Genomic DNA, 63,649 nt, shown 5'->3' with positions numbered 1-63,649 from the left:
AGTGCGTATGGCCCAGTTCCTCTCTGGGGCTAAATTTCCTGCCATCCAGGACCTCTATACCAGGCGGTGTCAGAGGAAGGCCCTAAAAATGGTCAAGGACTCAAGCCACCCCAGTCATAGACTGTTCTCTCTGCTACCGCACGGCAAGCGATACCGGAGCGCCAAGTCTAGGTCCAAAACGCTTCTTAACAGCTTCTACCCCAAGCGATAAGAATCCTGAACACACTAATCAAATGGCTTCCCAGACTATTTGCATTGTCCACCCTCCCCCTCACACTCTTTTACGATGCTGCTACCCTCTGTTTATTATCTATGCATAGTCACTTTAACTCTACCTACACATACGTATTACCTCAATTACCTCGACTAACCGGTGCCCCCGCACATTTACTCTGTACCGGTACCCCCTGTATATAGCCTCGCTATTGTTATTTTACTGCTGCTCTTTAATTATTTGTTACTTTTATTTTTTACTCAACACTTATTTTTCTTAAAACTGCATTGTTGGTTAAGGGCTTGTAAGTAAGCATTTCACTGTAAGGTCTACTACACCTGTTGTATTCGGCGCATGTGACAAATAACAATTGATTTGATTTCAACAGAGCGACAAATGTTTATTTTATTGTAGGCTATATCATTCGATTAAATGGCTTCTTATGGTAGTTGTATCTATATTTAAGTGACTGCAGAAGTGTGTGTGTGCCTGAATGTGTGTTTTACAGGCAAGAACATTACTGAACCTGCCATGAGTACCACCTTTTCTTTTCAGATTCACTCACTGTAATACACTTTGGATTACAGTTAAATTATATGACAATATCCCTTTTATTGCAAAAAGTAAACACTTTCTCCATGTAGCCTACCTACAGTTGAAGTCGGACGTTTACATACACCTTAGCCAAATTCATGGAATTAAACTCAGTTTTTCACAATTCCTGACATTTAATCCTAGTAAAATTCCCTGTTTTAGGTCAGTTAGGATCACTTTATTTTAAGAATGTGAAATGTCAGAATAATAGTAGAGAGAATGATTTATTTCAGTTTTATTTCTTTCATCACATTCCCAGTGGGTCAGAAGTTTACACTCAATTAGTATTTGGTGGCATTGCCTTTAAATTGTTTAACTTGGGTCAAACGTTTTGGGTAGCCTTCCACAAGCTTCCCACAATAACTTGGGTGAATTTTGGCCCATTCCTCCTGACAGAGCTGGTGTAACTGAGTCAGGTTTGTAGGTCTCCTTGCTCGCACACGCTTTTTCAGTTCTGCCCACAAATTTTCTATAGGATTGAGGTCAGGTCTTTGTGATGGCCACTCCAATACCTTGACTTTGTTGTCCTTAAGACATTTTGCCATGACTTTGGAAGTATGCTTGGGGTCATTGTCCATTTGGAAGACCCATTTGCTACCAAGCTTTAACTTCCTGACTGATGTCTTGAGATGTTGCTTCAATATATCCACATCATTTTCCTCCCTCATGATACCATCAATTTTATGAAGTGCACCAGTCCCTTCTGCAGCAAAGCACCCCCACAACATGATGCTGCCACCCCCGTGCTTCACGGTTGGGATGGTGGCCAAAACGTTCTATTTTTGTTTCATCAGAAAAGTACGATCTTTGTCCCCATGTGCAGTTGCAAACCATAGTCTGGCTTCTTTATGGTGGTTTTGGAGCAGTGGCTTCTTCTTTGCTGAGTGGGTTATGTCGATATAGGACTTGTTTTACCGTGGATATATATACTTTTGAGCCTGTTTCCTCCCGCATCTTCACAAGGTCCTTTGCTGTTATACTTGCGTACTATTGTTTGTACAGATGAACGTGGTACCTTCAGGCATTTGGAAATTGCTCCCAAGGATGAACCAGACCTGTGAAGGTCTACAATTATTTTTCTGAGGACTTGGCTGATTTCTTTTGATTTTTCCATGATGTCAAGCAAAGAGGCACTGAGTTTGAAGGTAGGCCTTGAAATATATCTACAGGTACACCTCCAATTGACTCAAATTATGTAAATTAGCATACCAGAAGCTTATAAAGCCATAACATCATTTTCTGGAATTTTCCAAGCTGTTTAAAGGCAGTCAACTTAGTGTATGTAAACTTCTGACCCACTAGAATTGTGATACAGTGAAAACAAATGTCCCGGTAACAATTGTTGGAAAAATTACTTGTGTCATGCACAAAGTAGATGTCCTAACCGACTTGCCAAAACTATAGTTTGTTAACAATACATTTGTGGAGTGGTTGAAAATTAGTTTTAATGACTACAACCTAAGTGTATGTAAACTTCCGACTTCAACTGTACATAATGTCCTGAAATGCACTTTTCACATTCGTCTTCAGAGACATGCCATCATCCTATAAAGGCCTTCATGGGGATGTTGTCTACTCAATGAAGGCCGAACTGAGCAGATCTACGGGATTACAAGCAAAGCCCAGCTACTTTCAACTTTGTCTCAAACTGGGCTTCAACCCACTTCACGCCTGCTGATGCTCCAGGATGTCACCATGGGACTGAACCTCTCCCTCTACAACTGGATCCTGGACTTCCTAATGGGCCGGTCCCAGGTGGTAAGGGTAGGCAACAACACCTCTGGCTCACTGAACCTCAACACACGGGCCCCTCAGGGGTGTGTGCTTAGCCCCCTCCTGTACTCCCTGTTCACCCACGACTGCATGGCCATGCACAACTCCAACACCATCATCAAGTTTGCTGACGACACAATGATGGTAGGCCTGTTTACAGACGGCAATGAGACAGCCTATCTGGAAGTGATCAGAGACTTAGCAATGGGGTGCCAGTACAACAACCTCTCCCTCAACATCAGTAAGACCAAGGAGCTGATCGTGAGCTATAGGAGAAAGAGGGGAGAGCACGCCCCCATCCACATCGCCAGGGCTGTAGTTGAGCGGGTCGAGAGCTTCAAGTTCCTTGGAATCCACATCACTTAGGTGTCATGACTGGCCTATGAGGATCAGGTTACAGTGGATCCGCTCTACAGAGATATCTCTCCTGCAGAGGGGGAGAGAGTTGACGGTGGCGTTTTTATGGTGCCTAGTTTGGGTGTCTGGAATGTCTTTGTCTGGAATGTCTGGAATGTCTTTGAAGAGTTTACAACCCTGAAGTAAAACATCAAATAAATGGACTCTGGGACATATATTTCATCATCTGAATGGGTGGGAATAATGATGGATGGAATATGAAAATGTATGTTAATTTTACAATGTTATTAAAAGTTAAATGAAGACTTTATAACGAAAACATTGTAACTTGAAGAGTTTTCATAATGTTTATATGAGGTTTAGATACTTTACGTTGTGTAGAAAATATCCAGATTAAAGAGAATGTTTTTGTGACGATAAGACACCCCAGGGAACCCAGAGAGCTTGTCATAAAGACGGAAATGCCCCTTTTTACCTGAGGGTATAAAGCATGTGAGTTAAGAATTAACATACTAGAGTAGAAGACCAGGCGCTGCAGTCAAGGTCTACTATTAGTCACGACCTCGAAACGCAACACGAGGTTGAAGAAGACAAAGGAACCTCTTAAACTTCTAATACTGGGGGCAGTATTGAGTAGCTTGGATGAATAAGGTGCCCAGAGGTTCCCAGAGTAAACTGCCTGCTCCTCAGTCCCAGTTGCTAATATATGCATATTATTAGTATATTTTGATAGAAAACACTCTGAAGTTTCTAAAACTGTTTGAACGATGTCTGTGAGTATAACAGAACTCATATGGCAGGCAAAATCCTGAGAAAGAATCCAACCAGGAAGTGGGAAATCTGAGGTTGGTCGATTTTCAACTCAGCCCCTATTGAAGATACAGTGGAATTTTGGTCATGTTGCACTTCCTAAGGCTTCCACTAAGACGCTTCTTGTCACGACTCCCGCCGAAGTTGGCTCCCCCGCCTGTTCGGGTGGTGCTCGGCGGTCGTCGTCACCGGCCTACTAGCCGCCACCGATCCCTTTTTTTTTCGGTTAGTTTTGTCTCATTAGTTACACCTGTTCCTATTTTGCGTGTGCTTGATTTGCTTCCCTATTTAGCGTGTGGAACCCGCCCCTTTGTTGTGCGGGATTATTTTGATCTTCACGTTTGTGTCGTTGTTTTGGGTTGGTCAGTAGTTTGCGTGTTTGGGCATTTACTTTTGGTGCCGCATTAAAGTGCATCTTTCCCCTGGACCTCTCTGCGCCTGATTCCTATCTACACACCTAGTCAGCCGTGACACTTCTACTATGAAGGGGGGCTGAATGAGAGGGGAATGAGTCAGAGGTCTGCCAGCAGTCACGCACTGGTCACGCGCATTTCACATGAGAGGTAGCTCCCGTTCCTTTGCTTTTCTGAAGACAAAGGAATTCTCCGGTTGGAGTATTATTGAACATTTGTTAACAATCAATGTTACGGTTGAGTAGCTGTCTTAAGTACTGTATCTAAGAAGGTGAATTCAAGCAGGACCACCCGGTTATTCTCTTCAAGTCATCGTTTGTCTACACTGCTCTCATTCCCACACTGGAATCATCTACACGGCTGATTAGCAGTCCCGAGAAGACCACTTACAGAACGAGTGCAAGGAAACAGACAACTAAGAGAAAGGACATTGTGACATCTTGTGGACAATGAGAGACTTACACCTGAGGACGAAAGAGCAGGCCATCCGAAGATATCCAACAGAGACCTTCACGTAAATACATGCATTACACTTCTTACCCATAAAAGCGGCAGTTCGGGGCAAGGTACTATGTATCCAAGTGTTGCTTTTCTCTCTTGCTTTCTCTCTCCTTATGTAAATCTCCTTGTGTAACACGTGTCATATTGTGTTGGTCCGCTAAGGACCTGTTGTCATTGTATTAAGTTCTAATCAATAACCTAGACTGTATCTTATGTTATCATTTAGCTTGTAAATAAATAATCAACTCAATTTGTGTGGTACGGAATGATTAGTGAGACCCGGGTTTGTGCAGATTTAAAGGATTATGCGATGTTCAGAATGACACTGATATGAGGAAATGATTGACTGCTATGATATTGAGATTCTGATATATTTGAGTTAATTCGGGAAACGGTAACTCATTGAACAAACTTTTCCCGTGGTGCCTGAAGTTACTAATGAGTTAGTAGTTAGGATGAGTTAGTAGTTAGGTGATTTAATTTAGTCACATAATTAAACACAGTTCATTATTCGATAAATAGCATGTCATAACATTAATGAGTCATGTCCCGACAAAGCACTACAAATTAAGGTACGGATAGCCCAGTACATTACTGGGGCCGAGCTCACTGCCATCCAGGACCTCTTTATCAGGCGGTTTCATAGGAAGGCCTGAAATTGCCAAAGACTCCCGACACCCAAACCATAGACTGTTCATTCCTCTACCATTTAGCAAACGGTACCGGAGCATCGGCTCTCGGACCAACAGACTCCACCCCCAAGCCATAAGACTGCTAAATAGTCAATTAATGGTACCCAGACTATCTACACTGACCCTGCGCACACACACTATAACAACACTCCCACACACATTAGTGGTTATTGTAGGGTTGCTTATGTCAAACGTTCTTTCACACCTCGTTGATTTATGAGGGGGGCGGACTTTATTTATTTGTTATTTTACCAGGTAAGTTGACTGAACACGGTCTCATTTGCAGCAATGACCTGGGGCATAGTTACAGGGAGAGGAGGGGGATGAATGAGCCAATTGTAAACTGGGGATTATTAGGTGATGGTTTGAGGGACAGATTGGGAATTTAGCCAGGACACCAGGGTTAACACTCCTATGATAAGTACCATGGGATCTTTAATGACCTCAAAGTCAAGACACCCGTTTAACGTCCCATCCGAAAGACAGCACCCTACACAGGGCAGTGTCCCCTGGGGTATTGGATTTTTTTTTAGACCAGAGGAAAGCGTGCCTCCTACTGGCCCTCCAACACCACTTCCAGCAGCATCTGGTCTCCCATCCAGGGACTGACCAGGACCAACCCTGCTTAGCTTCAGAAGCAAGCCAGCAGTGGTATGCAGCTGGCATAACTTCAAACTAGGATGTGAAAACCACACCCATGTGACTTCACACCAGGGTGTAAATATCACCCCCACCGTTCTGGACTGTTCTCCCTTCTACTACACGGCAAGTGGTACCGGAGCACCAAGTCTAGGTCCAAGAGGCTTCTTAACAGCTTCTACTCCCAAGCCATAAGACTCCTGAACCTCTAGTCAAATGGCTACCCAGACTATTCGGGGCTTGTAAGTAAGCATTTCACTGCAAGGTCTACCTACACCTGTTGTGTTCGGCCCATGTGACTAATACAATTTTGAGTGGCCGGGTCTTCACACTAGGCTTTGATACAGTATGTAAGTACTTCCCAGTTCAAACCATGGTTGTCCAAGACTCACAGTTGGAGACACCTAAGGCTCGCTGCTCCCGGGTCTATACGGGAGCAGCGATAAGACAAGACTGTAACTACCAATTGGATATCATGAAAAAGGGATAAAAAAATGCTGAATATGAATACTATATGGCACTGTGGGAACGTAGTGAACTAAATATATTTTAACTCGTAAGTGAACTACATTTTGCAGTAGCTTGGTGATAGTTGAACTAAATTCAAACGTGTAGTGTTTTCAGTAGTTCATTACTTGTTTGCCATGTAGCTTACTACTGGAGCTACAAACAACTTTTTTGGCTAAATTTAAATATGGGTGAAGTAGGCAAGAACTTATTTTCTTTTTCAGGCATCCGACCTGCCAAATTCTCAATTGAAACATCGTTTTGTGTTCAATAGGATAAATTACACATTCTGTTAACCTCTGACTACAGAGTGATCTGTTCTTGCAATTAGTATTCTATGACATTTGGGATTATATTATCATTTTCCACAAAAGTTGAGTCAACACTTTTTTTATAAGTAGCTTTAGTTAAGTAAACTGTTTAACGTTTAGCATATAACTTCCAGTGATGTAATTGGTCAACTATATTTTCAGAGCAGTTTCCCCAACACTGCTATATGGCCACCACCAGTTACTATTCAGTTGCGATTGAATGGACCCCCAGGTCACATGCTCTTGTTTGAATGCATAAACCACCTTAAAGAAATGATGCATAGGAATTACTTACTTGTTTTTTCACTTTCAGATTCACAGATGGGACAGCCACAGTGATTTCATCCATGACCACAAAGAGTATTTTCCAATTGAAAATAAAGGCAAATTGGTTATTTATTGGTCCTTGGTTTACTTACACCTGTTGTATCAACTATACGTAACAAATAGGTCTAAACTTTGATTAGAGTGTGGGAATGTGTCTGCTCTCTAGCGTGCACACAGCTGACACCTGATGACGGTCCCATTCGAGAACCTCACCATCCACAGCGACGGGCGCGTGCGACTTGAACTCCCACACCTCTATGATAAAATCTTTAACCACCGCCGTCCAGGGTTCTGCTTTTGAGAATAACGACTCTTGTCAGAAATGGGATTCGATGTCACCATCCTAGCGGGAGATGAGAAACGCCATCGCATGGCGATAAGGTAGAACCCCAGAGTATACAGGATCAGACAGGAGGGATGCCCATTCTGGAGTGTCCAGATGAAAAGAGAAACTGGGCTCTGGACGGAGCTATACAAGTCACTCTGGATACAAGACACAGAAGACTTCATAGAGAAATGTGGCTACCATCAGAGCTCCCCAAGCTCCATCTTCTGTAAGTCTCTCTCTAATCCATCCTGAAGCCCAACAGGAGGCTCACCTACATGGGCCAGACTCATCACCACCCAGTTCCCCTCAGAGGAAGGATGGAACGGAACTAAAACCACCAGAGACCTGACATACTAAAGGAGAAGTTTGGAAATTTGCTGGAATCTCCACTTATCCCAAAAGAAGAAGCTATCACACCACCTCCATTATGTAAAAACGTTTTAATGTACAATTTTATAACATGACAATCAACAGGACACAAACAGGAGGCAAATTGTCAGTTTGATTTCATAAATACACTTTAAGATGTACAATGGTCACTGCATTAATTCAAGTCTTTTACATTTCAGACAACAGAGTGCATCCAAAGTATTTACACATGTACAGTTCTCAGGTTGCACTTAACCAAAGCAAGGCATGAACACAACTGAGAGAACGAGAGAGAGAGGGAGAACACGAGAAGGGTCATTTCCAAAAGCCTTGACCTCACACAAACATGACTACTCTGGGATAGGGTTAGGGGGCGGGACAGAGCTGGCTCCCCTCGCCTTGCGTTCATAGTTGACAAGCCGCTGGCCAACCAGGTACCTGCAGGAAAGGCAGAGAGGGAACAGGGGAGATAAGAGTCATGTCACTTGTGTGTCAGCAGCTGATAAAGACCTTGAATAGTTAAATCGGGTGTGGTAGTGCTTGGCCGAAACAAAACCCTGCATACGCTGAAGCTCCCCAGGACCAGGGTTGTACTATCACTGAATGAACAGGCCAGATATGGAGATAAGGGTGGGTGGTTACTTGTCGTTCTTGATGTGTTCGTAAAGGCGTTTGAACTGTCGTATCTGGAAGGAGAGGATGCCGATGATGGACACCACCATCAGGAGGAACGGGTAGATCCTCCTCTGTATCAGAATCTGCATCTCTGGAGTCACACCTGATACACCAGGAGGGGTCCAGTGTTATTAGCAAGCACGAACGCACGCACGCACGCACACACACGCAAACACGACTGACCTACGGTAGGTACGACGCCAGCTGCTATGATGTAGGGGACACACAGGGACAGCAGCAGCACTGAGATGACAGGGGCAGCCAGCTTACGGATAATGAAATGGAGGTCGATGTTCCTGATGCCGTTAGCATACACCTGACAGGAGGAGAGGTGGCAATGTTACCCCTCACTGGTCACTTTACACAGTATCAAAAGGTTAAAAGCTATATTGATCATGTAGAGGGAGTGGACATGTCTCATTGGTTTCCACAGGTTCAATTACAGTCACAATGTAAGCTGGGTAAACAGTGTGAGATTGAGAATTCTATTAGGTTAAGGCAGTGTTGTCTTTTTTAGGAACTCAGTCTGGCTTTCAGATTACTCTTAAATTGTAAATGGTAGAATGTCATTTTTAAATTGGGTTGTGCATCAACAGTTTTCCTTGTCATGTCAGTCTACCTTAGAGCTATTTATAACTTGTCAGAAATGCCCAGATCAACGAGACCATGTCAGCTAATGGTTTTTAGCCCATAGATTTTGTTCTAATGTTTGAGTCACTCAAATATCATATGAATAGACATTAGACATGTCAAGATGTATAGAACTGGAAGAAAATTAGCTTTAAAACAGCAAAATGTTCTCTGCACCCCATGACAAACTGTTTAGAATTGCAGAAAATAAGCTTTTTCTCTCTGCCAACAAGAGCGGTGTGAACAGTTTTGAGTCATGAACAGTGCTTGTGCCCATAGAAATAGATGTGGCACGGGATGTTCCCCAATGCTGGAAGGAATCCCAGGGTTAAGGAATAATGACGTGGAGTAAGGTAACACACCTGTTCTATGACAGACTTCAGCCACCACTGGGGACCCATGAGGGTGATGGCAGCGATGATTTTGGCATGGAGCACCCCCAGAGCCCAGTCCTACACACACACACACAAGGTACAATGAGTTTTACGGTTTAAAATACACTGATCACTACTATTACATTCTAGCTCTCTAACACACTCAGTACCTGCCAGGGGTAGAAGAGAGGTGTCTGGTCCAGAGGAACGCGTAGCGGAGCAACGATGACTAGCTCAAACAGCAGGCCCAGCAGTAGAGGAATAACACCTGCCACCAGCAATGCTACTACCAGGGTCTTCAGAATCTACACAAGCCCACACAAGATAATCGGATGTTGAAATATTACATAAAGTATCTTGGCATGGACATCTCGGCCTTGGACACACAGCCACATAAAGGTATACATCCAGCCACCTTCATAATGAGTACAGCCTACCATTTCTTTGTCCACATACAGTTCCAGCAGAGAGTAGGTCTTACCATGAGAGTCCACTCCTGGACTTTGATCATGATGATGGTGCGTCCCTGGGGCATCCAGGCCAACAGCACGGTGGCACCGCGGATGGACAGCCAGCACACGTACAGACCACACGCTGCTGTATACAGCTCATGGATCTTAGAGATACCCGTCCAGAATGACATCAGCCAACGGCCCGCAAAAACTACAGTACACAGATAGGCTTCAGATACTTATGAAACAGATATACAGTGCCTTCGGAAAGTATTCAGACCCCTTGACTTTTCACATTTTGTTACGTTACAGCCTTATGCTAAAATGGTATAAATGTGTTTTTTCCCCTCATCAATCTACACGCAATACTCAGTACTTTGTTGAAGTACCTTTGGCAGCGATTACAGCCTCGAGTCTTCTTGGGTATGATGCTACAAGCTTGGTACACCTGTATGAGGAGTTTCTCCCATTCTTCTCTGCAGATCCTCTCAAGCTCTGTCAGGTTGGATGGGGAACGTCGCTGCACAGCTATTTTCAGGTTTCTCCAGAGATGTTCTTATCGGGTTCAAGTCCGGGATCTGGCTGGGCCACTCAAGGACATTCAGAGACTTGTCCCGAAGACACTCCTGCGTTGTCTTGGCTGTGTGCTTAGGGTCGTTGTCCTGTTGGAAGGTGAACCTTCGCCCCAGTCTGAGGTCCTGAGTGCTCTGGAGCAGGTTTTCATCAAGGATCTCTCTGTACTTTGATCCATTCATCTTTGTCTTGATCCTCACTAGTCTTCCAGTCTCTGCCACTGAAAAACATCCCCACAGCACGATGCTGCCACCACCATGCTTCACCGTAGGGATGGTGTCAGGTTTCCTCCAGAGGTGACGCTTGGCATTCAGGCCAAACAGTTCAGTCTTGGTTTCATCAGACCAGAGAAACTTGTTTCTCATGGTCTGAGAATCTTTAGGTGGTTTTTGGCATACTCCAAGCGGGCTGTCATGTGCCTTTTACTGAGGAGTGGCTTCAGTCTGGCCACTCTACCATAAATGCCTGATTGGTAGCATGCTGCAGAGATGGGAGAACTTTCCAGGAGGACAACCATCTCCACAGAGGAACTCTAGAGCTCTGTCAGAGTGACCATCGGGTTCTTGGTCACCTCCTTGACCAAGGCCCTTCTCCCTCGATTGTTCACTTTGGCTGGGCAGCCAGCTCTACGAAGTCTTGGTGTTCTTCAATGCTGCAGAAATGTTTTGGTACGCTTCCCCAGATCTGTGCCTCGACACAATCCTGTCTTGGAGGTCTACGGAAAATTCCTTCGACCTCATAGCTTGGTTTTTACCCTGACATGTACTGTCAACTGTGGGACCTTATATAGACAGGTGTGTGCCTTTATAAATCATGTCCAATCAATTTAAATTTACCACAGGTGGACTCTAATCAAGTTGTAGAAACATCTCAAGGATGATCAATGGAAACAGGATGCACCTGATCTCAATTTCAAGACTCATAGCAAAGGGTCTGAATACTTAAGTAAATAAGGTATCTTTTTTTCATTTGTAATACAATTGCTAACATTTCTAAAAAACAGTTTTTGCTTTCTCATTATGGGGTAGTGTGTGTAGATTGATGGGGAGGAAAATGTATTTAATACATTTTAGAATAAGGCTGTAATGTAACAAAATGTTCTAGACATTCAGGGTAGAAAAAAGGTATACAATACATTTCCTAGCTCGAGATTAATAAATTATACTAATTTTATTTAAATGAAGAAACATGTCAAGTGTGGCAGCTAGCCTAGTGGTTAGGAGCGTTGGGCCAGTAACCGAAAGGTTGCTGGTTCGAATCCCCGAGCTGACTAGGTGAATAATATGTCTATGTGCCCCTGAGCAAGGCACTTATCCCTAATTGCTCCTGTAAGTCGCTTTGGATAAGAGCTTCTGCTAAAAATGAATCAATAAATAATGGAGTGTGTCCATGACCATGTCTCACCTGGTAACGTCAGACACACCAGGCTGGCCACCAGCAGAGTGACACACATAAAGCCTATCAGCAAGACGATCTACAGAAAGGAGGAAAGAGACAAATTATAGGGGGGGGGGACTTTTCCTGAAGTGGTAGGAGCCTCTAGGTCCACCTGCTGTAATGTGTAGTGTAACTCACCCTAAAGGGGAAGCGTAGAGGGCGTTGGTAGGGTTGGAAGCCTATAGGTCCACCCTGCTGTAATATGGCCTGATGGGCTGCATGAAGCCCCTCCCCTACAACATGGGCAGGGTTGTTGTTATGGTGACCTGGAGCAGGGTTGTTGTTGTTGTTGACAGGCTGGTTGGCCTCATTGTCTTCCTGTTCACCCAGCAGGTAAGAGTGGAGGTCTCTTGAAGGGGGGAGGGAGGAGGACAAGAGAGGGAAATGAGGAGAGAGTTAATAAATATATACTATACTGTTTGGGAGTGTGTGTATATAAGTGTGAATATGCAGTGCAGGGATCATCAACTAGATTCAGCCGCTGGCCGATTCTTTCTTGAGCGGATGGTCAGGGTGCCAGAACATGTAGACTGCAAATTGACCACAAGACGCCCAAACAGACAAAATATTTTACTAAAACATTATTTCAAACCTTACATTTGTATATGGTCACGGTGCCTTCGGAAAGTATTCAGACCCATTGACTTTTTCCACATTTTGTTACAGCCATATTCTAAAATGTCCGCATCAATCTACACACGATACCCCATAATGACAAAGCAAAAACGGGTTTAGGCATTTTTGCTAATTAGTCAAATAAAAAAACGGAAATATCACTTTAACATAAGTATTCAGACCCTTTACACAGTACTTTATTGAAGCACCTTTGGCAGCAATTTGTTTTCATACATACAAACCATCGGCAGGCCAACAAGTTCAATCTTGATTTTATCAGACCAGAGAATCTTGTTTCTCATGTTCTGAGAGTCTTTAGGTTCCTTTTGGCAAACTCCAAGCGGGCTGTCATGTGCCTGTTACTGAGGAGTGGCTTCAGTCTGGCCACTCTACCATAAAGGCCTGATTGGTGGAGTACTGCAGAGATGGTTGTCCTTCTTGAAGGTTCTCCCATCTCCACAGAAGAACCCTAGAGATCTGTCAGAGTGACCATCGGGCAGTGGTGTAAAAAGTACACAATTGTCATACTTGAGTAAAAGTAAAGATACCTTAATAGAAAGTCACCCAGTAAAATACTACTTGAGTAAAATTCTAAAAGTATTTGGTTTTAAATATACTTCAGTATCAAAAGTAAAAGTATGAATAATTTCTTAAATTCCTTATATTAAGCAAACCAGTAGGCACAATCCTTTATTTTATTTACAGATAGCCAGAGGCACACTCCAACACTCAGACATAATTTACAAACAAAGCACGTGTTTAGTGTGTCAGATCAGAGGCAGTAGGGATGACCAGGAATGTTCTCTTGATAAGTGTGTGAATTGGACCATTTTCCTGTCCTGCTGAGCATTAAAAATGTAACGAGTACTTTTGGGTATCAGGGAAAATGTACGGAGTAAAAAGTACATAATTTTCATTAGGAATGTAGTAGAGTAAAAGTAAAAGTTGTCCAAAATATTAATAGTAAAGTAAAGTACAGATATCCCAAAAAACTACTTAAGTGGTACTTTATTTTTTACTAAAGTACTTAGTAAAAATCGGGTTCTGGAAAGTTCTCCCATCTCCACAGAGGAACTCTAGAGCTCTGTCAGAGTGACCAAGGCCCTTCTCCCCAGATTGCTCAGTTTGGCCGGGCGGCCAGCTCTAGGAAGAGTCTTGGTGGTTCTAAACTTCTTCCACTTAAGAATGATGGAAGCTACTGTGTTCTCGGGGACCTTCAATGCTGCAGAAATGTTTTGGTACCCTTCCCCAGATCTGTGCCTCGACACAATCCTGTCTCGGAGCTCTACGGACAATTCCTTCAACATCATGGTTTGGATTTTGCTCTGACATGCACTGTCAACTGTGTGACCTCACATAGACAGGCGTGTGCCTTTCCAAATCATGTCCAATCAATTAAACTTACCACAGGTGGAATACAATCAAGTTGTAGAAACATCTCTCAAGGATGATCAATGGAAACAGGATGCACCTGAGCTCAATTGAGTCTCATAGCAAAGAGTCTGAATACTTAAGTGAATAATATATTTTTATTTTGAAAAATCTGTTTTCGCTTTGTCATTATGAGGTATTGTGTTTAGATTGTTTAGGATTAAAAAAAGGTAATCCAGAATACGGCTGTAACGTAACAAAATGTGGAAAAAGTCAAGGGGTCTGAATACTTTCCGAAGGCACAGTATATCTCTCTATTACATGTGGGAATACTTTGGAACCAATTTCCTGGTATTTTACAGTCTTCAATGTCCAACAATATATTTTTGCAATTATATAAGATCACTGCCAGTTGGGATACCCTGAAGTAGTGTCTAAGTGTGTATAGAAGTATGTATAGACTTACAGTACCCTGAAGTAGTGTCTAAGTGTCTATAGAAGTATGTATAGACTTACAGTAGGTACCCTGAAGTAGTGTCTAAGTGTCTATAGAAGTATGTATAGACTTACAGTAGGTACCCTGAAGTAGTGTCTAAGTGTGTATAGAAGTATGTATAGACTTACAGTAGGTACCCTGAAGTAGTGTCTAAGTGTGTATAGAAGTATGTATAGACTTACAGTAGGTACCCTGAAGTAGTGTCTAAGTGTGTATAGATGTATAGAATTACAGTAGGTACCCTGAAGTAGTGTCTAAGTGTGTATAGAAGTATGTATAGACTTACAGTAGGTACCCTGAAGTAGTGTCTAAATGTGTATAGAAGTATGTATAGACTTACAGTAGGTACCCTGAAGTAGTGTCTAAGTGTGTATAGATGTATAGAATTACAGTAGGTACCCTGAAGTAGTGTCTAAGTGTGTATAGAAGTATGTATAGACTTACAGTAGGTACCCTGAAGTAGTGTCTAAGTGTGTATAGAAGTATGTATAGACTTACAGTACCCTGAAGTAGTGTCTAAGTGTGTATAGAAGTATGTATAGAATTACAGTAGGTATCCTGAAGTAGTGTCTAAGTGTGTATAGAAGTATGTATAGACTTACAGTAGGTACCCTGAAGTAGTGTCTAAGTGTGTATAGATGTATGTATAGACTTACAGTAGGTACCCTGAAGTAGTGTCTAAGTGTCTATAGAAGTATGTATAGACTTACAGTAGGTACCCTGAAGTAGTGTCTAAGTGTCTATAGAAGTATGTATAGAATTACAGTAGGTATCCTGAAGTAGTGTCTAAGTGTCTATAGAAGTATGTATAGACTTACAGTAGGTACCCTGAAGTAGTGTCTAAGTGTGTATAGAAGTATGTATAGACTTACAGTACCCTGAAGTAGTGTCTAAGTGTGTATAGAAGTATGTATAGAATTACAGTAGGTATCCTGAAGTAGTGTCTAAGTGTCTATAGAAGTATGTATAGACTTACAGTAGGTACCCTGAAGTAGTGTCTAAATGTGTATAGAAGTATGTATAGACTTACAGTAGGTACCCTGAAGTAGTGTCTAAGTGTGTATAGAAGTATGTATAGACTTACAGTAGGTACCCTGAAGTAGTGTCTAAGTGTCTATAGAAGTATGTATAGACTTACAGTAGGTACCCTGAAGTAGTGTCTAAGTGTGTATAGAAGTATGTATAGAATTACAGTAGGTACCCTGAAGTAGTGTCTAAGTGTGTATAGAAGTATGTATAGACTTACAGTAGGTACCCTGAAGTAGTGTCTAAGTGTGTATAGATGTATGTATAGACTTACAGTAGGTACCCTGAAGTAGTGTCTAAGTGTCTATAGAAGTATGTATAGACTTACAGTAGGTACCCTGAAGTAGTGTCTAAGTGTCTATAGAAGTATGTATAGAATTACAGTAGGTATCCTGAAGTAGTGTCTAAGTGTCTATAGAAGTATGTATAGACTTACAGTAGGTACCCTGAAGTAGTGTCTAAGTGTGTATAGAAGTATGTATAGACTTACAGTACCCTGAAGTAGTGTCTAAGTGTGTATAGAAGTATGTATAGAATTACAGTAGGTATCCTGAAGTAGTGTCTAAGTGTCTATAGAAGTATGTATAGACTTACAGTAGGTACCCTGAAGTAGTGTCTAAATGTGTATAGAAGTATGTATAGACTTACAGTAGGTACCCTGAAGTAGTGTCTAAGTGTGTATAGAAGTATGTATAGACTTACAGTAGGTACCCTGAAGTAGTGTCTAAGTGTCTATAGAAGTATGTATAGACTTACAGTAGGTACCCTGAAGTAGTGTCTAAGTGTGTATAGAAGTATGTATAGAATTACAGTAGGTACCCTGAAGTAGTGTCTAAGTGTCTATAGAAGTATGTATAGACTTACAGTAGGTACCCTGAAGTAGTGTCTAAGTGTGTATAGAAGTATGTATAGAATTACAGTAGGTACCCTGAAGTAGTGTCTAAGTGTGTATAGAAGTATGTATAGACTTACAGTAGGTACCCTGAAGTAGTGTCTAAGTGTGTATAGAAGTATGTATAGACTTACAGTAGGTACCCTGAAGTAGTGTCTAAGTGTGTATAGAAGTATGTATAGACTTACAGTAGGTACCCTGAAGTAGTGTCTAAGTGTGTATAGAAGTATGTATAGAATTACAGTAGGTACCCTGAAGTAGTGTCTAAGTGTCTATAGAAGTATGTATAGACTTACAGTAGGTACCCTGAAGTAGTGTCTAAGTGTCTATAGAAGTATGTATAGAATTACAGTAGGTATCCTGAAGTAGTGTCTAAGTGTCTATAGAAGTATGTATAGACTTACAGTAGGTACCCTGAAGTAGTGTCTAAGTGTGTATAGAAGTATGTATAGACTTACAGTACCCTGAAGTAGTGTCTAAGTGTGTATAGAAGTATGTATAGAATTACAGTAGGTATCCTGAAGTAGTGTCTAAGTGTCTATAGAAGTATGTATAGACTTACAGTAGGTACCCTGAAGTAGTGTCTAAATGTGTATAGAAGTATGTATAGACTTACAGTAGGTACCCTGAAGTAGTGTCTAAGTGTGTATAGAAGTATGTATAGACTTACAGTAGGTACCCTGAAGTAGTGTCTAAGTGTCTATAGAAGTATGTATAGACTTACAGTAGGTACCCTGAAGTAGTGTCTAAGTGTGTATAGAAGTATGTATAGAATTACAGTAGGTACCCTGAAGTAGTGTCTAAGTGTCTATAGAAGTATGTATAGACTTACAGTAGGTACCCTGAAGTAGTGTCTAAGTGTGTATAGAAGTATGTATAGAATTACAGTAGGTACCCTGAAGTAGTGTCTAAGTGTGTATAGAAGTATGTATAGACTTACAGTAGGTACCCTGAAGTAGTGTCTAAGTGTGTATAGAAGTATGTATAGACTTACAGTAGGTACCCTGAAGTAGTGTCTAAGTGTGTATAGAAGTATGTATAGACTTACAGTAGGTACCCTGAAGTAGTGTCTAAGTGTGTATAGAAGTATGTATAGAATTACAGTAGGTACCCTGAAGTAGTGTCTAAATGTGTATAGAAGTATGTATAGACTTACAGTAGGTACCCTGAAGTAGTGTCTAAGTGTGTATAGAAGTATGTATAGACTTACAGTAGGTACCCTGAAGTAGTGTCTAAGTGTCTATAGAAGTATGTATAGAATTACAGTAGGTATCCTGAAGTAGTGTCTAAATGTGTATAGAATTACAGTAGGTACCCTGAAGTAGTGTCTAAGTGTGTATAGAAGTATGTATAGACTTACAGTAGGTACCCTGAAGTAGTGTCTAAGTGTGTATAGAAGTATGTATAGACTTACAGTAGGTACCCTGAAGTAGTGTCTAAGTGTCTATAGAAGTATGTATAGACTTACAGTAGGTACCCTGAAGTAGTGTCTAAGTGTGTATAGAAGTATGTATAGACTTACAGTAGGTACCCTGAAGTAGTGTCTAAGTGTGTATAGAAGTATGTATAGACTTACAGTAGGTACCCTGAAGTAGTGTCTAAGTGTGTATAGAAGTATGTATAGACTTACAGTAGGTACCCTGAAGTAGTGTCTAAGTGTGTATAGATGTATAGAATTACAGTAGGTACCCTGAAGTAGTGTCTAAGTGTGTATAGAAGTATTTATAGACTTACAGTAGGTATCCTGAAGTAGTGTCTAAGTGTGTATAGACTTACAGTAGGTATCCAGCACTAACAGTCCAGGTCCTGACAAGACCTTTGAGCCACTGCCGTGTGTGACCCTGTTCTAGGAGAGCTGGCAGAACCACCTGCAGCAGCAACAGCTCTAGAGAGAGCTCACTGACTGGGGCATCACTGGAGAGAGAGAGAGAGAGAGCTCACTGACTGGGGCATCACTGGAGAGAGAGAGAGAGAGAGAGCTCACTGACTGGGGCATCACTGGAGAGAGAGAGAGAGAGAGAGAGAGAGAGAGAAAGAGCTCACTGACTGGGGCATCACTGGAGAGAGAGAGAGAGAGAGAGAAAGAGAGAGAGAGAGCTCACTGACTGGGGCATCACTGGAGCGCAAGAGAGCGAGCGAGAGAGAGAGGACAGAGGAGGGGGGAGAGAAAGGAGAGGAGGATAGAGGAAAGAGACGGGAGGGTGTTAGGAAACACTCGCATCCAAATACAACACTTATACACACTGCAGCTCTCCAGGACCAGGGGTGGCAACCACTACTGGCCACAGTTGAGCCACGTAGGTGTACCTGTAGAGGAGGACGTTGTAGGGGAGGAAGGAGTGTACCTGTAGAGGAGGACGTTGTAGGGGAGGAAGGAGTGTACCTGTAGAGGAGGACGTTGTAGGGGAGGAAGGAGTGTACCTGTAAAGGAGGACGTTGTAGGGGAGGAAGGAGTGTACCTGTAGAGGAGGACGTTGTAGGGGAGGAAGGAGTGTACCTGTAGAGGAGGACGTTGTAATGGAGGAAGGAGTGTACCTGTCGAGGAGGACGTTGTAGGGGAGGAAGGAGTGTACCTGTAGAGGAGGACGTTGTAGGGGAGGAAGGAGTGTACCTGTAGAGGAGGAAGGAGTGTACCTGTAGAGGAGGGCGTTGTAGGGGAGGAAGGAGTGTACCTGTAGAGGAGGGCGTTGTAGGGGAGGAAGGAGTGTACCTGTAGAGGAGGGCGTTGTAGGGGAGGAAGGAGTGTACCTGTAGAGGAGGGCGTTGTAGGGGAGGAAGGAGTGTACCTGTAGAGGAGGACGTTGTAGGGGAGGAAGGAGTGTACCTGTAGAGGAGGACGTTGTAGGGGAGGAAGGAGTGTACCTGTAGAGGAGGACGTTGTAGGGGAGGAAGGAGTGTACCTGTAGAGGAGGACGTTGTAGGGGAGGAAGGAGTGTACCTGTAGAGGAGGAAGGAGTGTACCTGTAGAGGAGGGCGTTGTAGGGGAGGAAGGAGTGTACCTGTAGAGGAGGGCGTTGTAGGGGAGGAAGGAGTGTACCTGTAGAGGAGGGCGTTGTAGGGGAGGAAGGAGTGTACCTGTAGAGGAGGACGTTGTAGGGGAGGAAGGAGTGTACCTGTAGAGGAGGACGTTGTAGGGGAGGAAGGAGTGTACCTGTAGAGGAGGACGTTGTAGGGGAGGAAGGAGTGTACCTGTAGAGGAGGACGTTGTAGGGGAGGAAGGCGTGTACCTGTAGAGGAGGACGTTGTAGGGGAGGAAGGCGTGTACCTGTAGAGGAGGACGTTGTAGGGGAGGAAGGCAGGGAGGAAGACCTTTATCATCCTGATGGGCAGCCACAGCATCAGGAGGACGATAGAACCAAACACCACCTAGGGGGACAAGAGGAGAGATTAAACACACCTTTAATGATCGGCACATAATCAAAGCAGAGCCAGAGCTGGCATGGAACTACTCGCTAGGAACAATGTAGGTCTGAAATGTAGTGTTCACCAAGTGCTGATCTCAATCTATTGTATCACAGATATGATGAACCTGCGGATGTGTCTGTAGATGTACGTACCACAGACATGATGAACCTGCGGATGTGTCTGTAGATGTACGTACCACAGACAGGATGAACCTGCGGATGTGTCTGTAGATGTACGTACCACAGACAGGATGAACCTGCGGATGTGTCTGTAGATGTACGTACCACAGACATGATGAACCTGCGGATGTGTCTGTAGATGTACGTACCACAGACAGGATGAACCTGCGGATGTGTCTGTAGATGTACGTACCACAGACAGGATGAACCTGCGGATGTGTCTGTAGATGTACGTACCACAGACAGGATGAACCTGCGGATGTGTCTGTAGATGTACGTACCACAGACAGGATGAACCTGCGGATGTGTCTGTAGATGTACGTACCACAGACAGGATGAACCTGCGGATGTGTCTGTAGATGTACGTACCACAGACAGGATGAACCTGCGGATGTGTCTGTAGATGTACGTACCACAGACAGGATGAACCTGCGGATGTGTCTGTAGATGTACGTACCACAGACAGGATGAACCTGCGGATGTGTCTGTAGATGTACGTACCACAGACAGGATGAACCTGCGGATGTGTCTGTAGATGTACGTACCACAGACATGATGAACCTGCGGATGTGTCTGTAGATGTACGTACCACAGACAGGATGAACCTGCGGATGTGTCTGTAGATGTACGTACCACAGACAGGATGAACCTGCGGATGTGTCTGTAGATGTACGTACCACAGACATGATGAACCTGCGGATGTGTCTGTAGATGTACGTACCACAGACATGATGAACCTGCGGATGTGTCTGTAGATGTACGTACCACAGACAGGATGAACCTGCGGATGTGTCTGTAGATGTACGTACCACAGACAGGATGAACCTGCGGATGTGTCTGTAGATGTACGTACCACAGACAGGATGAACCTGCGGAGGTGTCTGTAGATGTACGTACCACAGACAGGATGAACCTGCGGATGTGTCTGTAGATGTACGTACCACAGACAGGATGAACCTGCGGAGGTGTCTGTAGATAGGTAGGTGGATCATCTCCTGGACTGGGTTGAAGTCTGGATCGTTCAGGTTTCTCAGAAACCACAGGACCCCAGGCCTCAGCACCTGACCCAACACAGCAGCTCATCAACACACTAACAATGCAGTCAATGAGAAGGTCTCCAATGTCACCCTATATAGTGCACTACTTTATTTTTATAATAATAAATGTTTTAAGGGGTTTTATGTATTTTATTAAGATATGATAGTGACGAGGAGACAGGAAAGTTAGGAGAGTTTGCGAGTCAGAAGGGCAAGACTCGGATTCCAACCAATGCCTGAATCTGTTAGCACTAGGCTGTACGGTCCACAGAACTAATCCTATGGGCCCTGGTCAAAAGTACCACACTATGAAAGGGAAAAGGGTGTCATTTGGGTCTCAGCATAAGTGTGAGCCCTGTCCCCTACCTCTCTCAGTAGGAGGATGAAGGATGCGAAGTAGAAGACGTAGACCATTCCCACCAGCCAGTGGAGGAACATGGTGGTGCCTGGAGCAGATTTAAAACTCAGCTCTCTGTCCTTTAGAGACGCATCAAACATCTCCTGCAGAACAGATGGAAGAGAAATGTGTTTTTATTTAAGAAAGCAGGGAGGAGAGATAGAGCAATGTTTGATGATAAAAAAAGGAAAGAGGTAGAGAGAGACATGGGGGGAGAGAGGTAGAGAGAGACAGGGAGGTAGAGAGAGACAGGAAGGTAGAGAGAGACAGGGGGAGAGAGGTAGAGAGAGACAGGGAGGTAGAGAGAGACAGGGAGGTAGAGAGAGACAGGGGGAGAGAGGTAGAGAGAGACAGGGAGGTAGAGAGAGACAGGGAGGTAGAGAGAGACAGGGAGGAGAGAGGTAGAGAGAGACAGGGAGGTAGAGAGAGACAGGGGGAGAGAGGTAGAGAGAGACAGGGAGGTAGAGAGAGACAGGGAGGTAGAGAGAGACAGGGAGGTAGAGAGAGACAGGGAGGTAGAGAGAGACAGGGAGGTAGAGAGAGACATGGGGGGAGAGAGGTAGAGAGAGACAGGGAGGTAGAGAGAGACAGGGGGAGAGAGGTAGAGAGAGACAGGGGGAGAGAGGTAGAGAGAGACAGGGAGGTAGAGAGAGACAGGGGGAGAGAGGTAGAGAGAGACAGGGGGAGAGAGGTAGAGAGAGACAGGGAGGTAGAGAGAGACAGGGGGAGAGAGGTAGAGAGAGACAGGGGGAGAGAGGTAGAGAGAGACAGGGAGGTAGAGAGAGACAGGGAGGTAGAGAGAGACAGGGAGGTAGAGAGAGACATGGAGGTAGAGAGAGACATGGAGGTAGAGAGAGACAGGGAGGTAGAGAGAGACAGGGAGGTAGAGAGAGACAGGGAGGTAGAGAGAGACAGGGAGGTAGAGAGAGACAGGGAGGTAGAGAGAGACAGGGGGGAGAGAGGTAGAGAGAGACAGGGGTAGAGAGAGACAGGGAGGTAGAGAGAGACAGGGAGGTAGAGAGAGACAGGGAGGTAGAGAGAGACATGGAGGTAGAGAGAGACATGGAGGTAGAGAGAGACAGGGAGGTAGAGAGAGACAGGGAGGTAGAGAGAGACAGGGAGGTAGAGAGAGACAGGGAGGTAGAGAGAGACAGGGAGGTAGAGAGAGACAGGGGGGTAGAGAGAGACAGGGGGGAGAGAGGTAGAGAGAGACAGGGGGAGAGAGGTAGAGAGAGACGGGGAGGTAGAGAGAGACAGGGAGGTAGAGAGAGACAGGGAGGTAGAGAGAGACAGGGAGGTAGAGAGAGACAGGGAGGTAGAGAGAGACAGGGAGGTAGAGAGAGACAGGGAGGTAGAGAGAGACAGGGAGGTAGAGAGAGACAGGGGGGAGAGAGGTAGAGAGAGACAGGGGGAGAGAGGTAGAGAGAGACAGGGGGGAGAGAGGTAGAGAGAGACAGGGGGAGAGAGGTAGAGAGAGACAGGGGGAGAGAGGTAGAGAGAGACAGGGGGGAGAGAGGTAGAGAGAGACAGGGGGGAGAGAGGTAGAGAGAGACAGGGGGGGAGAGAGGTAGAGAGAGACAGGGGGGGGAGAGGTAGAGAGAGACAGGGGGGAGAGAGGTAGAGAGAGACAGGGGGGAGAGAGGTAGAGAGAGACAGGGGGGAGAGAGGTAGAGAGAGCAAGAAGAGAGACGGATTAGGAAGAAAGAAGAGGTATGTCTGTACTAAAGAGCAGATGTCGAGCCACCAGCCACAGATGAGGGGGAAAACTCCTATCTCCACGACGACCAGCAAAGAGACCTGGAACACACACACACCATGTTAAACACACACATGACAACAGGGACCATGCAGGAAAACACAGACAATTCATAAATCATTCATTGATGTCATAGGAAGATTTACAAGTGAACAAAACATTAAGAACACCTTCCTAATATTGAGTTGCACCCCTTTTTGCCCTCAGAACAGCCTGAATTTGTTGGGACATGAATTCTACAAGGTGTTGAAAGCATTCCACAGGGATGCTGGCCCAGTTGACTCCAATGTTGTGACACAGTTGTGTCAAGTTGGCTGGTGGACCATTCTTTGGGGCGGCAGCGTAGCCTAGTGGTTAGAGCGTTGGACTAGTTAGTAACCGAAAGGTTGCAAGATCGAATCCCGAGCTGACAAGGTACAACTTTGTAGTTCTGCCCCTGAACAAGGCAGTTAACCCACAGAGGTATGTCTGTACTAAAGAGCAGATGTCGAGGCCTGTTCCTGGATAGGGAGTTAGGGCCTTTAGGCCTGAAGGTCCATAGTTCCACTGTCCTTAAGTTAACCCGCAGTTAGCCGTCATTGAAAATAACAATTTGTTCTTAACTGACTTGCCTAGTTAAATAAAGGTAAAAAAATCAAATCTTGATAAACATGGGAAACTGTTGAGTGGGGAATAAAACAGCAGTGTTGCTGTTCTTGACACTAGGCGGTGCGCCTGGCACCTACTACCATACCCCTTTCAAAAGGCACTTCAATCTTTTCACCCTCTGAATGGTAAACATGCACAATCAATGTCTCAAAGCTTAAACATTCTTCTTTTACCCGTCTCCTCCCCTTCATCTACACTGATTGAAGTGGATTTAACAGGTCACATCAATAAGGAATCATAGTCTGTGTCATGGAAAGAGAAAGTGCGTTCCTAATGTTTTGTACGCTCAGTGTTTAATTTTATTAAGATTTACAGTAATAGATTTACAGTAATAGATTTACAGTAATAGATTTAAAGCCTAGATTTAAAACTGAAATGTTACCTTGACAACAATATAGCAGACCCCAAGTAGACGGCGGGACCTCTGGAACCTGACCAGAGCCGCAAACCCCTGAGAGACACCAGTTAAGAACAAACACAGGTTGACACGAGAACAAGAGTGAAATTCTAGAGTCAAGTTCAGGACAGGATCAACAGTCCACAGGAACGGGCAGTACAGTAATTATTTTCAGTGGAGTTATTTTGTGTTATAAGCAGTTATAGAAGGAAATATAGTTTTGAATGGTTTTTTTCTTCCCATCCCTGCTCCTCCTCCCAACATTATGACACCTTATTCAGTCTTCAAATCACTATTTAAAACGTTATAATAGGGCTTTGTCATCTGGACAGGCACGGAAAAGTAGATGGCTAACAATTCTCTCTTTCATTTCTTGAACACTGCGCACCCAGGTCTCCATGGTAACACTGCATGGTCACAGGAAGTGATCCCCATCAGTAGGCGGAAGGATACGTGACAGAGGATGAGCGTCATGGCCAGCAGGATGTACCCCACGATGGTCGTGATCAGGCCCTCGAAATGGGAAGCTTGAACCTAGAGAAGACACACATATTCAATATCATTCTGTGGTGGCAGAATTTGGGGTGAGCTGTTGTAACTTCTCCAGGGATATGTTCTGTGTTGGACTGTGATGTCATGCCTTTCATAGACTCCTGGTATGTCTGCAACCTAACACAAGGCCATTGCGCTCTGGGAATGGTTGCTTGTATAAAGAACTGTTGTGTAAACAATATGATAGTATTATTACCTCCCACTAAATAAGGGACATGGAACCATTTACTCTTCGAGTTCTTCCCTGTGAAATCAGAGATAGATCTCCCCTGCAGCTGATTGATTAAAGATTGTTCTATTACATAATTAAAATAGTCACTGTCTTAATCTTTGGATCAAATTTTCCACAAAAATTCCATATCATTATACCTCTAAGTTTTGCTCAGAAAGGCAGGAGAGGTATGACACAAACAGCTCCTTACATATTCCTCAAAGCCAAGTCCCACGACAGAGAAGTGACCAATGTGGTATGGACAGAACGCTGGAAGAGAGAACAAGAAGATATATCAAAGCTCCCAGGCTTATACTGAGCCCTACCACCGTACCAGGCTAGTTGGTTTTAAGAAGGGTATTACGCTAGAGAGTTTGTGTTCGAGTACTTACCGAACACCAGGATGAAGAGAGTGTTCAGAGACACAACCCAGAACACATGCTCCTGGAAGACGAGACAACGCAAAATGTCACGTCACTACTTTCTTGTGCTACTGCTTAGAAAACAAGACAACCCCTTCCTTCACTGCAATAACATCCCATATTAAGTCTGCTAAATCATACTCTATACCAGGTGTGTAAATATGACTCTATACCAGGTGTGTAAATATGACTCTATACCAGGTGTGTAAATATTACTCTATACCGGGTGTGTAAATATTACTCTATACCAGGTGTGTAAATATTACTCTATACCGGGTGTGTAAATATTACTCTATACCAGGTGTGTTAATCATACCCCATACCAGGTGTGTTAATCATTACTCTATACCAGGTGTGTTAATCATTACCCTATACCAGGTGTGTTAATCATACCCTATACCAGGTGTGTAAATATTACTCTATACCAGGTGTGTAAATATTACTCTATACCAGGTGTGTTAATATTACTCTATACCAGGTGTGTTAATCATACCCCATACCAGGTGTGTTAATCATACCCTATACCAGGTGTGTAAATATTACTTTATACCTGGTGTGTAAATATTACTCTATACCAGGTGTGTAAATATTACTCTATACCAGGTGTGTAAATATTACTCTATACCAGGTGTGTAAATATTACTCTATACCAGGTGTGTAAATATTACTTTATACCTGGTGTGTAAATATTACTCTATACCAGGTGTGTAAATATTACTCTATACCAGGTGTGTAAATATTACTCTATACCAGGGGTATTAATCATACCCCATACCAGGTGTGTTAATCATACCCTATACCAGGTGTGTAAATATTACTTTATACCTGGTGTGTAAATATTCCTCTATACCAGGTGTGTAAATATTACTCTATACCAGGTGTGTAAATATTACTTTATACCAGGTGTGTTAATCATACCCTATACCAGGTGTGTAAATATTACTTTATACCTGGTGTGTAAATATTACTCTATACCAGGTGTGTAAATATTACTCTATACCAGGTGTGTTAATATTACTCTATACCAGGTGTGTAAATATTACTCTATACCAGGTGTGTAAATATTACTTTATACCTGGTGTGTAAATATTACTCTATACCAGGTGTGTAAATATTACTCTATACCAGGTGTGTAAATATTACTCTATACCAGGTGTGTAAATATTACTCTATACCAGGTGTGTAAATATTACTTTATACCAGGTGTGTTAATCATACCCTATACCAGGTGTGTAAATATTACTTTACACCTGGTGTGTAAATATTACTCTATACCAGGTGTGTAAATATTACTCTATACCAGGTGTGTAAATATTACTCTATACCAGGTGTGTAAATATTACTCTATACCAGGTGTGTAAATATTACTTTATACCAGGTGTGTAAATATTACTCTATACCAGGTGTGTAAAATACTTACTAAGAACACCAAGGAGCCATCCAGTCCAAGCATCTGAGAGGTAGAGAGAGACATTACGAGGTGATCGATGTAGTCATGGAGAGTGTTGTGTCATGAAGTTGAGTCATGACAGATGTGTTGGAGATTGCTGAAACTAAACCAGTCTTACCCTCTCCCAGGTGAGCTCCTCTGCTGCTCTGTCCCATTCTAGAGCATTCCAGTTCATATCATCTACACATAGACAGAGAGACAGAAACAGAGAGATGTAGAAAGAGAGAAAGTGAGAGAGATAAAGATAAAGATAGAGATTGATCGAGTGAGAAAGAGATGGAGAGAAAGACATATTATATAACTTAGTATTGCCGTTGTCCTATGTTACACGTCAGCTGAGGGCTGGCCCTAGTCTCCTACCTTGAGCTCCATTGTTGGCGTCCGCATCTTCAGCCGCCGCCCCCTCTTCCTCATTGTCTAGTTCTGGCTCCTCCCCCTGTTCTGGGAGGCCGTCTGGGGGCTCTGGTTCTGCCTCGTTGTGAGCTGGAGGGGCGGCAGGAGCAGGGGGGGCTGCAGGGGGGTCATCAGCTGCTCCCTGACCTGCACCTGCAGCCTGTGGGAGGAATGTGGATGGAAGGGCTGTAAGTGTGTGTGAGATCTTGTGTGCGCATGTACGTGTTACTTTGTGTGCGTGTGTTACCTCGTTGGGCTGTTGTCCGGCTGCGTTGGGCTGGGGCTGCTGGTGGTGCTCCAGCCACAGTGGGGGACCACCATGGACAATCTGCTCTCTTAACCACACCAGGCTGATGAAAGCACACAGCGAACACGTCACCACGAAACAGCCCTGTAGACAGTCCGCCAGCAGGTTCTCTCTACCAGGAGGGGGAGGAGAGAAAGACAGATGAATGTTCTACAACACTGTGATTCAAAAAGGCATTCACATCTGAGTTCTTGTTGTAGGTTGGTAGGAATAATGCAACAATATCAAAAAGCTCTGAGAGCTTAAACAAGTGATGCCAGCAAGAGCAGTGTGAGGGTTTCTCTTTTTTATGATTACCTACAGTACTGGAAATGGAGAAAACATCTCATATGAGGAGGGGGTGAGGAGTTACAGAGTCTGATTGGCGAATGAGGAGGATACGACATCAGAACTCACGTGGAAAGCATGTCCAATGGCAGCGTCAGGAGCGAGCTCACGGAGCCGGTAAACAGACACTTGTAGATTCGACCTGAAGAGAAGAGAGAGACCGAGAGGAGCTATGGGCATCATCTCACCATTGGAGGAAACACTGAAGAGAGATGTATATAAAGTACCACAATCCAGTCTTGGTTAGGAGCACAGCTCCCTCTTAGAATCAATTGAACACCTAAAACATTAACTGACAACTGAAGCCAAATGTGTTTAGGTGGGGGCAGCCTAAGTAATTGTATGAGAAACCCTTGTTGTTAAGATATTTTATCAAGGTTTAAGATAAATGATTAAATAAATTCTACCCAGAAACTTAACCATTAGGGGTTAGAGGTTATGTAGCATGAACAAGGAGTAATTAAAAATAATAAACATAGCTCCAACTAGGTTGGAGGGGGGGAAGAGAGGAATGCATGTTTGTGCCTAACGAAAACAAAGAGGTTCCTTAACCTATGTTTGAACCGACCCGGCAAGAACTCTGTGGATATAAAATAAGACAGCGAGAGCCCCTCCAGGTTTTCCATATCTGGGGGGGACTGGGACTGTCTGCTAAGTGGTAATAAACTGTGGTGAGACTTCAGGAGATAATCCAGATATATTGTGTGTCATGTATGTGTGCTAGTGAGTTGGAATTAACTTTTGAAGCTGCTTTGTCCTGGTCGGAGAGGAGGAGGGACATTTTAAAACCTATGACATCATATGTAATATATAAACTGATGTACATGGTACTATGATCAGCGCTCTCGAGAATAAATGATTTAAAGTGATTTAAATTGAATTGGTTAATGAACACATATAGGAATTGTTAAATTCCTTTAACAATTGTAATCCTGAATGTTTTCCTCACAGTCCTAATAGAGTGGATAGTGTACAAACTACAGTAAGATGGCGCCGACAGATATGGTCGCCTCGCTTCCTTAGGAAACTACGCAGTATTTAGTTTTTTTTAATGTATTATTTCTTACATTGTTACCCCAGGAAATTTTAGGTCTAATTACATACAGCCGGGAAGAACTATTGGATATAAGAGTGACGTCAACTTACCAACATTACGATAAGAGTTACCGCTCTTATATCCAAAAGTTATTTCTGGCTGTATGTAATAACACAAAAAACATCCTGGGCTAATAATGTAAGAAATAACACACAACAACAAGAAATAACACAAAAAATACAGCAAAGTAGCTTAGAAGCTAGAAGCAGAGCTGCCATGTCTGTCGGCCCATCTTTTTAACAATGGTGTGCTTTATGACCATGCAGACGCCTCAGTGGTTGAGTAGGCTGTTTGGAGTGTTTATCCAACCGGATTGAAAAAATAAAAATGGTGCTGCCCTCCCCCCAAACGTGGCTTGCAAGGACTTAAGCAAGGACTTAAACCCGATCTAACATCTCCGGAGAGACCTGAAAATAGCTATGCAGCGACGCGCCCTATTCAACCTGATAGAGCTTGAGAGGATCTGCAGAGAAGAATGGGAGGAACTCCCCAAATACAGGTGTGCCAAGTTTGTAGCGTCATACCCAAGAAGGCTGTAATCGCTGCCAAAGGTGCTTCAAAGAGTAAAGGGTCTGAATACCTATGAAAAAAAAAAAAAAAAACGTTTTTGCTTTGTCATTATGGGGTGGTGTGTGTAGATTGATGAGAACATGCGGTTTGTTGCTAACCTTACTTTGCTACCTGCCAACTTCACCGTTTTTACTTTTTAATGACCGTTTTATATTTTTGCCCGCTCAACTTTTTCACCCCGGACGCTTTATCTCGACGTGGTTCATCAGGACCTCCAACAGCAGAAGCTAAGTAGTAACATTAACATTATGCCTTCTAATTGGAGTTGCTGTACTCACAATATACAGAAGAATGATTGCCTTATGGCGAGGTTGCTGTGCTGCAAGCCCAGCTTCAGACGCAATCGTTAGGCAAGGGTAATTTAAGTGTCAGAAAGGATGAAACAGCGTCTGTGCTGTACAGATAATAGTATAAATCCCCTCGCACAGTCCCCGCAGACGGACAATTTTCTCATGGCTTCTGGATGGAAATGCTGTAGGAATGCTCAACCGGTGTCGCTCATTCAGCTGACAGAAACTTTCAACCGGTTCTCCCCATTAAGCAGCGAGTCGGAGTCAGAGCCTTCTCTGGTCTCAACTCCTCCCGTTATGGGGTCTGAGACGCAGAAGACTCCCACCATTAGCTCTGACAAATTGAACACCCTGGTCATTAGCGACTCCATTACCCGTAGTATTACACTTCAAAATAACCATCCAGCGATCATACACTGTTTACCAAGGGGCAGGGCTATGGACGTTAAGGCTAATCTGAAGATGGTGCTGGCTAAGGCTAAAACTGGCGAGTGTAGAGTATAGGGATATTGTTATCCACATCGGCACCAATGATTTTAGGATGAAACAGTCAGAGGTCACCAAGCGCAACATAGCTTCAGCGTGTAAATCAGCTAGAAAGAGTAACTGTCGAGTAACTGTCTCTGGCCCCCTCCCAGTTAGGGGGAGTGATGAGCTCTACAGCAGAGTCTCACAGCTCAATCGCTGGTTGAAAACTGTTTTCTACCCCTCCCAAAATATATCATTTGTAGATAATTGGCTCTCTTTCTGGGAGTCAACTACAAACAGTACCAAGCCTGGCCTGCTGAGGAGTGACGGACTCCATCATAGCTGGAGGGGTGCTCTCATCTCATCTACGGACATAGACAGGGCTCTTACTCTCCTAGCTCCACAATGAGATTGGGTGCAGGCCAGGCAGCAGGCGGTTAGCCAGCTTAGTGTAGTCTGCCACTAGCACAGTCAGTGTAGTCAGCTCAGCTATCCCCATTGAGACCGTGTCTGTGCCTCGATCTAGGTTGGGCAAAACTAAACATGGCGGTGTTTGCCTTAGCAATCTCACTAGAATAAAGATCTCCTCCATTCCTGTTCTTATTGCAAGAGATTGTGATATCTCACATCTCAAAACAGGGCTACTTAATGTTAGATCCCTCACTTCCAAGGCAGTTATAGTCAATAAACTAATCACTGATCATAATCTTGATGTGATTGGCCTGACTGAAACATGGCTTAAACCTGATGAATTTTCCTGGTTACACTAGTGACCATATCCCCCGCATATCCCGCAAAGGCCGGAGGTGTTGCTAACATTTACGATAGCAAATTTCAATTTACAAAAAAAGAAATGACTGAGTTTGTCTTTTGAGCTTCTAGTCATGAAATCTATGCAGCCCACTCAATCACTTTATATAGCTACTGTTTACAGGCCTCCTGAGCCAAACACAGTGTTCCTCACTGAGTTCCTATCGGACCTATATTCATATGGAAAAGTCCACAGACCCACTCCAAAAGGCTATCGGAGCCATCATCGACTCAGTGGGTTTTGTCCAAAATGTCTCCGGACCTACTCACTGACACAGTCATACTCTGGACCTAGTTTTGTCCTGTTGAATACATTTTGTGAATCTTAATGTTTTTCTTCATAATCCTGGACAACCATTTTGTTACGTTTGCAATCGCAACAAATAATCTGCTCAGACCCCAACCAAGGATCATCAAAAGCTGTGCTATAAATTCTGAGACAACCCAAAGATTCCTAGATGCCCTTCCAGACTCCCTCCACCAACCCAAGGATGTCAGAGTACAAAGATCAGTTAATTAACCACCTAACTGAGGAACTCAACTTAACCTTGCATAATACCCTAGATGCAGTCGCACCCCTAAAAACAAAAAACATTTGTCATAAGAAACTAGCTCCCTGGTATACAGAAAATACCCGAGCTCTGAAGCAAGCTTCCAGAAAATTGGAACAGAAATGGCGCAACACCAAACTTGAAGTCTTCCGACTAGTTTGGAAAGACAGTACCGTGCAGTACCGAAGAGCCCTCACTGCTGCTCGATCATCCTATTTCTCCACCTTAATTGAGGAAAATAAGAAAATAAGAAATCTAAAATTTACTTTTGATACTGTTGCAAAGCTAACTGAAAAGCAGCATTCCCCAAGAGAGGATGGCTTTCACTTCAGCAGTGATAAATTCATGAACTTTGATGAAAAGATCATGGTCATTAGAAAGCAAACTACGGACTCCTCTTTAAATCTGCGTATTCCTCCAAAGCTCAGTTGTCCTGAGTCTGCAAAACACTGCCAGGACATAGGATCGAGGGAGACACTAAAGTTTTTTAGTATTATGTCTCGACACATTGATGAAAATAATCATGGCCTCTAAACCGTCAAGCTGCTTACTTGACCCTATTCCAACTAAACTACTGAAAGAGCTGTTTCCTGTGCTTGGCCCTCCTATGTTGAACATAATAACGGCTTTCTATCCACCGGATGTGTACCAAACTTACTAAAAGTGGCAGTAATAAAGCCTCTTGACAAAAGCCAAACCTTGACCCAGAAAATATAAACTATCGGCCTATATCGAATCTCACATTCCTCTCAAAAAAAATTGAAAAAGCTGTTGCGCAGCAACTCACTGCCTTCCTGAAGACAATATACAGTCACTGACGTGGTCTTCCTGTCTGGGTTGACGCCCCCCCTTGGGTTGTGCCGTGGCAGAGATCTTTGTGGGCTATACTCGGCCTTGTCTCAGGATAGTAGGTTGGTGGTTGAAGATATCCCTCTAGTGGTGTGGGGGCTGTGCTTTGGCAAAGTGGGTGCGGTTATATCCTGCCTGTTTGGCCCTGTCCGAGGGTATCATCGGATGGGGCCATAGTATTTATACTGTCTTATCCGGTGTCCTGTGTGAATTTAAGTATGCTCTCTATAATTCTCTCTTTCCTTCCTTCTCTCTCTCTCTCGGAGGACCTGAAACCTAGGACCATGCCTCAGGACTACCTGGCATGATGACTCCTTGTTGTCCCCAGTCCACCTGGCCGTGCTGCTGCTCCAGTTTCAACTGTTCTGCCTGCGGCTATGGATCCCTGACCTGTTCACTGTGATTACTATTATTTGACCATGCTGGTCATTTATGAACATTTGAACATCTTGGCCATGTTCTGTTATAATCTCCACCCGGCACAACCAGAAGAGGACTGGCCACCCCTCATAGCCTGGTTCCTCTCTAGGTTTCTTCCTAGGTTTTGGCCGTTCTAGGGAGTTTTTCCTAGCCACCGTGCTTCTACATCTGCATTGCTTGCTGTTTGGGGTTTTAGGCTGGGTCTCTGTACAGCACTTTGAGATATCAGCTGATGTAAGAAGGGATATATAAATTAATTTGATAGTCTGGCCCAGGAGTGTGAAGGTGAACGGAAAGGCACTGGAGCAACGACCCGGCCTTGCTGTCTCTGCCTGGCCGGTTCCCCTCTCTCCACTGGGATTCTCTGCCTGAGTCACAGGTGCTTTTCCATGCAGTGCCTGGGAGGGGTGTGTGACTTGAGTGAGTTGAGTCACTGATGTGATCTTCCTGTCCGGGTTGGCGCCCCCCCTTGGTTGCGTGCCGTGGGGGAGATCTTCGTGGGATATACTCGGCCTCGTCTCAGGATATTAAGTTGGTGATTGAAGATATCCCTCTAGTGATGTGGGAGCTGTGCTTTGGTAAAGTGGATGGGGTTATATCCTGCCTATTTGGCCCTGTCCGGGGGTATTATCAGACAGGGCCACACCGTTTCCCGACCCCTCCTGTCTCAGCCTCCAGTATTTATGCTGCAATAGTTTGTGTCGGGGGGCTAGGGTCAGTCAGTTATATCTGGAGTATTTCTCCTCTCTTATCCAGTGTGGATTTAAGTTCTCTCTCCCTCTCCTTCCCTACCCCTCAGGACTACCTGACCTGATGACTCCTCACTGTCCCCAGTCCACCTGGTCGTGCTGCTGCTCCAGTTTCAACTGTTCTGCCTGCTACTATGGAACCCTGACCTGTTCACTGGACGTGCTACCTGTCCCAGACCTGCTGTTTCAACTCTCTAGAGACAGCAGAAGCGGTAGAGATACTCTGAATGATCAGCTATTAAAAGCCAACTGACATTTACTCCTGAGGTGCTGACCTGTTGCACCCTGTACAATCACAGTGATTATTATTATTTGATCATGCTGGTCATCTATGAACACCGTGGCCATGTACTGTTATAATCTCCACCCGGCACTGCCACCCCTCAAAGCCTGGTTCCTCTCTAGGTTTCTTCCTAGGTTCCGGCCTTTCTAGGGAGTTTTTCCTAACCACCGTGCTTCTACACCTGCATTGCTTGCCGTTTGGGGTTTTAGGCTGGGTTTCCGTACAGCACTTTGTGACATCAGCTCATGTAAGAAGGGCTTTATAAAGAAATTTGATTGATTGTGATAAGTAAAACAATTCAAATAAAAGTAACAAAATAATTAAAGAGCAGCAGTAAATGAACAGTATTGGGGCTATATATACAGGGGGGTACCGGTACGGGGGGGGGGGGGTTGCAATGCAAATAGTCTTGGTAGCCATTTGATTAGCTGTTCAGGTGTCTTATGGCTTGGTAGAAGCTGTTTAGAAGCCTCTTGGACCTAGACTTGGCACTCCGTTACCGCTTGCTGTGCGGTAGCAGAGAGAATAGTCTATGACTGGGGTGGCTGGAGTGTTTGACAATTTTTAGGGCCTTCCTCTGACACCACCTGGTATAGAGGTCCTGGATGGCAGGTAGCTTTGCCCCAGTGATGTACTGGGCTGTAAGCACTACTCTCTGTAGTGCCTTGCGGTCGGAGGCCAAGCAGTTGCCGTACCAGGCAGTGATGCAACCAGTGCTCTCCACGGTACAGCTGTAGAACTTTGAGGATCTGAGGACCCATGCCAAATCTTTTCAGTCTCCTGGGGGGTAATAGGTTTTGTCGTGGCCTCTTCACGACTGCCTTTGGTGTGCTTGGACCATGATAGTTTGTCGGTGATGTGGACAACAAGGAATTCGAAGCTCTCAACCTGCTCCACTACAGCCCCGTGGATGAGAATGGGGGCGTGCTTCGTCCTCCTTTTCCTGTAGTCCACAATCAACTCCTTTGTCTTGATAACGTTGAGGGAAAGGTTGTTATACTGGCACCACACAGCACCAAATATGAGCAAATCAGTCATTCTATGCAGTGTTCTATTATATACTGAACAGTGGTCATTTAAATTCCATTTGAATAACCCTCAGTGTTCTATTATATAATGAACAGTGGTCAGTTAAATTCAATGTGTTTTATTGAGTAGAGGTGTGCATTTCAATTACAGGTTTTTGGAGAACATTTAGAAAACTTGAACAAGCGTCCTATGGACGGAGCAAACAGAATGCTAGGCCACTGATTTTTTTACCACCGTGGTATCGTTATTCTCCACGGAATCGTGATACTTGGCCTGGTATCGTATCGTTTGTAAAATGTTAGCATCGTGACAAGCCTAGTACAAATAATGAAACACACCAGTGGGATTTACCGAACTGGGAAATGACAGACTGTAATACAACGCTGGTCCACTTCTAATTCTCCTGATCCTGTAAAACCATAACACACTGAAACTTTACTTAGTGTGTGTGTGTGTACAGGTTCTTATGTGAGTGAATCAAATCAAATTTTATTTGTCACATACACATGGTTAGCAGATGTTAATGCGAGTGTAGCGAAATGCTTGTGCTTCTAGTTCCGACAATGCAGTAATAACAAGTAATCTAACTAACAATTCCAAAACTACTGTCTTGTACACAGTGTAAGGGGATAAAGAATATGTACATAAGGATATATGAATGAGTGATGGTACAGAGCAGCATAGGCAAGATACAGTAGATGGTATCGAGTACAGTATGTACAAATGAGATGAGTATGTAAACAAAGTGGCATAGTTTAAAGTGGCTAGTGATACATGTATTACATAAGGATACAGTCGATGATATAGAGTACAGTATATACGTATGCATATGAGATGAATAATGTAGGGTAAGTAACATTATATAAGGTAGCATTGTTTAAAGTGGCTAGTGATATATTTGCATCATTTCCCATCAATTCCCATTATTAAAGTGGCTGGAGTTGAGTCAGTGTCAGTGTGTTGGCAGCAGCCACTCAGTGTTAGTGGTGGCTGTTTAACAGTCTGATGGCCTTGAGATAGAAGCTGTTTTTCAGTCTCTCGGTCCCAGCTTTGATGCACCTGTACTGACCTCGCCTTCTGGATGATAGCGGGGTGAACAGGCAGTGGCTCGGGTGGTTGATGTCCTTGATGATCTTTATGGCCTTCCTGTGACATCGGGTGGTGTAGGTGTCCTGGAGGGCAGGTAGTTTGCCCCCGGTGATGCGTTGTGCAGACCTCACTACACTCTGGAGAGCCTTACGGTTGAGGGCGGTGCAGTTGCCATACCAGGCGGTGATACAGCCCGCCAGGATGCTCTCGATTGTGCATCTGTAGAAGTTTTTGAGTGCTTTTGGTGACAAGCCAAATTTCTTCAGCCTCCTGAGGTTGAAGAGGCGCTGCTGCGCCTTCTTCACGATGCTGTCTGTGTGAGTGGACCAATTCAGTTTGTCTGTGATGTGTATGCCGAGGAACTCAAAACTTGCTACCCTCTCCACTACTGTTCCATCGATGTGGATAGGGGGGTGTTCCCTCTGCTGTTTCCTGAAGTCCACAATCATCTCCTTAGTTTTGTTGACGTTGAGTGTGAGGTTATTTTCCTGACACCACACTCCGAGGGCCCTCACCTCCTCCCTGTAGGCCGTCTCGTCGTTGTTGGTAATCAAGCCTACCACTGTTGTGTCATCCGCAAACTTGATGATTGAGTTGGAGGCGTGCGTGGCCACGCAGTCGTGGGTGAACAGGGAGTACAGGAGAGGGCTCAGAACGCACCCTTGTGGGGCCCCAGTGTTGAGGATCAGCGGGGAGGAGATGTTGTTGCCTACCCTCACCACCTGGGGGCGGCCCGTCAGGAAGTCCAGTACCCAGTTGCACAGGGCGGGGTCGAGACCCAGGGTCTCGAGCTTGATGACGAGCTTGGAGGGTACTATGGTGTTGAATGCCGAGCTGTAGTCGATGAACAGCATTCTCACATAGGTATTCCTCTTGTCCAGATGGGTTAGAGCAGTGTGCAGTGTGGTTGAGATTGCATCGTCTGTGGACCTATTTGGGCGGTAAGCAAATTGGAGTGGGTCTAGGGTGTCAGGTAGGGTGGAGGTGATATGGTCCTTGACTAGTCTCTCAAAGCACTTCATGATGACGGATGTGAGTGCTACGGGGCGGTAGTCGTTTAGCTCAGTTACCTTAGCTTTCTTGGGAACAGGAACAATGGTGGCCCTCTTGAAGCATGTGGGAACAGCAGACTGGTATAGGGATTGATTGAATATGTCCGTAAACACACCGGCCAGCTGGTCTGCGCATGCTCTGAGGGCGCGGCTGGGGATGCCGTCTAGGCCTGCAGCCTTGCGAGGGTTAACACGTTTAAATGTCTTACTCACCTCGGCTGCAGTGAAGGAGAGACCGCATGTTTTTGTTGCAGGCCGTGTCAGTGGCACTGTATTGTCCTCAAAGCGGGCAAAAAAAGTTATTTAGTCTGCCTGGGAGCAAGACATCCTGGTCCGTGACTGGGCTGGATTTCTTCCTGTAGTCCGTGATTGACTGTAGACCCTGCCACATGCCTCTTGTGTCTGAGCCGTTGAATTGAGATTCTACTTTGTCTCTGTACTGGCGCTTAGCTTGTTTGATAGCCTTGCGGAGGGAATAGCTGCACTGTTTGTATTCGGTCATGTTACCAGACACCTTGCCCTGATTAAAAGCAGTGGTTCGCGCTTTCAGTTTCACACGAATGCTGCCATCAATCCACGGTTTCTGGTTAGGGAATGTTTTAATCGTTGCTATGGGAACGACATCTTCAACACACGTTCTAATGAACTCGCACACCGAATCAGCGTATTTGTCAATGTTGTTATCTGACGCAATACGAAACATCTCCCAGTCCACGTGATGGAAGCAGTCTTGGAGTGTGGAGTCAGCTTGGTCGGACCAGCGTTGGACAGACCTCAGCGTGGGAGCCTCTTGTTTTAGTTTCTGTCTGTAGGCAGGGATCAACAAAATGGAGTCGTGGTCAGCTTTTCCGAAAGGAGGGCGGGGCAGGGCCTTATATGCGTCGCGGAAGTTAGAGTAACAATGATCCAAGGTCTTTCCACCCCTGGTTGCGCAATCGATATGCTGATAAAATTTGGGGAGTCTTGTTTTCAGATTAGCCTTGTTAAAATCCCCAGCTACAATGAATGCAGCCTCCGGATAAATCGTTTCCAGTTTGCAGAGAGTTAAATAAAGTTTGTTCAGAGCCATCGATGTGTCTGCTTGGGGGGGGATATATACGGCTGTGATTATAATCGAAGAGAATTCTCTTGGTAGATAATGCGGTCTACATTTGATTGTGAGGAATTCTAAATCAGGTGAACAGAAGGATTTGAGTTCCTGTATGTTTCTTCCATCACACCATGTCACGTTGGCCATGAGGCATACGCCCCCGCCCCTCTTCTTTCTGTCAGCGCGATGCGTGGAGAAACCCGTTGGCTGCACCGCTTCGGATAGAGTCTCTCCAGTGAGCCATGTTTCAGTGAAGCAAAGGACGTTACAGTCTCTGATGTCCCTCTGGAATGCTACCCTTGCTCGGATTTCATCAACCTTGTTGTCAAGAGACTGGACATTGGCAAGAAGAATGCTAGGGAGTGGTGCGCGGTGTGCCCGTCTCCGGAGTCTGACCAGAAGACCGCCTCGTTTCCCTCTCTTTCGGAGTCGTTTTTTTGGGTCGCTGCATAGGATCCACTCCGTTGTCCTGTTTGTAAGGCAGAACACAGGGTCTGCGTCGCGAAAAACATATTCTTGGTCGTACTGATGGTGAGTTGACGCTGATCTTATATTCAGTAGTTCTTCTCGACTGTATGTAATGAAACCTAAGATGACCTGGGGTACTAATGTAAGAAATAACACGTAAAAAAACAAAAAACTGCATAGTTTCCTAGGAACGCGAAGCGAGGCGGCCATCTCTGTCAGCGCCGGAAGTCACGTGATACAGTACTTAAGAGTAAAGTGTTGACGCATTGGTGTGTGTATGTGTCCGCGTATGTCAGTCTACTCACATGCAGTGAGGGGGACCACCCCCAGCCATGCGAAGGCCACCAGTGTGTAGTGAAACCAGTATCGTATGGCCGTGCCCACACTGGTCAGCAGGCCAGCACAGATGTCCTGGATGGGCAGGCGGGGGGGCATGTCTGGGGAGTAAACTGGAGCACAGACAGCAGGGACAGAGAGAGAGGGATGAGACACTCCATGTTCAAAGTTACAAACTTAGTCAATAACTTAGACCGAATAATAAGGTTGAGAAATGACTTAAAAATAACAAAAAGTGTGTAGAACCTAAAAGGTTTTTTGGGTCTGTCCCAATAGGATGACCCTTTGAATAACCCTTTTGGGTTCCAATTAGAAAACAGGTTTCTAAGACTGTACTCAATGGCAGAGCTTCCCAGTCTGAAGTCATCCCCTTGTAACGGAGCACGTTTTTAAACTGACAGGTCAATGCCACGGACGGGTACTTACTTGGTGTGAAAGCAAATCTGTGCTTGCATAATTCACAGTACTCCTTTCTGCTGTGCTTCAGCCACTGGACCAAACTGTAAACAACAACAATAGTAAAAGAGGTGTGTTGTAGGGGAGGAACTAACATGTGCAAGTGCAGGCATGGAATACTGGCTTCCTCACTCAAGCAGGGCAATTCAGTTTAACTCACATGGGGCGATGTGTGGGTGGTATGTGGGGTGTGGTGCGTGTGAATGCGAGTGAGACAGAGAACAGCCCACACTGAACCGTCCACAAGACACTTTCATACATACATCTCAGTCCATTCATTCATAAGCCCACCATCCTATAATGCCTTCTATAAGACTGAGTATGACGCTTGCTACTGTAACCCTGAGCTGTCTAGTATTCGTGATTCTGTGGAACTAATTTGCACTGTAATGTGAATAAAATATTACGACACACACAAACAGCTAGTGCCCAGTTAGGCCTACATGTTAATAACACCATGAATTCTAAGTGTAACTAACTAAGCCTAGGTAACATGGTATCTATATGTCCAGCTTAATGAATAGTGTGTGAGTGACCAGTATTCTGACGCAACAGGGGCTATTAGAGATCAGTGACATAATAACAGAGGAGATATTGTGGCGGCAGGTAGCCTAGTGGTAAGAGCATTGGACTTGTAACCGAAAGGTTGCAAGATCGAATCCCCGAGCTGACAAGGTAAAAATCTGTCGTTCTGCCCCCTGAACAAGGCAGTTAACCTACTGTTACCTATTGTCATTGAAAATAGGAATTTGTTCTTAGCTGACTTGCATAGTTAAATAAAGTTAAAATATTCTCAGAAAGGGGATGATGTCAATGACACAGTACTTCTATACCCAGAGAAGCAGAGTGTGTTTGTGACATCACCTCATCACATTTCAAAACCTGGGCCTGCAGCAGTAAACCGTAGTTCAGGAGGCTGCTTATCAGCTTTTTCAACATTTAAAAAAAAATGTATTTGTAATAATGACAATTACAACAATACTGAATGAACACTTATTTTAACTTAATATAAAACATCAGTAAAACCAATTTAGCCTCAAATAAATAATGAAACATGTTCAATTTGGTTTAAATAATGCAAAAACAAAGTGTTGGAGAAGAAAGTAAAAGTGCTATGTAGGAAAGCTAACGTTTCAGTTCCTTGCTCAGAACATGAGAACATATGAAAGCTGGTGGTTCCTTTTAACATGAGTCTTCAATATTCCCAGGTAAGAAGTTTTAGGTTGTAGTTATTATAGGAATTATAGGACTATTTCCCTCTATACCATTTGTATTTAATTAACCGTTGACTATTGGATGTTCTTATAGTCACTTTAGCATTGCCAGTGTAACAGTATAGCTTCCGTCCCTCTCCTCGCTCCTCCCTGGGCTCGAACCAGCAACACAATGACAACAGCCACCACATCGAAGCAGCGTTACCCATGCAGAGCAAGGGAACAACCACCCCAAGGCTCAGAGCGAGTAGCGCGCGCTAACTAGCCAGCCATTTCACTTCGGTTACACGAGCCTCATCTCGGGAGTTGATAGGCTTGAAGTCATAAACAGCGCAATGCTTGACGCACAACGAAGAGCTGCTGGCAAAACACACGAGAGTGCTGTTTGAATGAATGTTTACACGCCTGCTTCTGCCTACCACCGCTCAGTCAGATACTTAGATACATGTATGCTCAGTCAGATTATATGCAACGCAGGACACGCTAGATAATATCTAGTAATATCATTAACCATGTGTAGTTAACTAGTGATTATGATTGATTGTTTTTTTATAAGTTTAATGCTAGCTAGCAACTTAACTTGGCTTACTGCATTTGCGTAACAGGCAGTCAGTCTCCTTGTGGAGTACAACGAGAGCGAGGCAGGTCGTTATTGCGTTGGACTAGTTAACTAAGGTTGCAAGATTGGATCCCCCGAGCTGACAATGTCAAAATCTGTCGTTCTGCCCCTGAACGAGGCAGTTAACCCACCGTTCCTAGGCCGTCATTGAAAATAGGAATGTGTTCTTAACTGACTTGCAAAGTTAAATAAAGATGAAATAAAAGGTGTGTAAAAAAAAAAAAAAAAAGGCAAATCGGAATCAAAAATACCGATTTCGATTGTTATGAAAACCTGAAATCGGCCCTAATTAATCGGCCATTCCGATTAATCGGTCGACCTCTACTGCTTATCATCAATAATCTGTAGCTAATAGCCTAAATGACAAATCAGCAACTTTCCTCAGTACCCCAGGTTCTAATTTTAATAACAATGTATGCTATTTTAGAAGCAACTAATTGTCATCCAAAAAGTGTAGCTAGGCCTAAAAGTTTTTATAATCTTCAGTTTGCTCCTCTGTTATGCCACCCTTGGTTGGAAAGTGAGATAGTGACAGTATTGTTATTCCTCTACTTCTGTATCCCGAACCAGCACACACTACCCAATAAATGTACCAGCAGCATGGCATTAACTACCCAGCTCTGAACAATGAACTACTGGGTTATGTAAGTCAATGATTGTGTCCTAGCTGTTGCCACACTGTGTGTGTGTGCGTAATGTAGAGTTACACTAGCAGGCCTGGAGGCTAAGCCTATCATTCTCACTCAATGGAAAAACACATAGTTATTTTAGACCTCAGTCTAAAATAGTCTCAATTACTGGCTGCTATCCTTTGCGTTATTTCAGCACACCCAGCTAATTGTTTTTCCTTTGTTAGACCCACACTGCAGAGAAACCAGCTGGGAAAGCAGACAAATGTAGGGTGGCCACTTGGACGCAGGCCAAAACCATCACCTCAGGACAGTCTTAGGTAAAAGCTAGGACCTATGCTATAGCTGTATATCAACATTAATGTTAGTCCCTCCTACTGACTCAAATGTTATTCTATGTCCATTATGTCTCTATTGCTAATACTTGGGGCTGGTGTGTGTGTGTGTGTGTGGGGGGGGGGGGGCTACATACAGTGGACTCCTGATAAGTAAAACAATCTTGAGGTCCCAATTCAATGACATTCTTTGTCATTGCTCCTGACGACTGCATACTCACAGTGTGATCAAGTCAGACAAATAGCCACTCACCATTCCTGATGAATGAACTTGATACTGCCGGTGCATACACAGGGGTGGTACAGGGGCTTGTCTGGGGTCCCCTCCGAACGACACACACGACATATATCTGCTACAAACAGACAAAGGATGAAGATATTAGTTCATTTGTTCAGAGAAACACCTTATTTTATTATCGATGGCTCATGTCACTGTTTGGGTGTCTGCCGAAGAAAAATGTGTTTGCAGCTGACGTTGGCAAGGTAAACTAACGTTACCCACAGTCTCAAACATGTGGTCTCTAATAGTAGTGTAAATCAGCTAACGTTAGCTGACGTTACAAGTAACGTTAGACTGACTGTAAAATTACATTTACCTTCATCTGCCGTTTCCATTTTACTGGATGACGCGCTCCCCTCTCTGTAGCAGTAGTTTGCTATCGCAAACCCATTCACAACGCGAAGGCCAGTGTTTTTAGCGGATTTGGAATAGACTAGCTAGCTAGCTATCCTTGATAAAATGGTGTCCACTTTGATGGACACTAGAATCACAGTCTTGACTTGTTTCGTGACACGCGCAGTCAGAACACGATCGAGGTTCCTTTTCACTGCAAGCCGATGTATGTTCGACCGGTAGCGGTTGTCAAACGGAGATCAATAGCAAGCATAGCTAGCTACCTTTTACTTTTAAATTCAACACGATCAAGGCGACGATTAGGTACCTAGCCAGATCTCTTTGACCCGTCACAACATTGATGCCTTGCGACAGTGTGCGCCGCTTTCTGGCCGCGGTGGCAGCTTTTGGATTTGGTCACGTAATGTTACGTGGGGCTTGTGTTTTCTGACACGTGTAGATAGTGACACCCTGAGGTATTTAGCTGTTACTGCATCATACCAATATGTGACTGAATACCATTTTCCTTTAGATTGATGTCTGATCCACTACTTTACACCGTTCTGGTCTTTACAGTTCATACCGGAATGTAATGTGGTAACTGCACACAGTAAACCTTACAAATCCTCACATTACCAAAGGTCAAGTATGAGTAACTTATGTCATACCAATTACATCACTGGCGCTGTGGCTTAGTTGGTTAAAGCGCCTGTCTAGTAAACAGGAGATCCTGAGTTCGAATCTCAGCAGTGCCTTTTTGAGACGGTAAATTAATACAGTTCGGAAGTGTCCCAGCTGAAACAGGTTGATGCGACTTGAATGATTATTACACGTTTGTATTTTCTACACTCAAAAAGCGCTTTTTAAATCGTTCAATTTTTTTGGGAATGAACTTCAGACTGGGTAAGAACGAATGTAACTCACGCTATTTGAACAGGGCGTTCCTTGCGGTCAGCAGGTGACCAGGATTCACATGATTATCTTCAGCCTCAGAAGAAAAACTAAAGCGGGAAGGAAAAGTCCCCGTTTCAGAGTATGAGTTTTAGCCAGAAATAACAATAACGTGGCCAAATAAGTGTTCTATTAAATAAATAGTAACACTCAAATCCCAATTTTAGCCATTGCCTAAGCCCTTCAAATAAAATATAAAAAAATGTATTCAGTAAACGGTACGGTCTGGTACCGCATCACGGCAAAATAAATAGTGGGGGAACTGTACCAGTAAAGCATGAGCCTATCACAATAACAAAATGTCAAGAAAACTAGGCTATTACACCACTTGTAAAAAAAATATTCCACATGTCAGAGGGATGAAAATGGAGCGAATGGACTTGAATACGGATGGTATAGCCTACCTATACTAAATGCGATGTGGTTCCACGAAAACACTGACATTTTGCCAATGCAGAGACGTGTGGCTGATTTCACAGACGAGCGCTGACAGCACTGGTCTCATAATTTCGGGCCTAATGACAATCGCGAAATGCCATTATGCTATTTTGTGTAACAGATGTCTCTTTCCATGCACCTCTGTTTGGAGGCTGGAAATATGTTGCAGTTGGATGAACGTGCACGGTCAGCCTAGAAAAGCGTTGGGGTCGGGTACAACTATTACCCAGTGGTGTAAAGTACTTAGGTACAAATACTTTCAAGTACTACTTAAGTCTTTTTTGGGGGTTTATGTACTTTACTTGACTATTTGTATTTTTGACTTTTACTTCACTACATTCCTAAAGAAAATAATGTACTTTTTACTCCATACATTAGGCCTCCATTGTAAATAAGAATGTGTTCTTTACTGACGTGCCTAGTTAAATTAAGGTTAAATAATCATTTACTGGTTGAAATCTGGTAGGGACCTCTTATAACCAGTCATAAATATACATTTTGGGGGTAGGTAAACGCAGTGGTGGAAAAAGTTCCTAGTTGTCATACTTGAGTAAAAGTAAAGATACCTTAATAGAAAATGACTCAAGTAAAAGTGAAAGTAATCCAGTAAAATTCTACTTCAGTAAAAGTCTAAAAGTTTTGGGTTTTAAATATACAGAAGTATCAAAAGTAAATGTAATTGCTAAAATATACTTAAGTATCAAAAGTAAAAGTACAAATAATACAAAATTCCTTGTATTAAGCAAACCAAATGTCACAATTTTCTCGTTTTTTAAATGTATGGATTGCCTGGGGCACACTCCAACACTCAGACATCACTTACAAACAAAGCATTTGAGTCCACCAGATCAGACGCAGTAGGGATGGCGAGGGATGTTCTCTCGATAAGTGTGTGAATTTAACAATTTTCTCTCCCGCTAAGCATTCAAAATGTAACGAGTACTTTTGGGTGTCAGGAAAAATGTTGTCAAAAATATAAATAGTAAAGTACAGATACCCCCCAAAACGACTCAAGTAGTACTTTAAAGTATTCATACTTAAAAGTACTTTACACCATTGGGTAAACGTAGTTGTACCTGATCTCAACGCTTTCTCACTAAATCATACTTACCAGAAGTCCACTGGCACTTGCAAAAAAAAGATGATTCTGTACAATTTGTTCATATTGGTAAAGCGCCGAGTAACTATTGCCACTTGCAGTGTAAATTCGAATGCCCATTCCGCGCAAAAAAACCGTAAAAATGTAAATTCTCATTCATTGAAAATGAAGATTAGTGGCTCAATTAAATCCAACCCGCATTGAAGTAGTTACGCAGTATGTATTTTTCCAATAGTCAAATTAACTCATGGATTGGGCTTGGGTACAGTATAAAAACCAACAACTACTATCAGGGCGACCCCTCTCACAGGCATGATTTCACTTTAAGAATTAGAATTGTGTGGACACAGGATGAATATTGAAAATAAAGGAATTGAAGAAAATCTGCTCCATTAGCCAGAAGAGGACAGGCCACCCCTCCGAGCCTGGTTCCTCTCTAGGTTTCTTCCTATGTTCCAGCCTTTCTAGGGAGTTTCTCCTAGCCACCGTGCCTCTACATCGCATTGCTTGCTCTCTGGGGTTTTAGGCTTGGTTTCTTATAAGCACGTTGTGACAACTGCTGATGTAAAAAGGGCCTTTATAAAAGTGTTTGATTGATTGATTATAACTCACAAACATTCAACAATGAGTCAACTGTTTTAACAGACTGCACCACCAATCAGTCAAAGTGGTTTGAAAAACAATACGGGTTGACCATTGTCACCTATTTCATGTTACAATGGCTGTAGCTATGCATAGAAACGTATAATCCTCATAGCCTACATGATTTTCTCCTTTGTAAAAGCACGTAAAAGGGAAAGATGAATGGATCAAAGTACAGAGAGATCCTTAATGAAAACCTGCTGCAGAATGCTTAGGACCTCAGATTTGGGGTGACCTTCCAACAGGACAACGACCCTAAGCACAAAGCCAAGACAAAGCAGAAGTAGCTTTGAGACAAGTCTCTGAATGAACTTGAGTGGCCCAGCCAGAGCCTGGACTTGAACCCGATCTCACATCTCTGGAGAGACCTGAAAATAGCTGTGCAGTTGTAACAGTTGTTGAAGTACTATGTGAATTTCACCAGGTTCATATATCAATATGTTGTGTTGATTTGTTATGCATGCCTGCATCCTGGGAGAAGGGGAGTGTGTACTTACGTTTTGCCCGGCGTGCTCGTGCTCAAATCATTTTGATGCACTGAGAGAGGTAGGCACGCTTTTTCTGTCTTCAGAAAAGTTTGATTCTTTTAAGTACAAAGTCATACACACAATGTTTTGTTCATGAATAATGATGTATATTTAGAGGTTACTCATAAATGGATGGTATTGTTAAGATGCACTTGTAATTGTACTTTTTAGGATGATATCAATATTCTGAATTCAACATGTGGTTAATAGCTAGCTAAGGTATTAGCAGGCTATTGTATGTGTGAACGATGGCTAGCTCCTCGAATGATCCCAGTCCCTCCTATTGTGCATCTGTTGTAGAAAGAGGCGACGATTCTCAGAACAGATGTGCTCTACAAATGTTTTATTTCCTTTTGGATGCAGGTATGTGGTTTTATCAATGTAAAATATGTTATGTATAATAAGGAGAGAGTGTATTAATTTTTGTATTCCAAAATCATTTTGATGCACTGAGAGAGAAAGAGGCGACGATTCTCAGAACAGATGTGCTCTACAAATGTTTTATTTCCTTTTGGATGCAGATGCAAGATGCAGAGAGTCAGTTCTGCTTGATTAAAACTACCTGATCTCCAAAGTCCACGTTTATGGTCTCTATCAACCACACACAACGCAGAGTTACAGCGGTGTAGTATAGCACCGGCTACATTGGTGCCTTCTAGACCCGGATTCATCGTTGATCGACGTCAGCTCAATCACCGCGGCGCTGCTGCTCTAGAGACTAAAAATATCATTGAGGTACTCTTGCCGCCTTGTGGCAGAAATCGGAACTACAGTTTTTTTTCTTTTCTTTTTTTCTGACAACGATGTATTGAGAGCGCTGTTTATCGTTAACCAACATAGAAGTGTGTTCATCAACAGACATTTTAACGTAACTTTAGTGGCATGGCATCTTATAATGGTGATGAACCCAAATTCACTGCTGGGAGGGGGAGGTTTTTCTCATACTCTGATCAAACCCCGGTAAAGTGTGTAGGTGCAGGAGGTTCCCCCATGTTTTGCTCCACAAAAAAATTGGATGAAAGCCCTTCATCTAGTGTTAATCCAAATGCCCCTGTAGATGGTCTAGCTGAGCTGGTCACTCAGCTAGCCCGGGAAATAGGGAGCTCCATTAGGGAAGAACTACAGAGTGGCAGGTCCAGTACTTATGAGCCACCAGTAAGTACAGAAAAGATAAGTGATCATCATTCAGACTCAGTAGGATATGTAGATCTCAGTCAAATTAAGTTCATCATGCAATCAGACATAAAGGAACCTCCTACATATAGAGGAGATGGTACAGACAAATGCTCCATTCATGAATGGGAGGAGTTGATGAGAATATACTTGAGGAGAAAGGGTTGTCTTGTTGGGGAACAATCAGATGAGTTGATTAGTCGATTATCTGGCAAAGCAAGAGACATGGTAAAGATAAATTTACGCAATGAGACAACAGTTGATCCTACAGAGAAGCCAGAGATTGTATTTGACATTCTGAAACAGAATTTCAGTGAATTGGCCTATTCGTGCATGCCCTTGGCTGATTTTTACAATACTAAACCTGTACCCGGAGAGGCTGTTATGGAGTACTGGGTTCGATTGAACAAGGCTGTAGATGTCGCTGACGAGGGCCTTAAGAGACAAGGACAGAAGATTGACAGCTCCAACTCTGATGTCGTTAGGATGTTTGTAACATACTGCCCTGACCCCAAACTGGCAGCAGTATTCCAATACAAGTCTGCTGAGAAATGGACTGCGAGTGAAGTACAGGAGAGAATCTATGAACATGAACGCCGCAGGAAGGCCACCATGTGTCAATCTACCGCTGTATCCTCAAAGCAAGTAACAGTACATCCCCAGATAACTCCATGTGAAGGCGGGGTCAATGCTGGTACGTGCAGTGACACTTCTCTCACATCAAGCGCCAAACAAGATGGGCAGAGTGCAAGTATCGAGAGACTCATTCACCTGCTTGAACGTACCTTAGAGAAGAGCATACCACCCGTTATGGTTTCACAGACACAGGCCAAGGCACCATCTTTCCCCACCCAGCCCTTCAGGCGTAGGGAATGCAGGGTTTGTGGCTCAACAGATCACTCCACTGTGATGCACTGTAGACATGAGAACCTGTGCCTCCTGTGCTTTTCCCCAGATCATTGGAAGTCAAATTGTCCTAAACCGGGGGAACGCTATGCCAATCCCGGTGGTGAAAGACGCCCACCACAACAGCAGAGAAACTCACCACCACAGCAGCAACCGTTAAACTGACACGCCCACAGGTGAAGGGGGGAAATGTGGGTGTTCAACTGTCTACCCCCAAGAAAGAATTTGATCTTGAGAAAACGTATGAGATTTTGTGCTCTGATGCGAAAGAAGGAGAGAAAATTGTTATGTTAGGTTCACAAGAAGTTGAGGCTTTTTCAGATTTGTTTTACACCTCTGTGTCTGTACATGGGAAAGTGCAGCTTAAGGGCATGCTTGACACTGGGTCTATGGCCTGTACATTAAGTGAACATGCGGAGCAGAGACTTTTGGAAGCAGGTGCCCTTCCTCAGCATTATCAGCCTCCCACAGAGTTAGTATTAGTGGGGTGTGGGGGGAAGAAGACCTCAACAAAGTGTTTCTATGATTTGGAGATGCAAATCTATGGGATTGATGTTAAAGTGCCCACTCTAGTTGTTCCTGGACAGCGTGATGATCTCATCCTGGGATCGAATGTCATTAAGCATCTATTGCATGAGATGAAAGGCACGGATGAATACTGGAAGCTCGTCAACAACATGGATGGCCAGACCCACTCACCAGAGGGTGAGCAGTTTCTGCAGATGATGACAAGTGTCACAAGATGGAAGGGACAGCAAGTCGATGGCAAGATTGGGACAGTGAAGCTCACTCAAGCTGTGACTCTTTCGCCCAAGACTGAACACTTAGTTTGGGGTAAACTTCCTAAAAATGTGGCATTGTCTCCAGGCAGCACTGTAATAGTCGAACCTACCAGGTCAAAGGTCATGCCCAGAAACATACTCGTGGGTAGAGTTATTACACCCATGTGGGGAGATGGCTGGGTGCCTTTAAAGGTAGTAAACTGTTCTGACAAACATCTCACCCTAAGACGTAACATGAAGTTGGCAGATGTGTCTACATGCTTGGCTGTTGAGGATGCAACAATATTTCAGGGCCTTCATGAGGTGAGGAAAACCCCAATGGAACAGAAGCAGGATGACAATGGCTGCCACAATCTGAAACAAAGACTGTCTGATCTAGGATTAGTAGACATTGACATTGATGGATGCCAGGTAGCTGACCAGTGGAAGGAAAAGCTTGTGAATACCATCACAAAATATGAAGACATCTTCTCAAGACATAATCTGGACTGCGGAGAAGCCAGGGGTTATGTTCACCGTATCCACCTGGTTGATGACAGACCCTTCCGGCTACCATACAGAAGAGTTCCGCCTGCTCATTACCTGAAGCTGAGGAAGGTATTGACAGATATGGAAGAAGTAGGTCTTATACGCAAGTCAGTTAGTGAGTATGCCTCCCCTTTAGTCATGGTATGGAAGAAAGACGGGAGTCTGAGGTTATGCACTGACTTCAGGTGGATGAATGCACGAACGGTGAAGGACGCTCATCCCCTTCCTCATCAAGCAGATTGCCTCGCAGCCCTTGGTGGCAGTGCATTTTTCAGCACCATGGACTTGACCTCAGGATTTTATAACATTCCAGTTCACGAAGAGGACAAGAAGTACACAGCCTTTACCACACCAATGGGACTTTATGAGTACAATCGCATGCCACAAGGTCTGTGTAACAGCCCGGCCTCTTTCATGAGAATGATGTTGAGTATATTTGGGGACCTAAACTTCTCAAATCTCCTTTGTTACTTAGATGACTTGTTGGTCTTTGCACCCACCGAGGAACAGGCTCTACAGCGACTTGAAGTTGTGTTTAGCCGTCTAAGAGCCAACAATCTCAAGCTAGCACCCAAAAAATGCCACTTTCTACGAAGAACAGTGAAATTCCTCGGACATATCATTAAAGAGGACGGTGTGTCAGTGGATCCTGAGAAGGTGGAGGCCATTGCCAAGATGAGCCAAGCTCAGCTGATGGAGGCAGATGGATGCACTCCCTCTGCTCGGAGGCTGAAATCCTTCTTGGGTATGGTATTATATTACCAGCACTTCATTCCTGACTGTTCTGCTATAGCCAGACCTTTGTTTGCACTCACTGGGGGTCAAAAGAGAAGAGGAAGAGATGGGAAGAAGGGCAACAGTGGGATTTTCCGGAAGCTGACGCTATCGGATTGGACTGAGGAGTGTGTCGTTGCATTCCAGAAGCTGAAGGATGCTCTTTTGAATTGTGTCATGCTAGCTCACCCTGATTTCGAGAGGCCGTTCATTCTCTTCACTGACGCTTCCTTGGATGGTCTTGGGGCTGTGCTTTGCCAAGTACCTGAAGGTGAAGATAAGGCAAGGCCCATAGCATTTGCGAGCAAGACACTGAGTAAGTCGCAGAGAAGGTACCCGGCACACAGACTTGAATTTCTAGCACTGAAATGGAGTGTGTGTGAGAAATTCAGTCACTGGCTTAAGGGGCACGAGTTCACTGTCTGGACAGATAGTAACCCGTTAACGTACATCATGACAAAACCCAAGCTGGACGCTTGCGAGCAAAGATGGGTTGCCAAGCTGGCACCGTACAACTTTGATTTGAAGCGTATCCCAGGCAGCAAGAACACAGTAGCAGATGCACTGAGCCGCGATCCCTTTGCAGTGACTGTCGCGCAGAGACTGATGAGGGAGTCCTACCTAGCACTTCTGTCTGAGGCTGTTGGGACACTGAATGATGATGTCCAAGATGCCTTCCGTTGGGCTTCTTATCCCCAGGAGATAACCTCTTTGACCACTGCTGAAGTGAAGGCCATATGTCAGCTCCATATTGACTGGGAATGTTCAATGGAGATGCAAGCAATCCAGCTTGGTTCCAACACCCAACGGCTGCTTTCTCCTGGTATTGACACTTTGCCTGAACTCTCGCACGAGGAACTTCGAGATTTCCAGCTGCAAGACTCTGTGACTTCCAAGGTCATCCCTTTCGTCTTCAATAAGAAACGGCCCACCAGACGAGATCGATACAGTGTTTCTTCTAAAGTGTTGTTGCTGATGAAACAGTGGGATCGCTTGATCCTAAGAGAGGGAGTTCTGTATCGTGTCATTAAGGAGAGTCACACAAACCGGAGAAGGTTCCAGTATGTCTTGCCAGAGGTGTTGAGACTCAAAGCGATGACTGGCATTCACGACCTTGCAGGACATCAAGGCCAAGCTAGAACTCTAGCTCTGGCCAGGCAGAGATTTTTCTGGCCGGCAATGGAGAGAGACATCAAGGAGTATGTGCGCTGCTGCCAGAGATGCGTTCTAGCAAAGACACCAGAGCCAGCGGCTAGAGCCCCGTTAGAGAGCATCAAAACTTGCTCTCCCATGGAGTTGGTGTGTTTGGATTTTTGGACAGCGGAAGACAGTAAGAAGAACTCAGTTGATGTTCTGGTGGTGACTGACCACTTCACTAAACTTGCCCATGCATGGCCATGCAGAAACCAGACAGCCAAGCAAGTAGCTCGTAAACTGTGGGATCATGTCTTCTGTGTCTACGGCTTTGCATCAAGGATCCATACTGATCAAGGCGCAAATTTTGAGAGTGAGCTAATAGCAGAACTGCTTAAGCTCTCCGGTGTCCAAAAGTCCAGAACCACAGCATATCACCCAATGGGGAATGGAGAAACTGAACGCTTCAACAGGACTTTAGGTAGCATGCTCAGGAGTCTGCCCTTGAAAACCAAAGAACATTGGCCTGAACAAATCCAGTCATTAACATTTGCCTACAATGCCACTGTTCACGAGACTACGGGCTATGCTCCATTCTTTCTCATGTTTGGTAGAGTCCCTCGGCTACCAGTGGATGTTATGTTCCGCAATGTTTTGGATGACTCCAGTGTTGTGGATTGCAACAAGTATGTCGAGACTCTGATCACTGGGCTGAAGGAAGCTATGAGTGTTGCCCAAAGGCACACTGACAAGCAACAGAGACGACAAGGTCGGGAGTATGACAAGCGGGTTAAAGGCATCGGTTTGTCCATGGGGGATCGTGTCCTCATCGCCAACAAGGGTGAAAGGGGCCGCCGCAAGTTGGCTGACAAGTGGAACCCCGAGATTTTCACAGTGACTTCAGTCAATCCACAAACTCACACGTACATAATCCAAGATCGTTATGGCAGAGAGAAAGTGGTTCACAGGAATCTACTGCTGCAGGTGAATTTCCTGCCATTTGAAATTGATGATTCAGTACACTTCAATGACAGTGATGCTGCAGGGCCTTCAATCAATGTAGATGCAGGAGAGGCCACCCACTCCGGCGATGGACTGGACAGGGAAGACATGGAGGACTCTGGGGAGGAAAGTGCATCCTGGCTGGCGGAGGATTCAAGCGATTACTCCGAACTCTGGACATCGGATGGAAAGTCAGACCCAGAAGAACCTTGTTTTCTTGAGGAAAATGACCGGGGAAGCACCTCTGAGATTCTGGAGCTGATTCCTTCAAACTCACCTCTGATCAATGATCTAAGGCCAGAGCCACCGTTAGTTACTATGACCCCTAGCCCAGTGGCAGGTCGCACAAGGGCGGGGAGGGTAGTTAAACCAGTAAAGAGACTAATAGAGTCAACCCACCAGAAGGTGTAAGTTTAACATAGTACAGAGATGATTTAGTACAGGATTTTTTTTTAAGGCTAAGAATGTAGATATAGTGTAAGAGGCACTATGCATCTAGGGGCAGTTGAAGGCTTGACCAACTTTCGCTTGCCCTGAACCCTATGGGTAGCTTTGAGCTGAATTCAGAATTAAGCCTTGAGCTTGGTAGGTTATTTTGTTGTTTTACAAGGTTGGTGAAATTCAGGAGGGGTGAATGTAACAGTTGTTGAAGTACTATGTGAATTTCACCAGGTTCATATATCAATATGTTGTGTTGATTTGTTATGCATGCCTGCATCCTGGGAGAAGGGGAGTGTGTACTTACGTTTTGCCCGGCGTGCTCGTGCTCAAATCATTTTGATGCACTGAGAGAGGTAGGCACGCTTTTTCTGTCTTCAGAAAAGTTTGATTCTTTTAAGTACAAAGTCATACACACAATGTTTTGTTCATGAATAATGATGTATATTTAGAGGTTACTCATAAATGGATGGTATTGTTAAGATGCACTTGTAATTGTACTTTTTAGGATGATATCAATATTCTGAATTCAACATGTGGTTAATAGCTAGCTAAGGTATTAGCAGGCTATTGTATGTGTGAACGATGGCTAGCTCCTCGAATGATCCCAGTCCCTCCTATTGTGCATCTGTTGTAGAAAGAGGCGACGATTCTCAGAACAGATGTGCTCTACAAATGTTTTATTTCCTTTTGGATGCAGGTATGTGGTTTTATCAATGTAAAATATGTTATGTATAATAAGGAGAGAGTGTATTAATTTTTGTATTCCAAAATCATTTTGATGCACTGAGAGAGAAAGAGGCGACGATTCTCAGAACAGATGTGCTCTACAAATGTTTTATTTCCTTTTGGATGCAGATGCAAGATGCAGAGAGTCAGTTCTGCTTGATTAAAACTACCTGATCTCCAAAGTCCACGTTTATGGTCTCTATCAACCACACACAACGCAGAGTTACAGCGGTGTAGTATAGCACCGGCTACACAGTGACGCTCCCCATCCAACCTGACAGAGCTTGAGAGGATCTGCAGAGAAGAACGGGAGAAACTCCCCAAATACAGGTCTGCCAAGCTTGTAGCGTCATACCCAAGAAGACTCAAATCAAATCAAAGTTTGTCACGTGCGCCAAATATAACAGGTGTAGACTGTACAGTGAAATGCTTACTAACAAGCCCTAACCAACAGCACAATTTTTAAGTAAATATTAGGTAAACAATAGATAAGTAAAGAAATAAAAACAAAACAGTAAAATGACAGTGAAAATAACAGCAACGAGGCTATATACAGGTGGTACCAGTACAGAGTCAATATGAGGGGGCTCTGGTTAGTTGGACTAATTCAGGTAATATGTACATGTAGTTAAAGTGACTATGCATAGGTGATAAACAGAGAGTAGCAGCAGAGTAAAAGAGGGGGTTGGCGGTTGGGGGGTGGAGGGACACAATGCAAATAGTCCGGGTAGCCAATATGTGGGGGCACCGGTTAGTCGGGCTAATTGAGGTAATATGTACATGAATGTATAGTTAAAGTGACTGTGCATAGATGATAAACAGAGAGTAGCAGCAGAGTAAAAGAGGGGGTTCTGGGGGGAATGGCCCTAGCCCTCACCCTCCGATCCAACAGGTCTCAGACGTGCTCAATGGGATTGAGTTGGGATTGATTGCTGGCCATGGCAGAACACTGACATTCCTGTCTTGCAGGAAATCACGCACAGAACGAGCAGTATGGCTGTTGGCATTATCATGCTAGAGGGTCAGGTCAGGATGAGCCTGCAGGAAGGGTACCACATGTGGAAGGAGGATGTCGTCTCTGTAACACACAGCGTTGAGACTACCTGTAATGACAACAAGCTCAGTCCGATGATGCTGTGACACACTACGCCAGACCATGATGGACCCTCCACCTCCAAATCGATCCAGAGTACAGGCCTCGGTGTAACGCTCATTTCTTTGACAATAAACGCGATTCCGACCATCACCCCTGGTGAGACCAAACTGCGACTGTCTGGTCCAGCGACGGTGGGTTTGTGCCCATAGGCGACGTTGTTGCCGGTGATGTCTGGTGATGACCTGCCTACAACAGGCCTACAAGCCCTCAGTCTAGCCTCTCTCAGCCTATTGCGGACAGTCTGAGCACTGATGGAGGGATTGTGCGTTCCTGGTGTAACTCGGCCAGTTGTTGTTGCCATGCTGTACCTGTCCCGCAGGTGTGATGTTCAGATGTACCAATCCTGTGCAGGTGTTGTTACACGTGGTCTGGCACTGCGATCAGCTGTCCATACTGTCGTTATATTACGTACTGTCAGGGGTTGATTTACACATTGATCACCCGAGGCAAGCCAGGAGAGCCCTCATAATAGTGGGCTGGTCCTTCATTAATATATCAAACGTATGGGCGAGCCAATGTTCCAATTTCTAATGATAATAGGGGTGACATAGACGCATCCTGATAAAAGTTGAGCTAACAGCACATTGCTAGGTCTTATCAAACCTGTTGTAACCAGGGGCTGTATAGCTCTACTGGTGTTGAAGACTTTGAAGCTATCCAGATGACCCTTAACATCTGGACTGAGCTGAGAGACATGGCAGTGGAACAGAGTGGAGCTGGCTGTCACCAAGTCTGAACTGCAATGCCAAAAAAACAATGTAGACCACAAGACCGTGTTGACCACAAGAGGGAGCCACTGGCAATAAACTCACTCGTCTCCTATCAATGATGAATGATCTTTATTTGTACATCCAAACAAACAACTCAACAATGGCGTCGAGCATAGATGTCAGTCTCACCTTCAAAACTAGTGTTCTTCTCGTAACGAGTTACTAATCCAAACTGATTAAATAATCCATTACGGAAATTGTAGCCTATGAATTTGGATTAATAACTTGTTTTATGAAATACAGACAAAAAACAAAACAAAAAAAAGAGTAAGTCACAGCTCAATTCCTGGTACAGTGGGTGAGACAGGACATGACCATGGGACAGTAAACACACTGATCAGCCACACGCTATGGAGGGGACATCAGCTAGCAGTGTACGCTTACATAGCAAACCTGTTGGAGACAAGCAAAACAGTGCAGCGAAATTAACAGACATCTTTTAGTGTCAGTGTGTCCAATTATCACGTCATGACAATGTATATGACATTTTAGTTTCCAACCCCAGTGCCGTGCCTTGTCAAGTCTCTGGTAAAAGAGGTTCTCAAGCTCAGGAGATCACTTGGATAAATGAAGGTTCAATCATTTAGAGAGTGAAAGGAGGTTGTTGTTACTGTAAGGATGTCCACATGATTGACAGGGGGCCTGGGCCAATGGCATCAGGGCAGAGAGGAAAGAGCTGGAGTCAGTGTCCAATCACTGTTCATTGTTACAGTTTAGTTCTGTGTTTAGAGTGGTAACCATAGAGAATCCCCAAGGCGGGTTAGGCAAGTTCCACTTCCTCTATTGAAAACATCTTCTGCCATGTCCCAAACACATTAAATGGCTTCCTTTCCTTTAGGAAGGACCACCGAAAAGTCAATGGGTAAGATTCCACCACATTGTTTTCATCTGTCGTACCATATTACTCCAATTCTGTTCCTTCCCATTCATTCCGTTTCTTCCTCTTTCCTTGAAGTGTACACACTTCAAGGAGAGAGGGGAGAATCGGAACTGGGGTCTTGTCTAATTTCAGCTTCAGTGGTTTAGAAGGAAAGTAGGTAAGGAAAGGGAGCTTTTTAAGACTGTTGGGACGCGGACCAGCACAGAGGGCTCAGTGTGCTGCGGCTGCCTAAGTAAACCCAACAATTCATATTATTGGCTCAGGGCAGAGTTTTGAGAGAAGTTGGGGAGGGACTACTAGACAATAGTAGGGTGAAAGATCAGTTCACAGATTAGAAGTTTGGAAAAAGAGCAGCAGTTTGTCCACTGATGACCACTGATCGTCTGCTAGCCCTCCTACTCTTTACCCCCCTCTTCTGGTTGGGATGAAGAATCTGACGGGGCCTGGCTCTTTTCAGCATCCTCTCCTTCACCTAAGAGAAAGAGAGAGGGGAAGGCAATTCATGCATTAATAATCTGACGTCAGTGAGAGAGAGAAAGAGAGAGAGAGCAGAAGGGTGTTTGAGTTGAGTCATCCGCTAAAGCGACTAGAAGACATATTGACTATGATGTCACCATGTAAATATGGACAGCAGGACAACACTATTGGTGAATCTTAATTGCATACTCCTTCCGTCCTCCCTCCTTGCCTCCTTCTCAAAACCCACTGGAGGAGAAGGTCCTCTGGCTTTCTCATCCAATGGGTTTTGAAAAGAAGGTCAGGAGAGAGGGGTGAGGAATATGCAATTGAGATTCTCCCTATGAGCTATCAAGGGAAACACATGGCTCGTCTGGCCACCTGTCGGTTTCAACTTCCTGCGTTGGCCAAATTGGCATTATCTTGGCATTGTCACACTTTCTCCCATATGTCATGTAAAACAACACATCGCCCCGCTACAGAAAGAGATGAAGAGATAATATAGACCAATTTATAAAACACAGGTCCTGGCAAGTCTGGATTTTGTCTCAAGTTGAAACACCAAATGCCTCTTTCATTAGCTTCCTGACCAACAGGTGAATTATGCTAGCCAAGTTTTGAAACAGAGTGTTTGTCCAATGCTCTCACCGGATTTGTTGATGTTGAGCTGAGCCAGGTCGTGTGATAGGTCGCTGGGTCCCTGTGCCTCAGGGGATTGTGGGATGTCGTGTACGGCGTTCCGTCGGCCGGTCCGCTGTGAAGCGATGAAGTCTTCATATGTCGCCTCCACATCAGTCATAGCTGATACACCTCAACATAGCAGGGCCTGGGAGACAGGGGAACACACACACACACACAATGTAAACACACTTGCAGTCTCCCAGGGCGGTGGAGGGATTACCCTGTGCCATAAACCAGCCATCTGCTGAGCGGAGCCAGAGGGAAAGCCTTGGTGTTTTTTTTTAGTTAGCACCCAGTGCACCCAGTCCCTACAACATAAGTGATATTGCCATGGGGGTTAGGGGGACATGTAATTTATTTAAAATAATAAATAAAAAAATAGCAGGAAATTAGCTTTAAAGTAGCTGTCCAGTGTTTACAGATTTCTATAAATTTGACCTATAATTAATTACAATAAGTGAAATAATTACTTAGTTTTGTTATTATGTTAAAATGCAGCTTTTCTGTGTTGGAAAAGTGTGGGCATACCCCAACAACAGAATGGTGTGGGCATACCCCAACAACAGAATGGTGTGGGCATACCCCAGCAACAGAATGGTGTGGGCATACCCCAGCAACAGAATGGTGTGGGCATACCCCAGCAACAGAATGGTGTGGGCATACCCCAGCAACAGAATGGTGTGGGCATACCCCAGCAACAGAATGGTGTGGGCATACCCCAACAACAGAATGGTGTGGGCATACCCCAACAACAGAATGGTGTGGGCATACCCCAGCAACAGAATGGTGTGGGCATACCCCAACAACAGAATGGTGTGGGCATACCCCAGCAACAGAATGGTGTGGGCATAACCCAGCAACAGAATGGTGTGGGCATACCCCAGCAACAGAATGGTGTGGGCATACCCCAGCAACAGAATGGTGTGGGCATACCCCAACAACAGAATGGTGTGGGCATACCCCAACAACAGAATGGTGTGGGCATACCCCAGCAACAGAATGGTGTGGGCATACCCCAACAACAGAATGGTGTGGGCATACCCCAACAACAGAATGGTGTGGGCATACCCCAACAACAGAATGGTGTGGGCATACCCCAACAACAGAATGGTGTGGGCATACCCCAGCAACAGAATGGTGTGGGCATACCCCAGCAACAGAATGGTGTGGACATACCCCAGCAACAGAATGGTGTGGACATACCCCAGCAACAGAATGGTGTGGACATACCCCAGCAACAGAATGGTGTGGGCATACCCCAGCAACAGAATGGTGTGGGCATACCCCAGCAACAGAATGGTGTGGGCATACCCCAGCAACAGAATGGTGTGGGCATACCCCAACAACAGAATGGTGTGGGCATACCCCAGCAACAGAATGGTATGGGCATACCCCAGCAACAGAATGGTGTGGGCATACCCCAGCAACAGAATGGTGTGGGCATACCCCAACAACAGAATGGTGTGGGCATACCCCAGCAACAGAAGGGTGTGGGCATACCCCAGCAACAGAAGGGTGTGGGCATACCCCAGCAACAGAAGGGTGTGGGCATACCCCAACAACAGAATGGTGTGGGCATACCCCAACAACAGAATGGTGTGGGCATACCCCAACAGCAGAATGGTGTGGGCATACCCCAACAGCAGAATGGTGTGGGCATACCCCAGCAACAGAATGGTGTGGGCATACCCCAACAACAGAATGGTGTGGGCATACCCCAACAACAGAATGGTGTGGGCGTATACCGTTCATTAAAAAAATATTCATGCGAGTAGACTGCTGTTTGGCCATCTCATCCTCCTCAGGAGGCATCATCCTCTATATTGTGTTTTCAAAATACCCCTCAATAGAGGCATAATAAGTAATGTCAAACGACACAGAATTGCAGGAAATGTGTTTTATAAAGTCAATATTTTCACCAATTTCACCCTTGCACTACAAACACACACTTAGTCAGTGGCATTGCCATCACTTACATTACCTTCCCTTATGAACAGTTTAACACCTCTGAATTCAAAAGCAACTTCATTTCTCAATATTCTACAATTATTTGCCCAAAGAAGGAAACACTATTGTTTAGTATTAGCATGCATTGGACAAAATCCAAATCCTTAAACAACATGATTTCATATACAGTAACCATTGCCAGGGAGATTGAGGTTAAGCCCCACTGCTGACATGATAACACCCTATTAGAGAGAGGTTGTACCCAGAATGCAGTGCCAAACCGTGACCGCCGGGTGCTATTTTAGGCCTCTATTCTCCTCTCAGCTGCTTGGCACTCAGCTGTGATGCTCAAAATGGTGTCACCGTGGCAGCGATGGTGAACAGCTGTTGGACTAGTAAACACTGGGTCACTCACTACTAATGAGGAACCCAGTCACCCCACACTGGTCATACACTGGGGTTCCTTTGGATTGGTTGTTATATCAACAATACTTATTTGAGAATAAGGTTAACTTGCAGGGGAAATAAACAATTGATACTAAAACAGAGTATTTGCGTCAAGTATTTATTTGAGTGTTTAAGGTATAAAGACAGCATCTTATTGATATGTCTTAATGTCCTTGTGATCCTGGTCTTGCATATTTGTGTCAGAAGTACAAGATCAGGAATTGGAGGGGGACTGAGAAGGACGACTGATATACAGTCCCTATTACTGTAACTGGGATAGCTGGCATTATCAATACTCATCATCGCTGGTGTGGAAAACACTTTATGCTAAGATTTGAGGCTTAAAGTACAGTATCTTAGAGTCATACTGTACATTCCTTTACTGTGAGAGTTCAATGTGGCGTGTAGGCTACAGGACTGGTTTTAGTGGTGGGACTGGGATGTACCTGGCAATCTGCACTCTGAAATATTCATGTTTTACATAATTTACACACAACAATACACCCGAGGAGCTAAGATCAGCATAGACTATGAGCTCGGTGTGTGTGTGTTTTCCCTGTTCACTGATTGACAAAAGTGTAATCATTACCAAGGAACATGCCATTTGCAAGATGCCAGAGCATGTCCCTGTAGCATTAAGGGCAACAGCCTTCCTAAAATAGCCTTCAGACAAACTGCCTTCAGCTAAATAATTCAACAAGTGAAATGTGTACAGACAGCCACACACATCCTTCAGTATTCATATCTTAATGACCATTACTGATGAACACAGGCTATTTACCATGCAGCATTGAATCTGGTTTTTCATAGGTCTGACGCAATCTGAAGGAACAAATTTGATCCATGGCATTAAAGAAAGTATTTACGGCCAAATCTAGCTAAATAGAAATGTAAGGCTTGGAAATCTCTCATCTGTAAAAAAAAAAAAAACTCCCCTCCCCTCTCGCTCACATTTAATTTACATATGATGACAGACCTGTAGTTGTGTACTCCAGACTGAAGGATGCTCCAAGATGCAATAGGCCTACATATAGTCCAGTCATCTCTGACAAAACCATCCATTCTCAGTATTAATTATAAGGCTTTGGGGAATCATTGCATGGCCATTATGATATGTATCTAGCCTATGTTAATTCATTTCAAACGAATGTACATTAAAGAGCGCGACAGTGCGTGCAATTTGTTGTTACAATGTGTCAACCCTGTAATAGCAAACATCCGGCTGTTTGGCAACACTGTAATCAATTGTGTGGCGATGTTGCATTTGCACAACCAGGCTAAATCAAAACAGCAGAAAATGTCGCTGAGCTATTGACAAAGACTTCTCTAAAAGCTGTAGCTTGACAACCTGTGAGGCAGAGCGAAAGCGGCACCATTTAAACAGGTAACACAAACCGAAATCGAAGCTTGAAATCTCATTAAAATCTTACCTGTGTGTGCTGAGGACTTCCAAACAGAAGCTGCTATGCACGGTCAATCACACAGCGACATGAGGAAGTCGACTGTCGTCTGTGATTTACGTCGCGACTCGCGTCTACAGATGCAACCGGACCTTTCTTGCTGCACGGCGGGCGCAGTGGCCGCACGTAGGGCATGACGTTTGAGCGCTGGGCACAATGGTTCGGTGGTTGGTCACTGCTCGTGCACTGGCTCGTCTGTGCAATTAGACTACTGTAGTGCAAGATGTAGACCTATTTACATTGTATAACGCTATTCGTATTATTTCTTAGGCCTAACAACATTAATTATTACACTAACTCAATAATATAATTCAATATATACTGAACAAAAATATAAACACAACATGCAAAAATGTCAGCGATTTTACTGAGTTTCTGTTCGTTTAAGGAAATCACTAAATTGAAATACATAAATTAGGCTCTATTCTAGGAATTTCCATGATTGGGCAGGGGCGCAGCCATGGGTGGGCCTGGGAGGGCATAGGCCCACCCTCTGGGGAGCCAGGCCCAACCAATCAGACTGAGTTTTCCCCACAAAAGGGCTTTATTACGCACAGAAATGCTCAGTTTCATCAGCTGTCTGGGTTGCTGTTCTCAGGCGATCTCAAAGGTGAAGAAGCCTGGGCTGCAGTGTTTACACCTGGTCTGCGGTTGTGAGGCCAGTTGGATGTACTGCCAAATTCTCTAAAATTACGTTGGAGGTTGGCTTATCGTAGAGAAATGAACATTCAATTCTCTGGCACACTCCTTCAAAACTTGAGACATCTGTGGCATTGTGTTGTGTAACAAAACTGCACATTTTAGAGTGGCCTTTTATTGTCCCCAGGACAAGGTGCACCTGTGTAATGATCAGGCTGTTTAATCAGATTCTTGAAATGCCACACCGGTTAGGTGGATGGATTATCTTGGCAAGGAGAAATGCTCACTAACAGGAATGTACACAGGAATGTGTGCACAACATTGGAGAGAAATAGGCTTTTGTGCATATGGAACATTTCTGGGATCTTTTCTTTCACCTCATGAAACATGGGACCAACACTTGTTGCGTTTTATATTTTTATTTCAGTATATCTACTGGGTGAAATACCACAGTGTGCCATCACAGCAGCAACATTTGTGACCTGTTGCCACAAGAAATCAGGCAACCAGTGAAGAACAAACACCATTGTAAATAGCACTCATATTTATGTTTATTTATTTTCCCTTTTGTACTTGAACTATTTACACATCGTTACAACACTGTATATATACATAATATGACATTTGAAACGCCTCTATTCCTTTGAAACCTTTGTGAGTGTAATGTTTACTGTTCACTTTTGATGGTTTATTTAACTTTTGTTTATTATGTATTTCACATATAAACATAAGTTTACCATTCCAATAGAGCGCTTTAAATGTAATTGAATTGAGAGTGTAGAGAGAGAGAGAGAGAGAGCGGGAGAAAGCGAGAGAGAGCTAGAGAGAGAGAGAGTACTGAGCAGTCAGTGTGTGAGATACTGACCCGCACAGCCAAGAAGAAAAACATATTGAGGCCTAAGAATGTGGTTTATTGTGGCAGCGTGTGAAAGATCCCATTCAAACTCAACTTATGTGTCCAATACAGAAGTCTGGCTGCTCAAGTTTATTGACATAAAGGCCTAATTCAAGGCTAAATGATTATACTGCAGTTTTACCAACACTCAGGTGACTTGTTGTTAGTTTTATTTGTTTAAATTATAGGCCATGCTATCTTTGCCCTGACAAAATATTACATTATGCTATGTTCTTATAGGCTAAAACAGTAAACAGTAAAATATATGTGCTGATGTTAGCAAATGAAAAATAAAACTTGTCCAAGTAGGCCTATGGAATGA

At 44.1% G+C, this 63,649-nt stretch overlaps 2 protein-coding genes and 1 non-coding gene across 4 annotated transcripts; 1 reads left to right on the top strand and 2 right to left on the bottom strand.

The window, feature by feature from the left end:
• Positions 1-7,889: 7,889 nt before the first annotated feature.
• On the bottom strand, positions 7,890-43,253 carry LOC139420328 (E3 ubiquitin-protein ligase MARCHF6-like). Of its 2 annotated transcripts, none has more exons than XM_071170310.1 (26): positions 42,857-43,253; positions 42,514-42,613; positions 39,434-39,507; positions 38,977-39,120; positions 27,927-27,999; positions 27,471-27,642; positions 27,191-27,383; positions 26,949-27,010; positions 26,801-26,833; positions 25,351-25,402; positions 25,170-25,228; positions 24,649-24,729; positions 24,181-24,249; positions 23,117-23,191; positions 21,364-21,498; positions 20,902-21,021; positions 19,642-19,742; positions 18,153-18,290; positions 12,115-12,325; positions 11,944-12,013; positions 9,996-10,177; positions 9,685-9,819; positions 9,503-9,592; positions 8,694-8,826; positions 8,478-8,613; positions 7,890-8,273 (listed from the first exon to the last, which is right to left on the bottom strand). In XM_071170310.1, exons 1-26 carry the CDS (start codon positions 42,873-42,875, stop codon positions 8,186-8,188), a joined length of 2,745 nt encoding a protein of 914 aa, XP_071026411.1. In that variant the 5' UTR covers positions 42,876-43,253; the 3' UTR covers positions 7,890-8,185. The 2 variants fall into 2 exon arrangements, with proteins under 2 accessions (XP_071026411.1, XP_071026412.1); XM_071170311.1 differs by having other exon boundaries at positions 42,514-42,610; positions 42,857-43,251.
• Positions 43,254-43,554: 301 nt separating this feature from the next.
• On the top strand, positions 43,555-43,628 carry trnat-agu (transfer RNA threonine (anticodon AGU)). Its single transcript has one exon. It is a non-coding gene; the product is annotated as a tRNA-Thr (tRNA).
• Positions 43,629-55,976: 12,348 nt separating this feature from the next.
• On the bottom strand, positions 55,977-61,908 carry LOC139420666 (cAMP-dependent protein kinase inhibitor alpha). Its single transcript, XM_071170881.1, has 3 exons — positions 61,764-61,908; positions 57,907-58,084; positions 55,977-57,274 (listed from the first exon to the last, which is right to left on the bottom strand). The coding sequence occupies exons 2-3, from the start codon at positions 58,055-58,057 to the stop codon at positions 57,198-57,200; spliced, it is 228 nt and encodes a 75-aa protein (XP_071026982.1). The 5' UTR covers positions 58,058-58,084; positions 61,764-61,908; the 3' UTR covers positions 55,977-57,197.
• Positions 61,909-63,649: the final 1,741 nt, after the last annotated feature.

This window comes from Oncorhynchus clarkii, chromosome 11, assembly GCF_045791955.1.
Source record: "Oncorhynchus clarkii lewisi isolate Uvic-CL-2024 chromosome 11, UVic_Ocla_1.0, whole genome shotgun sequence".
Classification (NCBI taxonomy): domain Eukaryota; kingdom Metazoa; phylum Chordata; class Actinopteri; order Salmoniformes; family Salmonidae; genus Oncorhynchus; species Oncorhynchus clarkii.
The sequence above is the reverse complement of the archived record's forward strand: the minus strand, read 5'-3'. Positions and strand labels throughout refer to the sequence as shown.

Bases quoted from the DNA above. Each gene is read 5' to 3' on its own strand.
- LOC139420328 (XM_071170310.1), bottom strand. The intron at 27,384-27,470 runs GTAACACACGCA...TTCCTCCCACAG, and splicing joins CCGGACAACAGCCCAACGAG to GCTGCAGGTGCAGGTCAGGG. The intron at 19,743-20,901 runs GTACGTACATCT...TTGTCCCCCTAG, and splicing joins GCAGGTTCATCCTGTCTGTG to GTGGTGTTTGGTTCTATCGT.
- LOC139420666 (XM_071170881.1), bottom strand. From the start codon at position 58,057: ATGACTGATGTGGAGGCGACATATGAAGACTTCATCGCTTCACAGCGG. The intron at 57,275-57,906 runs GTGAGAGCATTG...TCTTTCTCTTAG, and splicing joins GCTCAACATCAACAAATCCG to GTGAAGGAGAGGATGCTGAA.